Raw genomic sequence first — 72,089 nt, forward strand, 5'->3', positions numbered from 1 at the left:
CTTGCGAGAAAAACACGGTGAACCTGTTCACAGTTTGTGGGTTGGTATGCACTCATGATACCCAAATGTATGTATGTGCACAAGCACTGAAAAAGTGAGTTTTTCATGATATGTCCCCTTTAAGTTTAAATATATATTATTGTGTGTAATAGACCTCATCTGATGATGTCAGGAACCGCTGTGGTAAAAGACTTGAAAACACTAACTAGTAAGCATGTTAACATGGTCGCTGCACAAACACTAAGCGGTGTTCATTTATTATTTATCAATTTGGGGTGCTGGAGCCCATCCCAGCATGTATTAAGCATTTTTACCTGCACACTAGTATCTCATTTTAAGGGTTTTGTAGTATCATGTTTATACATTAACACATCCTGGATTCAGAAACCCAAAGAAGTCCATAGTTTGAGAAAGAGGTTTATTGTAATAGAAACAAAGATACTGTGTCATATAACACCTTATCAGGTTTCTGATCTTTGCCATGTGTGTGCAGGCGAATCTTTGACTCCAGCTATGCAGTAGTTAAATAAAGCTAAATATATAGTAATTACACAATGTAATGATGTCTTGACACCGGTAATGTGGTGATAAATTAAGAATTCTTGTCACTCTTGTTCTCATATTCCATTACTGGTGAAGAAGAAAAACAGCAGAGTGATAAATGCAGCAGTGTCCAGGCAACCGTAAACCATAGACTAAAAAATGACTGAGAGCTGCTGGATGTCGAGGAGCCAGAGACACACCTGCACTGATGCACCCACCATCAGAAACCAGGATCATATTTAGAGCTAAAACTATAAGTCGAGTAATCCGTTACAAATATTCTGCAACTATTTTCATACTCCTTTCAAGGCATTTTTTTAAGAAGAATTGCCGTATATGTATATTCCATATTCCGGCTTCTCCAATGAGAGTATTTGCTGCTTTTCTGTTTTATGTAACTGTAAACTTAATATTATTTGGTTTGACAAAACAAGACATGCAAAATTGTGATGGTCATTTTTCACAATTTTTGGACATTTTACAGACCAAACAATTAATGGAGAAAATAATTAGGAGATTAATTGATAATAAATATATATAAAGCAAAATTAAATCAACCTGCAACAATTCAGATTTAAATGTTCTCAATATGATATCTAGAGCATTAATATAGCAGCAAACAACTATTGTCTATGTAAAGATATAGCGGAGTAATGTCTACCTGAGCAGAGAATGAAGTCGCTCTCCCTCTGTGCGTGGTGTAATCAGAGCTTCTCTGTGCTTTGTTGACATAGCCGGGCCAGCCGTGCGTGCCTTTTTAGTGCATGTGAGCATGGCACGATTGGTGGCTCACAGCCAACGCTCTGCACTGCTCTCATAAGGCGGTTACAGACGGCGTCATTGCGGAAGCGTGGAACAAACCCACCTCAGGTAAACACTGTTATCTCTGTCAGCGCTGTTGCCGTTGTTTTCACTGTTAGTGTCGTAAGCTGCGAGCTGGCTCAGCTGCCGCCATGTTGAGAACCGTGTGGAGTCAATTGAAATACTCTTAATCTCGCATTTAGCACCTTTAAAGCTGCAGTGGGTAGAAATGGAGCAAATATGATTTTAAAAAAGTTATTTTTATAAAATGGTCACTATATCCTAACAGTAGTACATGAGACAGGTAATCTGAAAAAAAAAATCATGTTCCTCTGGTGTCCTCTGGTGCTCCTAATGGCATCTGCAAGATTTCACAGACCGGAGGAAAACGACCAATCAGAGCCGAGCTGGAGCCTTGCCATCTCTGAGCAGCTGTCAATCACTGGTGAACTCCGATCAAATGCTCAAACTAGGCAGCGCTGATCAAATATGAATCAATATTCTGTTACTGTAATGCCTATTTCTGTCCACAAATATTGTCAGAATCATCTTGTAGTGTACTGTTTAGCTGTAAAATGAGAAAGTTTGTGACCCGGCAGCCATGTTGAGATCAGTTGAGAAAATACCAAGCACCGCCCAGCAGCCGGAGCAAACGTTCTCATTCTACAGCTAAACAGTACACTACAAGATGATTCTGGAAACATTTGAGGAGAGAAATAGGCATTACAGTAACAGAATATTGATCAATATTTGATCAGCGCTGCCTAGTTTGACCATTTGATCGGAGTTCGCGAGTGATTGACAGCTGCCTCCTTTGAATGAACAGCCAATAGGAACGCTCTCTCTCTCTCTCTGAAATGACCTGCAAAGTCTCCCGTCATGGGCCTGAAAACAGAGCCATGAGGATGTGCGGAAGTCTCTCAGAACACTTGAATTACAATATGCTGAAAGGTTATTATGGAATTTCTGCCCAATGATGCCAAAAATATACCGCCTACTGCCGCTTTAAGTACTTTTTTAAAGCATAAATGAATTTATTACCGCCTCCCAAATATGAATATTTGCTGGTTTCCTGTAACAGTAAATGAAACCTTTGGGTTTGGGAGATATTAGGAGACGTCACCGTAGAGTGGGAACTTATGACGGGCATTTTTCACTATTTGCTGACATGTAAAGTAAATAGCTGTTAGTTTCAGCACCAGTACATCACTGAGATATGCATATAAAGTCCACGCAGAAGGAACTGAATATGTGCCAAACACTAAGACCGCCTGCTAACCGACCCTAGAAATCAATGGTCAATGCAGATGGCCAAGTAAACACCTACAATAAAACCATAACGGGAACACTTCTTCCATGCAATTTCTGCACAAAAGCTCATAGGTGTATTTCACAACATAAAGGATTGTTGGTTCCTCTCAAGTGGTTTGTGCTATCAATACATTTGCTCCCTGCTCCAACTGTTTATTCTTTCAAGTGGTATTCTCTAAAACACAGCAGGCGGATTCCAAGTAAGCCACGAAGTACACAGCTTGAAGACCAAGAATAAAATATCAACTGTGGATGCACATTCTGAGTTTGCATACAGAGGAAACTGGAGTCGGCTTGGCGGTCTCCTAGCAACAGCCAACAAGAGGGGAAACGGCACAGAGGGAGGGCCAGAGGCTGATGGGTAAAAACTGAGGGAGTAGGGAGATGTGGTGAAGACGAGCAGAGCATGGGGTCGTAACAGCGCTGGTACCTGACTGCAGGTAAGACACGTGTTGTTTTTTTATCACTCAGAATTCAATGGTTTTATTATAAAGAATAACTTGATTGAGCACTCCTTGATTTCATTTTTATTTTGTGTGAAAAACATGAAAAGGGGCTTTTTTTTTTTTTAAACAAATATTACAATTTTACAATATCGTTTGAGTACTTCCAAAGATTAGTCTTATTTTTTTTGAGACACACATGCAGTAACTCTAGTTTGCTCATTGACTGTTTTCCTAACATGACCCAGTTATCCCACAGCACTCACATGATGAGCAACTGGACCCTCCTCATCTATAATGTAGTTTGGTAATGTGAGTGGAAACTTGGTCTGTGGACACAAAGAGATGGGACTGGCACCGGTTCCTCAGATACACCGGTCGCTTATCTGTCCTACATAAATATAACTTCACTACACCAAAATCCATCCCATAAATACAAGCCGCTACACCACAATGAAAATAAACCAAGTAAAAGTCAACAAAAATGTTCTCAAGTAACTCATATGAAGAATAGAAAATTGTAATGTGTTCAGTAACTTATACTGCAGCAGACTTACAGTAGGCTACTTAAAGGGGACTCACTCTTTCGGTGCTTGTGCACATACATACATACATACATTTGGGTATCTGGAGTACCTACCAACCCACAAACTGTGAAATAAGTTAAGGTTTTTGTGGGCTGTCTACATCAGAAAACATGTGATTCAACAAGCCAATCAGATGTGGCTCCCCTTCCTATGTCACATGAAGGCTCATTAGAATATACATATATATATATATAAACAAATAAAGAAAGAAAGAATTACAGAAGTAGTAGTCATACAAGAGATAGACAAGCTATATGTCTCCCTGCTCTCTCCGGCTGCGGGCGGAGAGAGCAGACAGACACGCTGCAGAGCCCCGCTGCATCAGCCTGCGCTGAGGCAGGAAAAGCCAACACTAAGATCAGCTCTAAATCATGTTCATGGAGAGACCTTCGTCTGGTCAGCTAACATTACTGCCATGCAGCTGAAATATAGAGTGATATTGTGGTTTTAGCTGACGTGTGTCGCCTCACTGTTTTGAGCGATGCTCGTTCAGGTCTATTTAGAGCAAGCAAGCGCGAGCTCGACGCTGACTTTCGTTGATTTCACGGCCACAGGTGTCGCTGTTAAGAAGCATTTCTGAAAGTTACAAATAGTCCCTTTAAAACATTAATTAGATGTACAGCATGTGGGGTTATGACAATCAAAGTGCAAAGCCAAGAAAAATCACTACCCATAGTGCCATGCACAATTTGATTGGGGTTAGGGTTCCAGTTATGGAGGACCACATGAGTCACAGAAATAGTAATAAAGCATTTACTTGATTAATAAATAATTTTACTATACAAATATGCATTAATACATTTGTTTACAAATAAATCCATTAATCTATGAATAAATTGACTAAATTAATAATTAAGTAATTAATTATTTGACATTTTAATGGGCAACAAAAAGAAGAATGATAAAAAGAGTTTACAAATAAAATATTAATCCATCAATAAATAGTTCGAATTAAAACAGTCAATAAGTACATCATTTAAAAAATACAATAACAAATTAATTATTAATTTTGCTGAGTCATTTAGCTACTCTAAGCTAAATGACTCAGCAAACCCAATAGGTTATGGATTTAGCAATAGCAGCAGGGAAATGCTAATGCCAATGCAAAATGAAGTTGCCCTTTTAAATGCCTGATTAAAAGCTGTATTCTTAGTTCAATTTGTGAATCCTGTTACTTATCTCTCTTTTTAAACTGCATTTTCAAATAGATTTTAAATTCCATTATTTATTTATGAATTCATTAATGTATTTTTGAATGATGTACTTAATGAGTGTTTTATGGTGTTTTTGTAAATCCTTTCTTAATTTGAACTATTTATTGAAAGATTCATATTTTATTTGTAAACTCTTTTTATAATTGTTATTATTATTGCCCATTAAAATGTCAAATAATTAATCACTTTGTAATTTAGTCCGTTTATTCATAGATTAACAACTAATTTGTAAACAAATGTATTAATGCCTATTTTTATTGTACAATTAGTTATTAATCAATCAAATGCTTTATTACTATTTCCGTGACTCTTGTGGTCCTCCATACTTGGTCGGGTATAGAGGGGAAATAAGGCCAGGATCAAGATGCCAAATAAGAGTACCTACCATTTAGGTTTATGGTTTAAAAATAGGGTCAGTTTAGGATTAATAACTTAGACAAGAGACAAGAAGGTTTGCTTCAGTTAGTAATATTTTGCGTCTCTACCGGTGTGTAAGATTTATGGCATTTTTAAATACAGAGAAAGTAATAGCTTCTTCCTCTCTTTCTTTTTCTTCTCCAACATCTACTCCCCTTTGACAAAACTATTGAATGTCAACAGTAGTAGTACAGTATTTTTAACTATTTGGTTGAAAAAGGCTTTATGTGTGGGAAAACACTTTCTTGTCAGCCAAAAGGGTGCACCATAACACAAAGAAACACTCAACCAAATGTACCAAAGCTCACTGATACACTCGTCGACCTGCAGAGCTCCAACATTTCTAAAGAGTTTCACATTCAGTCAGTGAAAGGGAGGTAGCCTGTATTTATAGCCAGGCACTGAAAACTCTAGTGCCACTGAATTTTATAGATCAACTACACAGTGTACTTCTATATACACATACTGTACAGCTGCACAGTGTTTTGTATGGTACACCAATTACTTTCCACCGATTGTTCTCCTTTCTTTATTATAACCATAGGTGTTGGTTCAGGGGGTCACTGAATCCCCTAGAAATGCATCTCATATTTTTTTCCATGAATATGCAGAACTAATAATTTATTATAATGGTGAATAATATCGACCATGATGTGTCTTCTTGACAGAATAAGAAACCAACAAGATAAGAAGATTGACATTTATAATGCATGCAAAAACTGCATGGTTTTTGCCCCAAACTGCATTTGATTATCATAAAGTGGGCATGTCTGTTAAGGGGAGACTCGTGGGTACTCATAGAACCCATTTTCATTCACATATCTTGAGGTCAGAGGTCACAGGACCCCTTTTGAAAATTGACATGACCGTTTTTCCTCGCCAAAATTTAGCCCAACTTTGGAGCGTTACTTAGCCTCCTTCCCGACGGGCTAGCATAACATGCTTGGAACATTCCTTTGGTCTTTTAGTTTCATATGATATCTGTACCTTCAATCTAGCTCTAAAACTGAACCTGCTACAGCCCCCTCAAAGACAGTAAAGTCGGTCGGGATTGCCCGCGATCCCACGGCTCTCAGAGGGTTTTAAAGTAGCTTCCATTTTTAGAAATACTTGTCAAACTATAAAGTAGCAAATAAAAGCAGTGTTTAGTATTCATGCACAGGACTGGCAAAAGTACCCGTTCCTATACATGAAAAAATGTTTGGGGCCATAAACTTCCTCACGTATTCCCGGTAAGAATGCTACTTTGTGTTTATTATATGATGGCTCCCTGGGGTTCCAGTATAATCACAATACATCACACAGAGGACAGACGTCTTTCACTGCCGTTTCTCCACATCACTTTGTTCTTCTCATGAATAAAATATCAAAGCGGGGTCTGTTTGCAGAACTGGGGAGTTGAGAAGTATTGTTGTGTTGACACTTGGGCTGTCTCTTTACCTCCCACTCTCGCCCTCACTCTGGATGCTTCTGGCTGTCTGCCTCCATTTGAAATGCTAATAGAGTTCTCTGTGTAAAACTTTTCTTCTTCCTCTACGCTACCTCTCTCTGCCTACAGACTCATCTCTCTTATGGCCTTCCTTCATAGCTGTTATCACCTTTTCATAAGCATCTGTTCTCTTGGCAGCATAAAAATGGCTCTATAATAAAAGGATCTATCTGGTGCACACAGTTAAGAAAAGTGGTTGTTCAATCACCTTTGTCAGGCTGAATTAGAGTGTGTCAGATTTGGTAAACTGCATTCTTTGATTAAGTGTATCACGAATCACGTCCCATGATAGTCATTTTCATTGTAGTGAAATGTTTCCAATCAGGATGTCACTATACCACAATGGTTAGCACAGGAACACCACTCAATATACTGCATACTACTGTATGATACTACAACACCACAACTTACAGCCTCAAAACGTACCTCATAAAGAGTTTTCAGATCCCATTTTGAACTAAACAATATTTAATGGGGCTATATGAGTGGGCCACACCTGATAACCATACCTTATACATTTGTGGACCACACAGTTTTACATGGTAAGCTATCTGGAAGGTACAGTGTGTAGGATTTGGCGGCATCTAGTGGTGTGGTTGCAGATTGCAACCAAATGAGTACCCGTCCGCTCACTCCTCCTTTTCCAAGACTGCTGTAACATGAGCCGCCGAGTGCAAAGCAGCGGAAGTCAGACGGCGGCTAGTGTTACTGCGGTTCTGCACTCTGGGGCTCACATTACCGCAGTTTCACGAGAGTTTCGGAGAACTACGGTGGCCTTCAGGTAACATAAATTCAAAAAAAGCTCTCACTAGAGCCAGTGTTTGGTTTGTCCGTTCTGGGCTACTGCAGAAACATGGCGGACTCTGTGAAGAGGACTCACTCCCTATGTAGATATGAAGGGCTCATTCTACTTTAGCTCATTTGAGTATTTGTTGGGCATGTGTCACGTTGAGGTAATGCTGTTAAAAAAATATGTTGGGGGCTCTGCACAAAAACAATAGGTGTTGTACCAGCATAATATCACAATCATTTTGTATTCATTATAATATTACTCTTCATGTTAAAGTTTGAATTACCTGATATACTGTGGTTCAGGCATTTATTATGTCCAAGATATTGTTGTTTATGTGTGCATTTATCTTCTCTTTCCCTTTATTATGTCTCTCTGTAGGATCTCAAATTGAATGCTAGAAAATAATCCATCGATCCATCATGATGTTTGTGGGAACTCCTTTGGGTAGCAATTCCTCCTCCCCTATCCCAGTCCACAGCCCCAGTCCTGATCGTCAGTCAGACGATCTTTCCCCTGCTCTCCTGCCTCAGTCCCCTCCATGCTGGGCAGCACAGGCACGAGGCGACCTTGCACAGGCAGAGGCAGAGCTGCGTCGCATACTAGTGCGTCATGTGACGGAGACAGAATCGGTGAAGCGGGGTCTAGAGCGGGCCATCCTAGGAGCGCGCAGAGAAGAGCGGCGCCTGCTGGAGAGGGTGGAGCAGGACCATCGGGACACTCAGCAGCATCTGGAGCAGGTCCAGAGGGAGAACATGGCGGCAGCCCGGGTCAGCCAGTCCCTGTTGGACCAAAGGCTCCGTAAACTGGCTCAACTTCAGCAACAGATTCAGGACGTTGGTCAACAGTCATTTCTGGATGATGGTGGGCCAAACCAGCTGCTGAAGGACGTTACAGAGTTCCTGCAACCGTGGGAAGTCTCAGTTGCCCTAAAGAAAGTGAACTTCAAACCCAGCTCCCAACCTAATGCTGTCAACTTCGGAGATATTCGTGTGCAAGAACAAAGCCTGTGCCTGCATGTCGGAGGTTGTGGGCCACAGGGGCAGCGGTGTGCTCTCCATTCCCAGGAGATGCAGTGTGAAGACACAAACCATCAAGCTGCTGGAGGAGAGAAAAGCACCCTCGGACAGGGGTGGACCTCACCGACAGGCAGGGTTGTCAGAAAAATCAGTCTTTCTACCCGAAGTGATCTGGAATCAGAGGAGGAACAAAACCTCTCTTCGACAAAGATATGCCGCTGGCTTCCGAAGTGTGAGCAGTCTGACTGGGAGTCATCCCAGGATGACGAGATGGAGTCAGCCTCCTTTCAGCCGGAAGCGGAGGACATATTTCTGGCTGTCCCTACGGTACTTAAAAACATGGATACCGAAGGCAAGGAGCAGGTGTACAAGATGAATAGTAATGGAAAGCACTACTCTCCCAGGAGTCCAAGGAAATCGATTATTGCGGTCTCTGGTAGGAAGCCGTCCCCCTCACCTGAACGAAGACGGGAGCATGCTAAGCTGAGTCACTGCTCGAGTTTAGACAGCCAGGGTGGAGATAGAGGAAAAGTGGGACAAGATTCCAATAGTAGACTTTTGAGGTACGGCAACAGTGCCCTCACATCTCCCAGGATGACTCCAAGAGAGCCTCTGACCAGCCAAAGCTGCCAAGACCTCACCTCCAGGGGACGACCTCACTCTCGACTAAGCCAGTCCTCCGACGAACACTCTTTAGGGACACATGGTGACAGTGGCCGAGCACCATCCCCAACAGACAGCCTTGACTCCAGCTATACTTTCATCGTTAGCCCACCTCATGATTACAGCATGAACAGAGGCTCTTTGAACCACAATTGCCGTCTATCAAAGTCTGCAGTGGATTTGACACACAAGACTCGCCCGATGATCAGCGGTGGGACGAATGAGCACGTAGGACTGTGGAGCGTCAAGTGTAGCAACTTCAACTCCACGTCGAGCTCAACCTCCCCAACTCACAGTAGGGGGGCTAGGGTGTCTGACATGGGGCAGACTCTCTCGTATCCTACATATAGAAGTCTGCACCAGCCACAGAAGAAAATGGCTAGCTCTAAACAACCCCTGGTGGCTAGGTCTTTATCCATGTCTGTCATAGATGGTTCCTCTCAAGAGCCAAAGAGAGGCAGAGGAGAGAGAGGAGAGCCAGCCCTGGTGGAGTTGGAGGAGGAGGGAGACTTGTCTTTGACAGCATTCAACCCCAGAGGAGTCCATCTGATCAGGCAGTTTGGGAAGCAGGGTTCGGGTCGAGCTGACCTTACGCTGCCAAGTGGTATCCATGCCACGCCACAGGGCCTGCTCTATACAGTGGACTGCGGAAATGCACGTGTTCAGGTATGTGTTGTGTTAAACGTCTTTCATACAACATACAGTATGTGTACTATAGCAAATTAAATTGCCACCAATGATACAACTGAATCTAACTTTGAAACAGGTGACTGACCTCCGGGGTAATGTCCTCCAGCAAGTGACCTCCCCAACTTCTGACGGCTCTGCCAGACGATGTCGGAACTACTTTGACATTGCCGTCAATGCTAAGGGTTTGATTGCACTAAGCTGTGCAGCAGAGCGGGCCCTGCTCGTCTTCAGCCGCCATGGTCGCCTGCTCCAGACCTTTGGAGGGTCGGGGTTGGGCTCTGCAAAAGATGAGCTTGAGGCTCCCAGGGGCGTGACCGTAACCAGGCTGGATGAGTTCTTGGTAGCCGACATCCGGAAAGGTACACTTGTCGCCCTAAAGCTCGACCTGAAGACCGGCTCCCGTCTTGAGCGCACAGTGGTGACTGGATTCCACCGGCCTTATTTAGTGGCAGCTTGCTTGAGCTCGGGCATGGTAGCTGTGTCTGAAAGGGGCAATGAAATGGGCGGCGTCCCTTGCATCAAAGTGCTGGAACCAGGCTGGAACACGGTGAGAGTTTTGGGTGTATGTTCTGGTATGGGACCAGTCCTCGCCTGCCCGTGGGGCATCTCTATAGATGCAGATGGTAATGTGCTGGTAGCGGACTGGGGGGAGCAGCACAGAGTCCTGTTATACCCAGCACAGGGAGTGGGGTGGCCGATAGTGACCCAGGGCTTGAGTAGTCCACGTGGACTGACCCTGCTACCTGAGGGCCAACTAGCTGTGTCTGACAGCATGCACCACTGCATTAAGATATACCAGTATAAAGCCACCCTGCACTAAAGGGAGTAAGTTGATGTTTAAAGATACACAAATCTGTGGTGAGGTAACCATTCACGCTTTATTCTTAATAGGGATGCACCGATACCAATACCAGTATCGGGTATCGGGTCCGATACTGTGCTCATGTACTCGTACTCGTACTCGTACTCGCAAAACAGCTTGAATACAACGGCACCGATACCACTTTACAGCAGCGCAACGTTAACCTCTCGTCACCATCTTTTAGGTCCTCACGCTCCACCTCCCCGATGTTGCAGGCCAGACGGGCTGGTGGTGCTCCCGGCTCCGCTGGGCCGGGATCCCACCTCAGCCAGCGCGCTGGCCCTCACTTTCATTGTGCCACAGGGTTTTGCTTGCATCCTCTGACTCGTGCGTGCATTAGACTCCTTGGTCCGTGTTTCAAGACAGGTCAGGTGGGTTGCAGACAACGCCACAGACTCCTGGCGTCTTTTACGCGGACCACTGCACAACGCGGTTGGGGCCCCGGTCGACAGTCGCATCGGGAGTAGGGAGCCCGTCACGGTGCGGTGATGTCCGGGGCGGGCAGCGCTGTAAAGCTGCGGCCGCGAGCCACCTTTGCCCCGAGCCTTTCCAAGTCGACCTACAGCCGGTCGCGGCGCACCGCCTCGTATGCGGGACTTCTCAGCCTGTCGTGTGTCGCTCACACCCTCCAGCTGGCTGTTAACGAGGGTCTTTTGGCACAGAGAAGTACTCGTATCGGTACTCGGTATCGGCGAGTACCCAAATGTAAGTACTTGTACTTGTACTCGGTCTGAAAAAAAGTGCTATCGGTGCATCCCTAGTTCTTAATAAAACTAATTTGGGTAATTTTACTGCTGAACTGCAAGTAAAATCAGATGCAGCTCCTGTGCCGATTCTGTAAACGTCACTAGTGAAACTCAACTGCATTTAGACTGACAAAGGATGTATTGGTGTTTGGTCCAGATGTACCGTAATAAGAGTCAGTTGTCCACCTGGATTTGTAAGCCAAAGGCCATCCATTCATCACAAAGTTTAAAACTATGAAGCTAAGCTACAGAGATAAAATTAGCTGGATACGTTTAGTTTGGTTTAGTTTTGCTGCTCTCAACTGATAGAATTGCTGATTGCTTTCCGAATATAGTTTATAGATTAGAATTAAATTACAGTCTGTGTAATGTCTGTGTGTGCTTCCTTTCATATTCTGTCAGAGTTTTCACCCACAGCTGCTAACCTGCAGAGATTAGGCCCAGTACTGACGAAATACACTCTGAAAAGTATTCACTGTGTATGGATTTAATAAATTCAACAAGATCCGAGACTAATACAAATGCAGTGTTTTCTTTTCCAGCGTTCATACCATAGTGGTTTCAATGTTTCAATGGAATCTTGTCACGATTCGCTTCGGTAATTCCTGCAAATTCTACAATTTTTCACGCCGTCACTGATCTTTACTGACAACCAGTCGAGCTCGATGGCTTTTTTTTTTTAGTCCTCCCACTCCCTTCCTTCCTTCACCAGCAGTGTCTGTCATGTATATCCACCACTCTTTGAAGGATTCTGTATTTAACACGCCGATGCCAGAAAGTGCAGAGTGGGTGAATCATCAACAGTGGAAACCAGACTGTCATCCAAAAAAATTTTTTTTTGTGAAATGTGTCTGTTTATAGCAGATCAGGGGACCATTTGGATCAGGCAGATTTGTGAAGTTATAAAGTCGGGTATATTTGCAGTAATTGTACTAAATACTAGAGTATTTTATTTTTGGGATTACTCCACTACCGCTCAGAGGAAATTTTGAAACCTGAGATAAACTTTTTCGTGTAGCGTAAACCCCCTCCCCCCCAAGTTATTATGAAAAAGCTAGATGTAGCTCAACTACAGTATTGCTTAAATGCTGAGACACTGTGACAGACACCATATTTTTTATACTGCAGTACATTTTACTGCTAAAACCTTTAGTTTTGTGTTTTTCCATTAAGATTGGAGTGCTTTTCTACCAATTGGGTTACATCCAAAATGCGCCCATGCTCTCTTAGATTAAGCCGTGACATATCGAGATGGAGACAGACGTGATATCTTAACAGGGTGTACAGTTGTAGATGTGAGCCATTACTCGCAAAGACAAGCTGGTTTCATCCGTTATCATTGTTGTTTTTATGACTATATAATGAAGAGAGATTATGATGTTATATATATATATATATAGCCCCTGGAAAGTCTACTGTGGTGATGACTTCTATGTTAACAGTAATTAAAAAATGTTTTGAAATTTGGTCTGTTTATTGTGATCTTTTCCTCCTGCGGGTTAATTATTGTCATCTAATTTGACACAATATGCCAGCCATCTCTTGCAGTAGTAGTGGGAAATCACAAGTTAAATCCTGCAGCACACCAACCACAATTAGAATTTGGATGGCAATGAAAAATTAATATCCACAAAATGAACTTGCACAGAGAGAGAGAGAAGTGAAGGAGGAATCTCTTGGGTCTAACACCCACTTACGCACATCTGTTGCCAGGAGTAACGTAAGGGCTTTGTTTGCATTTATGAGACAATTTTCTGCATATCTGAGAGATTCATAGCAATCGCTCCACAGATCATCCGCCACCACCATCATCATCCAAACTGGTGCCTTCAGGAAATTCTATGGTAACAAGTTTTATCCTCTTTTTGAAATAAAACAGCTAAGCTAGACCTAGAAGGGATTTTTTAACAAGCCATGTTACATGCCACAGCCAAATAAGAGCAGTGTGTTCGAGGGCTTGAGCCCAAAAAAAACCCCCATCATATACTGGTAATCAAGTACAAACCACAACCACACACACACACACACACACACACACACACACACACACATTACCCCCCCTCAGGTGCTGATTGGAGGGTCATCAACTTGTCCGAAAAGAGTCATACCACAGTATGTGGAAAAAGAGTCATAGTATAGTATGCCGTAAAATAAAAAAGTCATAGTATAGTATGTCGAAAAAACTAAAAAAAGTCATAGTATATTATGTCGGAAAAAAGGCATGGTATAGTATGTCAAAAAATAAAAAGTCGTATTATAGTGTGTCGAAAAAGAGTTATAGTATAGTATGTCGGAAAAAAAAATATAGTTGTAGTATAGTATGTTGAAAATAGGCCATAGTATAGTACGATAAAAAAATAAAAAAAAGTCATAGTATATTATGTCGGAAAAAAGGCATGGTATAGTATGTCAAAAAAAATAAAAAAGTCATAGTATAGTATGTCGAAAAAATAAAAAAAGGCCATAGCATAGTATGTCGAAAAAATTAAATAGTCGTAGTATAGTATGTTGAAAAAAGGTATGATGACAAAATAAAAGTCATAGTACAGTATGTCGAAAAAAGTCAAAATACAGTATATCGAAAAAATAAAAAGTCATAGTATAGTGTGTCGAAAAATAAAAAGGTCACAGTATAGTATGACGAAAAAAGTCATAGTATAGTATGTCGAAAAAATAAGTCATACTATAGTATGTTGAAAAAGAGTCATAGTATAATATGTCAAAATAATATAAAAAAAGTCATAGTATAGTATGTCGAAAAAATAAAAACATCATAGTATAGTATGTCGAAAAGAAGTCATAATATAGTATGTCAAAAAAAAGTCATAGTATAGTATGTAAAAAAAAAAAAAAAAAGTCATAGAATAGTATGTCGAAAAAAAGTCATAGCATTGTATCTTGAAAAAATAAAAAAAAGGTCATAGTATAGTATGTTGAAAAAAAGCCATAGTATAATATGTCGAAAAAATAAAAAAGGTTTCCTCCCGGGGTCACACTTCTAACGTTTTTCTCCCGAATTTCGCCTTTTTTTTCCTCTTCGTTATATCAACATCTTTCTGGCACTGTACAGCGTGTATAAGCTGTGCACGTGTAAATGTCGTTTCCAAGCGGAAGAGAGCTGTTTGCAAAAGTTATGGTACGTGTCCGCAGGGACGTTTTTTTATCGCAAGGGATCGCCTTGCTTCCCAGCATTGGACGCTTGATGGGCTGTCACTAGACATAATGCACTAGGCACCTGACTGGACAAATGCTTTCCCTCCGTAGGCTGCTGCTCCCAGCTTTCAAACAAGAACCAACATGGTAGCTCGTTTGGAAACTTTCTCCTCTTATGTCACGCAAATAGCCTACCGAAATGTGTTTCTGAAAACAAACCATACAGTTGCTGAATCTGTCTTTATTTTGGATCGACAACGCTTAGTTCAAAATTTTCTCGGGAGTTTCCAGAGGCGGCGAGTCGCACCTCACAGCCCTGATTTGCATAGAGTAGGCTAGACCTCAACTTTATGCAAATGAGGAGTGGACGACGTGACGCAGCGTCTCTTGAATTGTGCCGCCACGATACCAGAATGCATTGCACGGCTGCTTACATAGATAATGAATGGGAAGCGTGCAAAGGACGGAGGTTATGGACACGAACCATTAGGCTTTGCAGGAGGCAGTAAAAGGCTGTTGTGGCACAAGCACAGTGGTAATGTTGTCGCGTTGTTTCTGAAAGGGCCTTCAGTGAGTGAGAGGAGCGGGAAATGGAGAGAAAAAAAATACTCAAGCAGGGGCAAAGAATTAATGAACGAATAAAATCTGATGAATATTACTTTATGGCAGAGATTCACACAAGTTCACGCCAGAGGGGCGAATTATTTAATTTTCTTTCTTGAGCATTAAATGTAACAATAACAGTAGGCCTATTTAACATAAAAATGCGGTTGCAGTGTAGTTGTTATTTTTTTATTATTTAGTAATATTATGAGAATAAAGTCATAATATTGTAAAGTAGTAATGTTACGTGTTATTTTAGAGTGGAAATAGAGCAGCGTGCCGCCTGTGTGAAAATGAGGAATGTGGAGCATCTTGTGAAGTTATACTTTAGTTTAGGTTTCACAAATAACCAAATACTAGAATATACTACTTCTTCTGGCACATCAGCACCACATTATCATCAGTATCAGGACCTTGAAAAGATTGTGCAAGAAACTGTGTTTATTCCAAATAAAGAACCACACAGCGTCTTTTGTGGAGGAGGAAATTACTTATTTTCTCGTAAAGTTATGACTTTACTCTTGTAATATTACAACTTTGTTTTCTTGAAATATTATGACTTTATTCTCATTAAATTATGACTTTTTTTTCTCGTAATATTATGACTTTATTCTTGAAATCTCAGATTTTTTCCCTTCCCTTTTCCCCTGAACTATCCCCCGACCCTGGGTATTTGCTGGGAATTTTCAGCACTAAAAGGTTGCCTGAACGACCGAGTTGTGGCTCTCTGTATTTGCTGGACTTGTTTTCTATCTTAGGCCCCAGCTATACTTCGTTTGTTCTTCACTTGGTAGAATTGATGTTATGTTTGGTGGACAGGCAACTCTTAATGTGAAGTAGCTAATGAGCCACATAAGCTAGCAAACTAATATTTGTTGTTAATGAAACAAAAGCAATGTTCATCTCTACAGCATCTCTCATAAACATTAAACATCCAACACTGTGTCAGCTAATTTATATAACGTTAAAGGTCCCATATCGTGCTCATTTTCAGGTTCATACTTGTATTTTGTGTTTCTACTAGAACATTATTACATGCTGTAATGTTAAAAAAAAACTTTATTGTCCTCATACTGTCTGCCTGAATATACCTGTATTCACCCTCTGTCTGAAACGCTCCGTTTCAGTGCATTTCAACGGAATTGCGTTGCTAGGCAACAGCTTGGGTCCATATTTACTTCCTGTCAGCTGATGCTATTTACATACACTGCAACAGGAAATAAACTGGGACACATTTAGAATGTTTACGTTTAAAACTGTGTAATGGTCTAAATATCGTATATTTGTGACATCACAAATCGACAGAAATCCGAACGGCTTGTTTCAAACGCACAATTTCTGAATACGGGCTGTGTATATTTTTCCGTATATTGAGCATTTTGACAGTTTAACAGTATTTATATAGCACTTCAACCTGCGTTATAATATAAAAGACCTGAAAATCTCACTTTTTACAATATGGAACCTTTAAATTAAATACACACAAAACTTTGAATAGGCTATTCAGCATGCTATCTTTAGCTTACTTACCTAACCTGAGTCAGGTTGAGCAGGTGGAGACGAGGAAACACATCAGTGCAGGATTTAGGTTGATATGTAAAACCTAATTATGATGCACAGCCTCTGATTTCTCTCTGAGTCAAAATCCAATGAAGAAATAAGTTACATATATTAGGGGGAAACCTGTTGGGTGATGCGCTGAGAGGAGCTGTATTTTCCTGCCACTGCCACTAGCTGTTGCTAAAGAGTGTAATAAGAGAGTAAAGCTTCCTGTTCCCCGGTCATCAGGTTCACCTGTTTCCCATCAGCTGTTTCCACTATCCTGTTTCCTCCATTGTTCTCCAGTCAGCCAGCCTCCTTCTTGTGTCCCAGCCAGCTGTTCATCCTGTCATCCAGCTTTCCTGTTCCTCAGTCTGTTAGATACATGTAGTCTGGATGCTTCCAGACATCCTTTCTCTCTCACTCACCTAACATTATCCAGAAAAATGTATTTCTCATACATGGGTGTTTCTGCAACTACGACCACTTTTCATTCTCCTAAATTAAAAAAAAAAAATTAAAAAAACCAACCTCTATGAATTTAATTGTAACCATCAGAGTATAGAATATATATATTTAAACAGCTACACAAAATTACAGTGATTCAAATTTGTATCTGTAACATGTTTATTTTTTATGGTTTTCATTACTTGTTATCATAAATATTTTTAATATGGTGTAAAGTAATATGTATATGAAACAATTCCATTTGTAATATAATTATATCATATTATAATTTAATTTGCTAATGTGACGACTTTCAACATTGAGACCGCAGTTGTGGGACATGAAGAAAAGTGACATTAAGACCCATAAAATGCTTCATAAATTGTATTAAATCCCATTATTTAGTAATTATTGTTACATGTCAATATGGGTAATAACACTATATATCTATCAAGCATTGCACTGCAAATTTTAATTGCATTGCTGGGACTTAAAAATGCCTGTATAGTTGCAGAAACACCCACCTACAAAATAACCTAAACTTTACACTTGTTCAGTTTGTCTGTTTGGGAGCAAACATTGTTTAAATTATAGATGAATGCATTTATAAAAGAACATCATAAACTGTGCTCAGTGTACTCATTGATGTTGATTTAACACTTTAAACTGCGGAGGAAGATTTATGGAAATCACTGGGCTCCTACGCACAAGACACCGACGCAAAATTACCTGATTATTTACAGAGTAGAGTGCATTTGTACAGGATAAGAGGCTCATAGTTTCAGATTCTCAATACCAATATTTTGCTGTAGGCCTATTCACCAGCCATAAGGGTTTATGAGTCTCTGTGCACCTGTGAGCACCGGAAACCTGTCTACCAAGCAGGGCATGTGATCCTTTTTATTAATGTTACACTAACACATTTCCAAAAACAAGTTTGCTTTTGTTCTGTGTAGACAGATGTTTCTACAGGAGATTAAAGAGAGGCGGGGTGGTTGAAAGCTACCGTCCTTATTAAAGCTGTAACACAAGCTGTCAGCACGACTTGTGACAAGCCTACCCGTACACGCATACAGCATGTGCGCAGTGCTGTGTCTTTGTCATCTTGGTGACAGTGTTGACTATAGGGAACTAAAATAAAGTGCATTTAGTTTAGCTGGATGCAGATTGTACTGCGTCTTCACTGATGTCATTTCATCTTTTTCTCCTGTTTGGCCTTTACGCCACAGAGAGCTGCTGTGAAAACTGAGCTTTTCAAAATGCTCTTCAGAGTGGAGCAAAAAAGGGGAAAAGAGCTTTTTTTGAAAACCCTGATGTAATGTATTCTGCCGCCCCAAACTCTGTGAACTCTCATTTGTGCCGTTGTCTAACATGAGAAACTGAAACATACGTCAGTGACTTGGTGTGCTTCGGTATAGAGAACCACCCAATGGACATCTCCGGGGTCTGAAAAGTGACACCAATGCTGAAGTGCCTTAAACCTGCATTCTCTCTAACAGCCAGCAGGGGGCGACTCCTCTGGTTGCTAAAAGAAGTCTGATTATATAGAAGTCTACGAGAAAATGAGCCTACTTCTCACTTGATTTATTACCTCAGTAAACATTGTAAACATGAGTTTATGGTCTCAATCCCTAGTTTCAAGTCTTCTTCAATACAGCATGATGTTCATTTAGTAAATTATAGTCCCATTTAGAGTCAAATAGATCATAAAGCAGGGGATGCTTTAGGGCGGGGCTACCTTGTGATTGACAGGTCGCTACCACGGCCAGTGTGGGAATTGTCCGTGTTCTCGTCTTACAACTTTAACCCTTTCACAGTGTGTTGTCAGTTCATGAAAGTTGATTATAACTAACTGAATAATCGCAAATTAATCACACACTTTCAATCCGTTCAAAATGTACCATAAAGGGAGATTTGTTAAGTATTTAATACTCTTATCAACATGGGAGTGGGCAAATATGCTGCTTTATGCAAATGTATGTATATATTTATTACTGGAAATGAATTACCAACACAAAACAATGACAAATATTGTCCAGAAACCCTCACAGGTACTGCATTTAGCATAAAAAATATGCTCAAATCATAACATGGCAAACTGCAGCCCAACAGGCAACAACAGCTGTCAGTGTGTCAGTGTGCTGACTTGACTATGACTTGCCCCAAACTGCATGTGATTATCATAAAGTGGGCATGTCTGTAAAGGGGAGACTCGTGGGTACCCATAGAACCCATTTACATTCACATACCTGGAGGTCAGAGGTCAAGGGACCCCTTTAAAAAATGACCATGACAGTTTTTCCTCGCCAAAATTTAGCGCAAGTTTGCAGCATTATTTACCCTCCTTTGCAACAAGGTAGTATGAAGATGGTACCAATGGAGGTTTTCTAGTTTCATATGATGCCAGTATCTTCACTCTAGCTTTAAAATTGTAAAAACTATAAATTGCAAGACATTAGTGGCATTAAAACAGATTTGCGTTAACATGTTAACTTTGACAGCCCTAATTATAACCTTTTTGGTCGTCTAAAAAATGTCGCGCTCAGCGTTCGGTTGTTCTTAGCTCCACCCTCTCGTGTCACTTCTGGTTGCAAATAACCAAGATGGAGACAGCCAAAATGCCGAACTTGAGGCTTCAAATCCGTAGTGCACAAACCAATGGGTGACTGCGCTTTGAAAGTATCGAAGCGCTCAATATACAGAGAAATACACACAGCCCGTATTCAGAAATTTTGTGTTTGAAACAAGCCGTTAGGATTTCTGTCCAATTGTGATGTCACAAATATATAATATTTAGACCATTACATGGTTTTAAACGTAAACATTCTAAATGTGTCCCAGTTTATTCCTGGTTGCAGTGTATGTTAATGACATCTGCTGACAGGAAGTAAACATGGACCCAAACTGTTGTCAGGCAACGCAATTACATTGCAATTCCGTTGAAATGCACTAAAACAGAGCATTTCAGACAGAGGGTAAATACAGGTATATTCAAGCAGACGGTATGAGGAAAATAACGTTTTTTTTCCAACATTAAAGCATGTAAACATGTTCTAGTAGAAACACAGAATACAAGTATGAACCTGAAAATGAGCACGATATGGAACCTTTAACCTGCTGAGAATGAATCTGGTCATGCCATAAGTACGACCGAGGGACAAACTCTTGTACATAATTTATTGGGCTTGAGATTCAAAGTAAATTGGTGAAAAAAAGTAAAAGCTTCAAAACTCTTTTTTGTTTTGTTTTACGAAGATCAAGAAGGCCAAGGCTCTGTGCACTCAAACGCAAGTATTAAATAAAAACGCTTTAAAGCAGGGCAGATGTCAACATAAGAGCTTATAATTGTGCACAATAGTGCTTTTTTTCATGAAAGCACACATGGGAAATGTACTACTAAAATGTAGCTCCCAAGGTCCAAATACAGAAAAATGTTTCACAGACACAAAATATCACAAAAATGGAGGATAAATCACTGCACAACTCTCATTTCTCCACTTTCAAAAACGGTCCAAAAAGCGCTCGGTTTTTATATTCCCAGGTGGCCGCCATCAGCCCACCGCCAGACTTTCATCTCTGCGTGACGCCACTACATCAGAAGCTGCCTGTGACATTATAGTAGCAGAGTGCATGAAATACGACACGACACACATTCACAAATGAGCAGACGGGGAAAGGGGTAAGACAGTTTTATGGCACCGTTTGCCACTTTAATGAATGAATGTAATTAAATATTAATCCAATGCAAAATGATAAAGAACTAGAAATTGTTCTTCTTCTTCTTACACACACAAGTTTGGAATTAACAAGCCTCCCACATCCAACCCTCAGTTTTTATGGTCCAATTTTCACTTTGCTTCCTGCTTGCTCACAGACGCGCACACAGCGAGCGAGCCAAGTTGGTTCAGTACACTTGGCTTGTCTTGTAGAGTTTGTATCATAAACCCCACACTGGGTCAGGCTTTGGTAGGCTTGCATCTCTGCAAACTGTTTTTGGTTGTCAGCAATGGACCTATGGGAGGATGGGGGCGGGGGGGGCAGTTTACAGTAAGTGGCAAAGGCTTCAATAAAGATCAAGGCCACAAGCTTAAAGCTCTTAAACAAGGTTGTTTACTGCTTTAAAAAAAGGGGATCTTTACTAGAAAAAAATAATGTAAAACATTAACCCAACCTGTTCCAAAATAGGGAGTGTTAAATAGGGACTGCTTTAAACTTTAAATGAATAAGCGTGATCTTGCACTGCGAGAGCCCTGCTCAACACGCACAACAAACAGGCAACGGAAAGGCAGGAATGTAAAGCTCTGATGTCATTCAGTTGGTTCTTCCTCTGGAAGGAGGGGTGGAGGGGGGAATGGGGTGGGAGAGAGGGATCACTTCCTCTCTCTTCTGAACCCAGAGAGTCATTGTACACAGTGAAACCTGCCTTCTCTTTGAACTGCAAAAAATGTCCACTTAAAACTGAACTACCACAGACTATTTTTGTTTTGGTACCACAGCAAAACCTTTAAATACCCACACCGGGGCTGCAACTAACTGTTATTTAACCATTATCAGTTGATGTGTCAATTCTTTTTTTCAAAATAACTAAATTACTTAACCCTAATATATTAATTTAAAATGATATAAAACAAAAAAACAACAACATCAAATCCATATTTGAGACGCTGGAATGTATTTGGCAGTTTGCTTGATAAATTACTTTCTTTAAATGATTTTATTTACTGTCGATGAACTAATTGTTTCAACCCACACGCTCTAACAAAGTAGTGAAGAAAGTGTAGCGATGGCCAACTTTGGTCACAGGGGTGTCTCTCTCTTGTATAAGGCTGCGCTGGTGGGACCCTCAAACTGCAGTTTGATGGCCTGTTTCAGGTTAAGCTGCGGGTCTGTGGTTGTCATGGCGACCATGACATCCTCTGGCAAGGCACTACAAGGTGGGACTGGGGAAAAACTGTAGCAAGCGGGTGACAAAATATTGTTCTTCTCGGGTACAGAATCCCAAGCTTCCCCTTGACGTGGGCTCTGTAGCCTGTACGGGTAGCCCAGAGGAGGACTCTCTCTGTTTTTAGAACCTACTGCGGGGCTGTCTTGCCCTGGCGTTATCCCAAGGGAAGCCATGACTGAGTGCCATTTACCACCAGCGTATGTAGTCCTATCTGCTTTCATGAAGTTCGAGTTTTGTTTGTTCATTTTGTCGTGATATTCAAGTCCGGGCGACGAGCCTTTCGGAGGCGGTTCGCAGTTGTGCACCATGGCGGCAACCGTGCAAACGGTGGAAGGAGGGCTGCCTTTGGGATGCCTCTGACTGCTCCCATAGAGGCTGCCCACGCCTGAGCTCCCTGGCGGGGGGAGGGTGGAGGGACGACTACGACTGCGGGGCAGCGAGTGCTGTTGGATCTGCTGGATAAAGCTGAGGCTGTCTGCTGGCACGGTCTGCACTGTGGCCAACGAGTGGCAGGTGGATGAGTCCTGGGAGCTCTGCATGGAGTGGAAACGCTCTGCGGTGGAGCCGGGAGAAGATACTGAAGAGGAGGAGGTGGTGGCTGTGACTCCGTTACTCTCCAAGATGCCTAAGGAGAGGATCTTGTTGGGTTTTGAGGGGGAGACGGTACTAGAGTTAGGCAACAGGCCTACGTATGGCTTGGCTCCGTAGCTCTCCAAGAGCCTGACGATGTTGAAGTGCCCGTGTTTCCCGGCCACTTTGACTGGACTACGGCCATATTTGTCCATGTGATTGGGATTCGCGCCTCTTTCCAGAAGCATTGCGACAATATTTGTGTGTCCCTCCTGGGCGGCGATGCTCAGAGCGGTCGCCCTCTGGTGACAAGCGAGGTCTATATTGACAGCGCTGGTTTCGAGGAGACGCCGTCCTACGTCGGCATGTCCTGTCCAAGCCACCGAATGCATCAGCGGTCTCCCCTCTGCGTCCTGTGCGTTGGGGTTTGCCCCATGCTTTAGCAGTAGGTCTACCATCTCCACACACCCCTGCCAGGAAGCCACGTGTAGCGCTGTACGGCCCTCGGAGTCCCGGGACTCCAGGGGCACCCCTCCTTTCTCTATGAGGAGAGTGGCCTTTTCGAGGCGATCCTCCAACACCAGGAGGTAGAGAAGAGGCCTTCCCTCTGCGTCCCGGACGTCGGTATCAGCCCCTCGCCTCATAAGCAGTTCCGCGACCTCAGCGTGGCCCTCCAGGAGGGCGGCACTCAAGGCTGAATGTCCATCGTACGCCCTGTGGTCAATTGGAGAACGTCTGTCCAACAACAGCCTGACGGTGCTCCAGTGACCTTCCTGGGCGGCCAGTATAAGAGGGGTGCGTCCTTCGATGTCCATCTCTCCGACTCGTGCCATGCTGCCTCGCTCCGTCAAAGCGGCGCACACTACTCGATGGCCTTCGCAGGCTGCAGCGTGTAGCGGGGTCCAGCCGAGGTCGTCCTTGTGGTTCTCGTCCAGGCCTCGGTCCAGCAGGGCGCGGACGACCTCGACACTGCCTCTCGCTGCTGCCAGGCAGAGCGCTGTTCTGCCTTCGCAGTCGATGGCGTCCACAGCTGCTCCCCAGAAAAGCAGCCGTGACACTGTCCTCATGTGGCCCATTGCCGCGGCCGCCAGCAGGGGAGTAACAGCAGCCGCGGCAGGGACATTGCCGTTAGGGCCGGCAGTCTCATCTATATCAGCGCCTGCTTCTAACAGAAGCTCAACTACGTCGTCGTGGCCCTCGTAGGCTGCGAGAAGCAACGGTGTCATGCCGTCATGGTCTCTGTGTCCTGGATCCGCTCTGCGCTCCAGTAACAGACTTGCTACCTCACCATAACCTTTGACCCCTGCTACTGTAGGGACGCAGAGGGCGGCGACTGACAGAGCGGTGCGCCCATCTCCGTCGGCTAAGTTGACTTCCGCGTTGTGGTCCAGCAGTATCTCCACAGCTTCGTGATGTCCCATGTAGGCAGCGGCGATGAGCGGTGTGCGGCCCTTGCTGTCGGCTTTGTCGACCCGTGCCCCGTAGTCCAGCAGGGTCAGGACAATTTCCTCATGCCCCCCCCACGCAGCAGCTCTGAGAGCAGTCCGGCCCTCAGCGTCACATCCGTCCACGTCTGCCCCTGCGTCCAGCAGAAGCCGGACGGCCTCGCCGTGTCCTCCCCAAGCTGCAGAGCGCAGTGCCGTCCAGCCTTCGTTGTCTACGTGCTCCATCATCCGCACAGCAGTTTCTGGCTTCTGGCTCTTGGTCCATTCCAGGAGAACAGACAACACTTGGACATGACCCTGCCGTGAAGCCAAAGTCAGCGGCGTCTGACCCTGTTGATCGCTGGCCAGTGGATCAGAGCCGTGTGTCAGGAGGAGTTCGGCCACATTTGCAGAACCATCGTGGGCCGCGCTGGCAAGCAAGGTCTGTCCGTCTGTAGAACCAGGCTGGTTTACAGACACCCCACTGCCTAGCAGCTTCTTTACAGACATCTCCCTTTCAAATGCCTGCCGTAAACTAGTGACGTCTTCGCCTGTACAATGCACTGCAACACGTGAAAAACCGGCTGCAGAGACGAGCCCGCTCCTCTTTAACAGCTGAAGGACTTCCTGATTGACCAGAACAGGAGGCTGGGTTATGGATGTGGTGCCGCTAGGAGTAAGAGTTGGCACACCTGCCCACAGCATCCACAGTGCCAATAACGAAGGGTTTTCTTTATGGTGACCTGAGCAAACTAAATGTGTGGCTAGCTGGCAAGTGTCCTCAATGTCCAGGTGGGGTCCCTGCAAAGTCAGAGCCATGGCGAGCATACCGTGACCCTCTGCTCTGCTACACAGGTACTTCTGTGTGCAATACTTAACATCTGTCAGCCACTCGGCAAAGCTGGCATGAAAAAGTAGTTTGGCGCCCCCGGGGCCGTCGTTCAGGAGGGGCGCGAGGGTTCGGAGCTTGTTCTGGAAGTCCTGGGGGCTGAGCGAGGTGTCGTGCGTCCAGGCTGCTGTGAACAGCTGCTGGGGCGTGAGGGGCCTCGGAGCAGCCAAGAGGACATTGAGGAGAGGCCTGACGTAGACGAAGAGTCCCCGGGGGAACAGTCTCTGGCACAGCCACAGGTAGAGGCCGTTCAGAGTACCGGGGATGTCGCGGATCTGCCGGAGACCCACCAGCGAGCCCGCTATGCCGTCCAGCACGCGCTCGAGGAAGAGAAAGCAGCCGCCGCTCTTGATGTGCAGCAGATTCAGCATGTCGGCCGTGTCGGGGGTGAGCTGGCGGCGAAGCGTTGCGTCTCCATCCAGCCGGCAGAGGATGTACTGCTGCACGTCACGGACTGGCGGGGGTTTGCGCAGATCGTCCAGAGAAAGCCTACGAAAACCTATAACACAGAAAGAGATGCCAGTTTTTAACCCCAATATAGTTTAAACACTGTACATATACTTTATCAGTCCTACGTTCCTGTCTGGCCCCGCAGAGACCGATATTTACAACATAACAATATCTTAAAGTGCAACGCCCATTAAGAGGAGTTATCCTTTCTTCCTACCTGAGAACATCTTGCACACAGCCTTGTTTTGGCGGCGGACGGAGCAGATCAGCATCAGCCAGCCGGGCAGCAGGTGTTGATTGGCGGCCAGGAGCTGCGCAATGGAGCCGGTCTTCGCACCTTCCTCGACATCCCCATACCCGACATCCAGGGAGTCCACCACCACCATCAGAGTCTGGGCGGGAGGAGGAAGGTCTAACAGGGGTCCCAACACTGCTCTGAGGACACGCGAGAAAGAGACAGACACACAAAAGGAAGAGATTAAATTTAAGACGGCCATGTAAACAAATGCATAAAGTCGGTGACACCAAGATTCACTGAAGTCACTCGATCGCTATGCAGGCGGCATGATTTGAGGGGATTCCACTTAAAGCCCAGACGTGTTTGTTGAGTTTTTCCTTTCGCTTTCCATTTCACTCATTGTAGAAACAATCAGACACACAGTCAGTTCTAAAACAGTGTAAAGAAAACAACTTAATATAAGATAAGATATGTCAGTCAAACCAACATCGCAGCAGACGACCAAAGCGAAGCGCTTCTATCTGCGACATTAGCAGGAAGTAGGATTAGGAAACAAGAATGGCAAATATAATAATATATTCTACTGTGATTAAACTCTGGAATATGATTTGAATGACTGCAAAAACCTAAATCCCAGTGCAACTGTCCTGTAAGTGCACAGTCAGCCCCCACACCTTGCTGTGATCTAATCATGACTCAGGTTAATGGAACTCCTGAAATGTCCTGCTCCACCCTGGGCACGCTCTCACACACACATGATGTGTGTTCACAGGTTATAAACACACAGACAGTCCTAACATAACCAAGCATACTTGTACTGTGCACCTCTTCTTTCCAAGTACTTCCACCGACTATATTCATTTTCCTGACCCATTTTAAAACCCCTCAAGGTAACCTGCCTGAGCTTTGATTGGATTTCTTCTCAGCTGCACTACTGTGAACCTTAAAACATTAAACAGAACAGAGTGTATGGCTGGACCGTGTATTGTCAGTCTGTGAATTTGAGGCTAAAATGTTACATAAATAGTCAGTGGGGCACGTCTATAACGTTAAATCCAGCGGTACATGTCCACCAGGTCCGGCGAGGACACTAGGAGACGTGCTGCTCCACTCAACTGGCCATACAAGCGGTAACGTACCCTATCGTGGAATGCACGTGATTCGTCCCTGGTTTTGTGCTCACCGTTTCTAACAGGAAAAATCACTCTTTACTTTAGCGTTTGTAGGGCTGGCCCTCTGAGGTCCAGCCAAAACCATCACAATAAAGAATGTCCTGAATGAGGACCTGAATCCAGTGGTGGAGCACAATGATCAAAGGTTTTTTTGGACCTCCAGGCTCTTATTCCTGAATCTAGACTTTAGACCTGAGGCAATTTCATCTGAGGAGAATGACATCCTGCAGTTATCATGACGTACAGCACAGAGCTGCCGGAGCATGAACACTTCATACTGATAGTGAAAGTGGTACGAGGGCAGCGGGGGCTTGTTGCTTCCACATGATTACTGTTGCTGCAGTAAAAACATGCCTGAACAACTGATACCTATGATAATGTTATGGTAACTGTATAGTAATACTAGTTATTATAGGAACCCGTGTTCACCTTGTCCTAACAAAGCCAAGCAGCAGCAGACTTGTGTTTAAACTGAGCCAGGAGGGGGGTTGTAAAGCAGTAGTTACTGGATTACTGACTGCTGACATCTTTTAGCATCATCGACCATGAAACTTTGAATTTTAGAACGTTGCTTTAACTTTGTTATAGACAGACCAAATAAAAAAAACAAAAAACACTTTGGTCCAGAAATCTGAACAACTGTTAGATGGATTGACATGCAATTTTGTATTAACATTCATGTTCCCCATAGGAAGAATACTAATGACGTCGGTGATCCCCCTCACTTTTCCTCTAGCGCCACCAGGAAGCCAAAACTTGCTCAATACCTTGGTTTACAACCAAATACATGGAATATTCCCATCAGCCTCAGCTGTAGGCTACTTTGTGTTTAATGCTACTGTTATTAGCGAATATTAGCACCCTGGCATGCTAAAACTAAGATAGTGAACATTAAGGCTGGGAAGATGCACCTATCTCCCGAATCCGATACTATCACGATACTTGGGTGCCGATTCGATATGTATTGCGATTTTTAAGTATTGTGTTTCGATAGTACGATTTATGTTAACTTTTTTTAACTCTAGACCATGGGGACAAGTTGAATCATACACATCTAGGGATTTATAATTTGGAAAATATTTAATTTAAACATTAAATGTTTGATTTTCATGTCCTGAAGTTAAATAAATGATATCAGTCATTGTCAGGCATTATTTCTAAAAAATTGTAGCCATGTTGAGAGGCAATAGATATGCTCTGAATGTTGTATAGAGCACCTGTAAGCAAAAAAGAAAATACACAACACTGTACCTATAACTAGGGATGCACCGATTCAACTTTTTCAGTCCCGATAGCGATACCTTGGCTTTGGGTATCGGCCGATACCGAGTACCGATCCAATACCGTTGTTTAAAGTGGCAGTAGGCAGAATATTTTTGGCATCATTGGGCAAAAATTCCATAATAACCTTTCAGCATATTGTAATTCAAGTGTTCTGAGAGAAAACTAGACTTCTGCACCTCCTCAGGGCTCTGTTTTCAGGCTTTAGAAAATCAATCAATTCATTGAGAGAGCGTTCCTATTGACTGTGCTCCGGTCATGTGACCGGAACTCGGCGCTCCTTCACCAGATTTCACAATGGCGACGGTGTCACAAATTTTCAAATTTTACAGCTAAACCGTGCACTACAAGATGATTCTGAGAACATCTGAGGAGAGAAATAGTCATTAATGTAACATAATATTGATTCATATTTGATCAGCGCTGCCTAGTTTGACCGTTTGGTCGGAGTTCGCGAGTGATTGACAGCCGGCTCTCATAGACAGCAGCTGGACAGCAGACCTAAGATCAGTTCTTACTGCTTGTTTTCCTCCGGTCTGTGAAATCTTGCAGATGCCGTTGGGAGCACCGGAGGACACATGATTTTTTTCAGGTTACCTGTTTCATGTACTACTGTCAGGCTATAGTTATAAAAATAACTTGTTTTAATCATATTTGCTCCATTTCTACCCACTGCAGCTTTAATTAATAAGCTGTATGCTTCAGTGTGTGGAAGTGACTGGGATCATTCTGTTATGTGTAAGGCAACATCATGCTGGACTTAAACTTTACTTTCTTAACTTTGTAAAACAAAATGTAACAAATAAATACATAGATGCAAATTTAGTGAATTTTTACTTATTATTAAAATAATAAATTGCACACCACTTAAAATTCCAGTATATAATGTGTATAGTACATAAACATAGGCCCCTTTGTCACTGATATCCGATCTAGCTATTTGTGTCGGTATCGGCCCGATATCTGTGCATCCCTACCAATAACGACATACTGAATCTCCATTGTAAAAAAGTAATTTAATAAGCTGAATATATTTTTACCGGGTCGGTCTGGTTTAATTCTGTGCTCTGCTTCTCAGAGATGTGAACATAACTACACACAGACTACAGACAGGGGGTCTTGTTTCGAAGGTGACAAACAGTGATTAACCCGTGACAGCAGTCTGGTATGAACGGGTCACACAGAGGCTAAACTCGAGTCAATAATCCTGCCAAAAACACTGGGTGGATGTTTGCGTGTGTGCTGTCATCAGTGATAATGTCTGTATTTAGGAGTGACCAGAAGGTCCAGTCACCTTTAGTCACCAAACAGGTTTTCTTTAAACCCTGATTTAACAGTAACCTAAATAGTCTTTTTATCTTTTCAGCCTCTAAACGGCCACTCGTCTGTGGGTAATTTGCAATGTGTGTTTCTGGGGCCTAATAATAGCAAATCAAGCAACGTTTGCAATCGTGTAAAAGCAGAATATGCTGCTTCCAGAGGAATCAGCGCCAGAAGTGTTCATAAAACACCGGCTAAGAGATAATTCAACCTGTAAACAGAGCCGTGATGGCAGGAGAGACGCATGAAATTTTCAGTGTACCCTGGCAAGTACAGGAGCTTGGCGAGTGAAATCAAACAGAAGCCTGCGAAGTTGAATTAAAAGCAACTAAAAAGCAGGGTCATTAACTGAACGCGTTGAGGTCAACAACTAAGTATCAGTCTCAGGATTAACATATGCGTAGGGAGCGGGGTGGGAAATTTCAACATCACAGAAGTGAGTCACCCGTAATGATTAGACTTTGGCAAATGATGCATCCAACAAATGTGCCCTGATTGAGCTGCTGCCATGTTCTTATTCTGAAAACACACAAATTAGCTCCTCTATTAAACTGTTCATAAATGAACAAATGTGTCCTCACATAATGGACATTCTAACTAGCAATCGATTATTTGGTGGCAACATGTACATTAGTTCAGGGTTTACCTCAGGAAGTTAAGTCGGCCACATCCCGATGCATCTCCACTCATGAGAAATAAGTTAGAAGAAATCAGCCTAAACAGTAATGAGACTCAAATATATGGCTTTTGCTGTGTGAAATAGCATGTCTAATTTTCCCCAAAGGTTTATGCTATATATCATAAAATAAATTCAGAATTATATTTCATTTTCATGATGTTAGATGAGGCAGTCTTTCAGACAAGGCGGCTCGCCTCTGCTATAAAAAAACAGCGGCAATCCCTTTAGCTATTTCCCAATTCCAGTAATTACCTGTTCAAACCTCTTCAGGCCTGCAACTACAGCTTATTTTCATAATCAATCAGTACAATGCTAAAAAAGAAATAGTGAAAAAATTCCCATCAGATTCCAAGATGACATAATTGCTTATTTTGTGTGAGAGGAGACCCGAAAATATTAAAATTAAAATTATATAAAACAGTGAATGTTTGTCATTTTTGCTTGATTTGGCTCTACGTGATGAATTTACTATTTATCTATTTATTATTGTTGATCAAATTTATTTGGATTGATCACTTGTTTGAATAAGAGAACAATATAGGTGAATAGTAATGGTCTTTAGTCAGAGAGGTTCACATCAATATCTCCTTCAGAAGATATTGACACACCAATAGTTGTAGAATACTCCCTCTGGTGCTACTTGGACACGTCTGCAGTGATGAACCTGTGGTCAGGTGTGGGGGTTTTGGGTCTTGAACATAGACTGTATAAAAGAATTGGACGTAGTCACCGTAACGTCACCTATTGGTTTGTGGACTACAGTTTTTTCAAGTCTCAAATTTGACATTTTGGCCGTCGCCATCTTGTTTTTTTGCAACTAGAAGTGACAATAGAGGGTGGAGCTAAGTACAACCACATGCTGACATTTTTTAGGTGACCAAAAAGTTTAAAATTAACTTTTGTGAACTGAAAGCACACTGTGAAAGGGTTCAAGTTACAAGACGGAAACGCGGACAACTGCTTTATGGTCTATCTGACTCTAAATGGGACCATCATTTACTAAATGAACATCATGCTGTATTGAAGAAGACTTGAAACTAGCGATTGAGACCATAAACTCATGTTTACAATGTTTACTGAGGTCATAAATCAAGAGAGAAGTAGGCTCATTTTCTCATAGAAGTCTATACAACCAGACTTTCTTTTTGCAACCAGAGGAGTCGCCAGTGTCTACTGGGGAGGAGGTAGACCCAGAGGTAGCCCACTGGTCTTAAATCCACAGGTCCACAGCCACCGCGAGGTCTTGTTCAGCAGCCTCCAGAATGTTCTTGGTGTTCTGTACTGCAAGTATCTCATCACCTTAAGACGTTGTCTCGCACGTCTTTTATTATCGAGCATATCCTGCAATTAAAAGCGGATTTAAACCCTGCCCTGGGTGACGGCTACATCAGCTTATCTTGCCTCTGTTTGCTTTAGTCATCTGATTAAAGCGACACTCCCGCACTGGGCACACGCTCAGGTCTGCGGAGGAGGAAGTGTAATGAAGCTTTTTCCGCTCAACTCAGCCCACATAGTCACAGTGGGCACAGGTCTGGGAGTGACCTTTGACCCCTTTGAGCTTTAATTCAACTACTGGAGATGTCACAATCAAAGCAGGTTTCCTCAGAGTCAAACATATTACACCAGTACATCACTCCACTGGCTATCTGACCTGCTCACAGACTACAATCAGATAAGACCTCTCAGACCATCCTGTCCTGTTCTCTGGAACAAACCGCCTGATGACCACGCTGAAAAGCAGACTGAAAGCAATTAGGCTTGTGATTAGTTCTATTGTGCTACACTATATCGGTGTGTCTGTAGTTTATGTTCCTGGGGTTCTTTGCTGTTATTCAGTGGTTCGGTGTTTGTTTTTTCTTGTATTCTTTGCTCTCTTGTTACCGTTGCCTTTTCTTGCATCATATCCATCATATTCTTCTGCATGTTACCTGTTGCTACATGCATTTGAATATGAAATAATGGTGAATTTAGCTACAGTATAATACAACACATAATATCATTGTGTTGCATTACTGAGCTGATTTCAGGAGCAAAGATCAGTTAGAAAACTGGGCTTTATTTTCTCAGCCATGGGATGATTGGCTGTGAACCTCCTTTTGTAGAAACACCATCAGACGAAAGAAAAATATATTTTTCATAAGTGCCCTGGGCAAGAAAGGCAGCAATAACAATCAGCTACAGACTACAGATACTGTATAAAAAAAGGTTTAAAGAAAATATCACAAGTTCAGAATTAAACATGACTCCCAACAGTTTGTGGTTTTTAAAAGCAAAGTGGACCAACCATGTATAATAATAATAATATGATAGACATGAGATGTATGAATTAAAAAACTAACAGTAAAGAAACCCATCTGTATAATTTATATATACACATACATATGAAAGAGCATTTGGCAACCATGGTAACATTTGTGTATGCATTTCAGCATGTGAGTGCGAGGATTAAAGTGAGCGAAACACACCACACGGCAACTATCCCTTAACGCCTTTTCGTCCCGTCTCTACATCATTATTCATTATTATTTATGTCATATCACGTCCAGTAGCTGTCTCCACAAAAAGCGCTCATAATCAGCTTTGCTCTTGTGAGCTCTTTGTGACACTAAGAGTGATAAAGCCCACTGAAGTAAACATGTCCAATGAATGATTGACCTGTAGGCCTGTCGCAATAATAACCGCAATATTAACAAGCCAACCGCAGGGGATGGCATGCAAACGCCACAACCACTATGTTCGCTATGTTTTTTTTTTTTTTAATTCTTTGCCATGGGAGTGCTGCATTTTTACACTTTGCTACAAAAAGGCAGCATGACGAGGCACTGAGCGTCCATTCTGCGCTGAGCGCTGCACGTATGTTGTTTTTTTTTCTGGTCGTCGAGAGTTGAAAAATGTTCAACTTTGGGTAAAACTCCACAATGACCAAACGTCACATCTAGGGATGCACCGATAACACTTTTTTTCAGACCGAGTACAAGTACTTACATTTGGGTACTTGCCGATACCGAGTACAGATACGAGTACTTCTCTGTGCCAAAAGACCCTCGTTAACATCCAGCTGGAGGGTGTGAGCAACACAAGGCAGGCTGGGGAGTCCCATATACGAGAAGTGCGCCGAGACCGGCTCTAGGTCGGCTTGGAAAGGCTCGGGGTGAAGCTGGTTTGCGGCCGCAGCTTTACAGTGACCCCCTCTCTCCCCGCTGGGGACGGCCCCCTGCTCCCGGTGCGACTGTCGACCGGGGCGGACTGTTTTCAGTGCGCCCCAACCGGGTCGTGCCGCCAGATCGGGGCTCGGCCCACGTAAAAGGCGCCAGGGGTCTGTGGCAATGTCGGCAACCCTCCTGACCCGTCTTGAAACACCGACCAAAGAGTCTAACGCACGCGCGAGTCAGAGGGTGCAAGCAAAACCCCGTGGCGCAATGAAAGTGAGGGCCGGTGCGCGTCGGCTGAGATGGGATCTCGGCCCAGCGGGGTCGGGCGCACCACCGTAAAGTGGTATCGGTGCCGTTGTATCGGAGCCGTTTTGTGAGTACATGAGCATATTATCGGACCAGATACCTGATACTGGTATCCGTATCGGTGCATCCCGAGTCACATCCTACATGTAGGCTACAAGAGCTGAACAATAACAACGGAGGAGAAATGAGTAGAAATAGACTGCTGGTCCGTCCTCTCTCCCTACGTGCTTCAGCCTTCCCTTCATCCAGAGCGAGTACTCTACCTTGTGCCGACATTTTGATATTCCGTATCATAGCAACCAGACGCAACCAAATCGCAGCTGAAAAATCCGCTGCACCTTGTTGCCCTTCATTGTTCTGCATTAAACAATAAATAAGTATTTAATTCGTTCTTCATCTTTGTCATTTAAAAAGCAACAATATACCTAATAATAGCCAAACAATAAAGCGTATTCATAAAGCACCAAAATCAGGATAAATAAAGTAATTTGCAAAAAGTTGCAATAAGACTGCATGTCGCGCTGTTGAGCCAATAATCATCACCGCAGGGGAAATTCTTTCACCGCGACAGCCCTACTGACCTGTCAGTCCATATGATGATTCATATCATGTGTTTACTCCTCTTGCAGTGGTGGAATGTAACTAAGTACTGTTAAACAGTCCATGTGAGTACTTAAAGCTATGGTTGGCAATCTTCTTCAAAAATATTTTTTTGATCCATTTGTTGAAATTCTCGTTATATCCCGACGGCAATCTAGTCAAATGCTCTAACAAAAAAAAAGAAGAAGGAGAAATCAGGAATCTGTGGCTGTCGCAGGACTGTAATAATTCGTCCCATCATTTCATTCGGCCCGAATGTAATAATTGGACGGCCTACCTGCCTGTCTGTCTGCCTGTGTGCACTCTGAACCTGCACTCATTGCGTGTCACCAGAGTCTAAACCTGTTAGCTTGACAGCTGTGAGAACTAACAGTAGCCATGTTGGTTGTTTATGTTCATAATGATCATTTTGGGGGAGTGTCTTTGGAGGGAGGCCTGAAGGGGCTGTCAGTGTTGGCGTCTTGGCATCTTTCTCTCTAGATTTAGTGACTTTTGGAGCTACTTTCATTGGAAAAGAGTTGGTATCACTGGGCTGGGTTTTTCTCGGTTGGATCATTTTTTGAACTATAGCGTAATCTTGCTAGTTTCTCAACATTACCAACCCTATCTTTAAGTATTCCATTCTATGCTTCTTTATATATATATATATATATATATATATATATATATATATATATATATATATATATATATATATATATATATATATATATTTCTACTACATTTAAGAGGGAAATGTTGTACTCTATACTTATACTACGTTTCTTTGACAATTATAGTTACTTTTCATATAAAAAAACATGATACGATATGTACGTACTGTACTACTAATCTACACAGTGGTATACAAAGAATCTACTCCACATTGATGGACTACAACATTCAAATGCTCTTACATATACGTATGTGATAACAACAGAATAAAATATAATATTCTATAATAACAAAACATGAGAAAAGGAGCCATTCTGTATAATGAGTACTTTTACTTTTGATACTTTAAGTACATTTTGCTGACTTCTGTACTTTTACCTACGTAACTAGGACTTGTAATGGAGTATTCTTAGACCACGTACATCTACTTTTACTTAAGTAAAGCATCTGAGTACGTCTCCCACCACTGTCCTCTTGGTACGTTTGTAATAATGCGATAGTGTGAACATGAAATTGACCAAACCTAAAAAGGCAAGAATGGATCATTTTGTCCCGGGCTAAGTGACCCAAACTACAGGTGTGAAACCAATCTAAAACTATCCAACCACGATGCATCCAGTTGTTTCCGTAACTAGGATCTCAATTCACAGAAAGGAGACCAACTTTTTGAACATTCAATCTGTTAAAAAGCTTTCGGGTAGAGGGAGCAACAAAGAGTTAAGGACTTGCTGACTACAGCCGGCTTGTTGAAGGCATACAGCGCGTTCCATGTAAATGCCCTTTCACTGCCAACTCAAGCCCATGTTTCAACAGTTTGTCAAACGGCTGTTCTCACATGGCAATGTTTCGCCCCGCAGCCACTTTCTCTCACGAGAGCTCCGAACACAAACAGCGTCTGGCCGTGAGCCAGTCTGAGGGGAATGAGGAATCCAGCTCGGTACTTCACACCACAGAGGTAAGCAAACACAGGAGGAGCGTAAAAGGGCTCAGACTCATTGCAGAGCAAACACTGCCGGGAGACAGTGAAAAAAAAGTGCCGGAGAGGAGGGTGACCTCGCCGACTGGTGCTGAGACGGTCACTGGGGGTACTGGAGGCATTTTTCGCCTCTTTGTTCTGTTTTTTTCCTCTCTGAAAGGAAGTTGTGTCGTAAATAACACTGTAGCATTCATTCCCACTGGAGACCCATTGTGTGTGCTGTGAATGGGCGGCATTATATGAGGAGGAGAAATAAATATAAGACGAGGAAGAATAGCTGCTGCCGTCTTTTTCCTGCGACTGTCTTTTTCCCGCTTTGCTTCAGCGATGGTTGACACTTTGTTTTTAGGCTTTGAAACTGTCTGGTGACAGTCCAAACACCCGCAGAGAATCACCTCCATTTAGACACAGATTTGCAAGATATGTAAGAATTTCCTAAAAAACAATGTATAGACTGATACAAAAATAATCCCTCTCAATCATCATTTATGTCCCAATAGAAGTATGTGGTGGTGTCTGTTTCTGCAGTGACCCTGAACTCTTCATGTATTTTCTCTTTTCTTCTTATTTTGCTTTAGTCTGGACGCTTCTGGGTGTCTGCAAACAGCTTTTGTGCCCCACGTGGGGGTGTAACCCCCAGCCAATAACAGCGCGCAGGGTGTGCAGCCTATTCAGGTGTTCAAATATCGCCGCTTTGTCACGCCCCTCGGCTTCTGATACCGGTACACAAGTCCCCCCTTTAGCTCTGGTACATACAAAAAGAGTCGTATTTCACGAATGATAACGGGTTGTGTTATGTGCATGTGTTCCAGTGATTCCCCCGGCTGATCTCTGTGCTGTGAATGCTGCTATGATCAGTGTGTGTCTGTAGTTTGACCAAGAGCAGCGCTGTGCCACACACACACATACTTCGGCTGCATTCATTCAAAATCTGGCAACTCGGTTCCTTCCCGCAGGGTTGTGCGAAGTTAGTTGTGTGTTTATTTGTGTTTTGGAACGTAACCACCGAGAAACAATCAGAAAATTACGTTTTATTTCTCTGATTCACTGCTTTGTTCTCATTAACGCCGCTCCCTCACTTCATTCACTCTATTGTTCGCTCGACCATCGCTGCTCTCTCTCACGTTTAATAATGCGTTATTAACTTTGACAGCCCTACAAAAATATTCTCATTGTGATGCAGATTTCAAATCAGCCAGCCCTAGTTGGAAGTGTAGCATTAGGATACAAATCAAATTCAGATCATCCATGTTGTGTAGCCTTGAGATCATCAAGCATGCTTTTATGTTCCAACACCAGCAATGGTTCCTGAATGCGTCTATGATGTCAAGTTAAAGCTTTCACATTGTCATGATCAGGGCGATGGTGTTTAAAACGACTACAAACGTTGAATGTTTTCGGTCGCCACAATCAAATGTTGAAACCGACTATTTACAAAACAAGAAAAGGAACCCGTGGGGCAGGTTCTCACCGTGTCGTTTTCACCACAACAAACCACTTGTTTGCCTGACTGACTCGTGTCAGACGTGACTTTGCTCAGCTGCTCCTGCTTTCATCAACAGTATTAAAATCACCATCCACAGAATGTGATACCACACATACATGGTGCTGCTGGGTTGAGCTGGGAATGATGAGCCACCGCTCTTGAACATGCACACACACGCCGAGCGCCTGGATGGGTTTCGGGCTTGTTACCTTTCGTTTAACTTTCCTCTCCCTCTCATTTGGCAACCTTGTAATTCCTCCTCAAATCTGCTTGGATAAATAAATAATAACCCTCTTCACAGATCAAGCGTGTGACTGTCACATCAAAAAACTTTTTGAAAAATCCAAACCTCTTGAAGGTGTCGTCGGGGTCTCTTTGACAGGCGAGAGGCTCCAGAGAAGAGGATATCGACGAGCTGTTGAGGATCTCTTCGTACCCAGGAGAGAGGAGAGGCGAGGTCCTCAGCTGCTCCACCAGGCCCAGGACGAACCGCCACAGCAGCGTACTCCTCTGGTCCTCCCGCTGGCAGAAGTGGGAGGCCAGGCAGCGCGGTGCCAGCCCGGCTGCCAGCCCTGCCTTGGAGGTGGGCCACACCGCCTCGGTGCACAGGGCCGTCTTCCCGGCGCCGGGGCCCCCCGTCACCAGCAGCCCCGGTGGCTGCCCCGGCACGGAGCGGGTGTCCAGGCAGCGCCGAAGCTTGTCCAGGGCCCATTCCCGGCAGTAGAAACGCCGGCCCCGGAGCAAGCTCGAGGAGCTGCTGCGAAATCCACTGCTGCTCATTTATTCCTGGGGGTCTGACTTCCAGGCGACAACTCGCTGCTCTTAACTCCACGTCCCATGCTCCTCCGGTGATTTTACTCCTGGCTTTTTAAGCACGAGCTGCAGCTGGTGACACCTCTGGTTCGTGACAGCTCCAGGTTATTTCCTCACACTTGACAGTTCCTGAAAGTGTTGCGTCAGGTGATTATTATCAGTGGCTGTCCTTCCACTTCTTGCAGGTCTCGAGGTGGTGATTCTGACAAGGAGAGGAGTCAGAGAAAGGTCGAGTCAGCGAACGGATCACCTCTTCATTTTCTTGACTTCGGATTTGTCACCATCTTTTTTGGAAACGCCAAAGCGAAGAGGAGGACCCGTGGTTGGTTACCGCCGTTCGCCGTGTCTCCTCCTGGAGATCGTGGAGCTGTCAGAAATCAGAAAGAGGGGAGAGAGGAGTCAAGAGAGGAACTGACAGCATGTTTTTCCACAGATATAATGACACAGTATCTCACCCCTCCCCTGATGACTGAGTCGTCCCTACCGTCTTCCAGTTACAGACATCCCTCCTTTCAGTTTTTGTTCTCTTCAGATTTCAAGCATCGATTCCAAACTGCAGCTTCAGCATGAAATTCTCTCTTTCCTTTCCCATGCCCTCAGCTCTTTACAACCCTCCGCTCACACACCTCACACCTCCCTCTCTCTCTGTCTCCATCTCTCCGTCTCTCTCGTGCTCTCCGGTTTTTCCTGTTTGGGGTTTATTTGTCTCCTCCCTCCCTTGGTGTTTCTCAGCATGTCAAGACATGCACAGGAGAGCAGAGAGAGAGAGAGAGAGAGAGGGAGAGAGAGAGAGAGGGGAGGAGAGAGGGAGGACTCCTGTGGCTGTGAGCGATTCAACAGCTGACAGGTGGGAGGGGTTATCTGTGGTCAAGGTTCAGTCGCAGGGCAATACTACACCTGGAGCTTTAGTTTGAGGTGATTTATCCACGTAAAGCCACACCATGCCGCTGAGATTTTGTCTCATGAAAATGACTTTCTAATCTTCTGAGGTGCTGTTGTCATCAAAGCATGGCTCTTGGAATTAATTTGATTTCATTCATGAATCAACAGAGACATCATTGAGACACTTTGGGATAATTTATTCATAATTTATCAAGCAAAACAAATTATTTAATTTAAAATCTTAGATTTTGTTAAGTTGTGATGAGCTTTTTCACCTTTTTCTGAAAAATCTAATATATAATCAACTGATAAATCAATAATTTAAAAAATAGTTTGTTGCAAACCCCAGTTAAAGCGAGGGTAGACAGAATGTTTTTGGCATCATTGGGCAAAAATTCCATAATAACCTTTCAGCATATTGTAATTCAAGTGTTCTGAGAGATAACTAGACTTCTGCACCTCCTCAGGGCTCTGTTTTCAGGCTTTAGAAAATCAATCAATTCATTGAGAGAGCGTTCCTATTGACTGTGCTCCGGTCATGTGACCGGAACTCGGCGCTCCTTCACCAGATTTCACAATGGCGACGGTGTCACAAATTTTCAAATTTTTCCTCTTCATGGCTCTGTTTTCAGGCTCTTAAAAGAAATCTAGCCCGTGACGGGAGACTTTGACCAATCACAGGTCATTTTAGAGAGAGAGAGCGTTCCTATTGGCTGTTCATTCAACGGAGGCAGCAGTCAATCACTCGCAAAATTCTGATCAAACGGTCAAACTAGGCAGCGCTGATCAGATATGAATCAATATTCTGTTACTGTTATGCCTATTTCTCTCTGTTTTCAGAAACATGTTTTAGTGTAGGGTTTCGCTGTGAAAGGAGCTTTTCGTGAAGGAGGCTAAATAAAGCTCCAAATTTACACTAAATTTTGGCGTGAAAAAACTGTCATGGCCACTTTCAAAGGGGTCCCTTGACCTCTGACCTCAAAATATGTGAATAAAAAATGGGTTCTCTGGGTACCCACGAGTCTCCCCTTTACAGACATGCCCACTTTATGAAAATCACATGCAGTTTGGGGCAAGTCATAGTCAAGTCAGCACACTGACACACTGACAGCTGTTGTTGCCTGTTGGACTGCAGTTTGCCATGTTATGATTTGAGCATATTGATTTTCACTAATAAATATATACATACATTTGCATAAAGCAGCACATTTGCCTACTCCCATGTTGCTAGTATTAAATACTTGACAGATCTCCCTTTAAGGTACATTTTTGAACAGATAAAAAATGTTAGATTAATTGTGCGATTAATCACGATTCATGTTTTAATCGCGATTAAATATTTAAATCGATTGACAGCCCTAATTTCTTTCAAACTGAAAATGAATGAAAAGCTAACTACCATTCTGTATCAAAATAAAATGACACAAAGCAACTGATGCCAATACAACTCAAGACTTTGGAAAATTGGTGCCATAGAAATTGAATAGTTGGCAAAAAGAAAAAAAATGCTTTCAAAGGAATTACAGTAATTATGTAATTTTCTGGGATTACATGCTGTCACACCACCCTCACCACCGCTGTATAATAAGCTGTGTGCAATTTACACCATGCCTGTGTTTAGGTAATGCACAATGTGTCCATCAACAACACACTCAGAATTCCATCAATTTTAGAAGGCATGCTACTACTTGATGAAGTGGATGAAAAAAATTTATAAAAGACGGTTGGACCTCTGATAAAAAAAAAAACCCTTTAAGGAATCCAGATGAGGAATGTCAACGGCTTCTGTGACAAAGTTAAGAATGCTACGCATTCCAAGATAGCAACTAATCAAGCACCAGCTACACTAAGCTGAATCTGTCTGATTATAACCGTGATTTAACACTTGAGCATTGAGCAGAAAAAAAAACACAACCCTGCTGTGCATATCATCTACAACATGATAGCCTGGTGGCAGTCTGATTTAGAGAGCCAATTGGAAGCATAATATGTTGTACACTGTTAGCTGACAGGTGCCAAATACTGAAAATGAACTGTAGAATGAAGAGATGTTTTAGCAGGGCACTGAAGACTGACACCGAGCAGTGAAGTCGTCTACATTCTTGGCATTACTTGTGGTTTTTACAAAGCCCTCTGAACCTGGCGTGTAGCCTGTAAAGACGCTGGTGCAGCAACCAACCAAAGCCTGGAGCAGCGTCTTTATAGCGCTTCACAGACATGCTGTCTATGCAGAAGTCAATTTAATTTTTATATAGCCCAATCAGGCCACAGACCCTAATTTGGAGGCATAATTTATTTAGTTATAGTTCCTGGTCTTCACAGCTCAAGTGTTTCTGAATGTAATATTTAAATGTTCACTGGTGGAAAACCACTTATTTAGACTTCTACAGGCTACTTTATGTCTGTTTCCAGTCAGACTTCAGATGGAATGAATTCAAATGTAATGATGTTTCGCTTCATGTAATGATCTCTACTTTCATTCTGCTGCCCTGTTGTTATGGCAAATATTTCCCCTGTCTGACCCAGATTTTGTCAAGGGGCACACGCGCACATTAAAAAGCCAATAAGAAACCTCGCGTATATATATATGGCCAAGAAATAGACATTCTCCAGGGCACATCTAGATGTGTATATAAATAAGGCATCTCTAACCTTCTACCCCCAATTACGGAAACCCAGGTCTCTTGTTCACATGACCCCGACTGTAAACACGCTGAATGAAGTTGCTAGGCAACCGGTGAAGACACTGTACAAGAAGTACTGGGAGTAGGATGGATAAACTGTCTTCAATCAATAAGAAATTGTTAAGGAAATTGTTTGGGAAATACGCTGACCAGAACTTGCTTTTTAGCCAAGAGTCAGATGAGAAGATTGACACCACTTTCATGTCTAAAAAAATATAGATGCATTTCTAGGGGGTTCAGTGACCCCCCCCCACCCGAACCAACGCAAACTGTGCCTGTGCACAAGAGGGGGCCGTTCATGTGGACTCTTTTCTGGAACACGTTAAACACGACCCCATTTGAAGGCACCGTATATCCTCCATATCTGTCCAACTTGCTGTCGGTGACATCACATTCCCTATTTCCAAAAATGTTGAACTATACCTTTAAATGAAAAATTTGCAGCAATAACCCATAAGTAATTAAATAGTTTATATTAAAGATACAGTTGACGATGTTGGAAAGTAGCATGGCCTCAAGAGCTCCGACTAAACCCCCCCCCCCCGGGGCTCCTTCCAAGGCAACGCCCCTCCCCCCCCCCACACGAACACACATGCACGAGCACCGCCGCATCGTAACTACTTCACAGACACAGAATGGAGAGAGGACCTCAACTCAACAACGCTACCTCATGACAAGTAACCGCGGCAGTGCTACTGCAGGGCTGAGTTTTGTCTTCCATTCTCAAGTAATCTCGCGGCGGCGACGCGCTTTGAGTTCAGGCTAGTGCACGCCTAGGGTAGAGTACGAGCAGGGAGGCAGGGAGGCATCTGATTGGTTCTTTCCAAGCGGACCACGAGGCAGTGATTGGTAGATGTTTTTACAGGATCACAGCAGCTACAGATGACGGCTCTTTTCCGGTCCTTTTTCAGAGCTCATCAGTAATGGATCTCTGTCGGGGTGTAAAGGCCATTTTAACCAATATAACAAATAGTGGATACTGGAGAACATCGTCAACCCTGCCTTTAAGGAGTGTGTTTGTAAATTAAGATGTTTATATTGCCTTTTTAAGGTTTTAAAGGCATATTTAGTCGCTTGCCTACAGGATGAATTGGGACTGTTTAAAAAAAAAAAACATTTTGAAATGTTTTTGTTTTTTTCTTATCACCTTTTTATTTACCTCCACACAGTTTTAATAACAGACTCAATGGTTTCAGCATAAATTAAGAGTACACTGTGTCCTAAAATATGGCACTTCTAGGCTACTGTACATTAAACATTACAGCCAATCAGCTGCCTCTCTCGCTGTAACCATCAGTGTCGCTGCCTGTCGGGCTCTACAGGTGATCCTCTACAGGTGATCCTCTACAGGTGATCCGCTGCAGGCTGTCATCTCCTCCACCTGTCTGCTTCCACACCAACAACCACATGATAACCCCCTCCAGGTGTTTAATGGCAGTAATCTAGTGCTAATGTGTGTGTTTGAACTGAGCTCATTGATCAGACAGCAGTGGTCGACGCCATTGTAAACAACAACACAAAGCAAACAGCCCACTTTGTCAGTTTGTTTCTGACTAAAAAGCTCCTAAAGTCCGAAAAAAAGACGTTTTAAACACAACGTGATTTAAAGATCCAGCTAACATTGATCTTACCTGCCAGACGCGCTCTCCATCTCGCTCTCCCTCCTGAGCCTCAAACCGACAGAAACCACAGACAGCACTTCACCGGATTTGAATCACGTGTTGCCACTCCCACAATCCTCCACAGCATCACATTAAAGGTGAACTTCTCGTTGTTTCCTGTGGAGATGTCCTGTGGAGTTCAAAGACTGCCGTTTTCTCCAGTATGTCTGTCTCCGTGTCTCAGGCGGGCTGCTCTCTCTCTCTGTTTCCGTGCACACTCTCAGAGAGGATGTTGGAGAAAGAAGAAAAGGCTGTTACAAGGACATCTGCAGGACTGCTTTCACACTGATGTGTTAGACTGGAGTACACATTCATGTCTTACTCTTACTGGATATATGGAAACCTATTTGTGCCAGAAAAAAAAAGACAAAAATAGATGAAATGTTTGGAGCGAGAAAGATAACAAGAAACTGACTTACATGGCAAAAAATTATGAGGTAGTCAGTCAATTAAGACTTTCTAAGTCAAAATGAGGACAGCCTACAAAGTCAAAAATTAAAAAAAGCCAAGACTTTTTAAATTAATAAATTTCAGGATTCAGAATTCTTGACTTATGATCAATTTTGCCTAAACAAGTCATAAGTCTTACACAGTCAGAGAAAGTCAGTTTTTGTATCTACTGTTTTTTTGTTTTGTTTTTTTACCTTGTATCATAAAATTGTGATCCCAAATCTCATAATTTGGACTTTTTATGTTATTCTTAAAGCTGCAGTAGGTAGAATTGGAGCAAATATGATTTTAATAAGTTATTTTTATAAAACGATCACTATATCCTGACACTAGTGCATGAGACAAGTTATCTGAAAAAAAAAAAACCATGTGCCTCTGTGTCCTCCAGTGCTCCTAATGGCACCTGCAAGATTTCACAGACCTCAGGAAAACAACCAATCAGAGCCGAGCTGGAGCCTTGCCATCTATGAGCAGCTGTCAATCACTCGCAAACTCCGATCAAACGGTCAAACTAGGCAGCGCTGATCAAATATGAATCAATATTCGGTTACCGTAATGCCTATTTCTCTCCTAAAATGTTCTCAGAAACATCTTGTAGTGTACTGTTTAGCTGTAAAATGAGAAAGTTTGTGACCCGGCAGCCATGTTGAGTTCAGTTGAGGAAATACCAAGCACCGCCCACCAGCCGGAGTACAGCCAATAGGAACGCTCTCTCTCTCTGAAATGACCAGTGATTGGTCAAAGTCTCCCGTCACTGGCTAGATGTTTTAAAGCCAGAAAACAGAGCCATGAGGAGGTACAGAAGTCTAGTTTTCTCTCAGAACAATTGAATTACAATATGTTCAAAGGTTATTATGGAACTTTTTTCCCAATGATGCCAAAAACATTCTGCTTACTGAAGCTTTAACTTACTGTGGTTGCGTCCAAAATTCCATAACATGCTATTTAGTACGCTAAAACAGTAAGTGAGATATTTTAGTGTGTTCGAAACCCTAGTATGAAACCAATAGTACATAAATTGCATACTATTGCCGGTGAAATATTACAGTATGCAACGCTGGACACTACGGTGGCATAAATATCCCACAATGCAAGGGGATAGCAACGACAACATCCATAACAGACGTTGACGGACAACTCTGTAACATCAATAACGCTTCAATTTAACTATGAATATAAACTTTCACTTTGCTGGGTGTAATATTTGAAATAAATTCAGACTTTGATTCTCACAAACCGTTGTTTTGGGCACATGAGGTTGGCAAGGGTTACCATGGTTACACATCTTCAACCAGCAAGGAGGCTTTCAAGAAGTAAATTATTGCTCCGAAAAGATACATACTGCTGTTATGTAGTGCATAGTGTGCGATTTTGGACATAGCTGATTAGTAAGTCAGATTTTTGAGATAATACATCCAATTGATGAAACTGTGTGTGAAAATGTTGACTTTGAGAGTTGATTTTAACTTACTAACTCACTTTAAACTGTTGAGATATTAACTTAAAATAATGAGTCAAAATACTGACTTATTATATAGTCTCTCAAATTTGTAATTTTGTTTTTTAAAACAGGCTACTAGTATAGTATGTTTTCATTCTTTTTAATTGTAGAAATTGGCCTCCATAAATGACCTGGCTGATTTTAAAGGCCCAATCCGTCATCCAAACTATAAACAAAAGGCCCACTTTATATTTTAGTAAATGGACAACAAAATTAATCAAATTTACTTTTGTTTTGTGACACTGTACTCAAATTTATACTTAAAAGAAATGACCAATTCGGTCTCCACATCTTGGAAAAGTGCAAGTCATCCCTTCAGTCTTTACTGAATTTTCCCATAAAGATTCCCCTGAGTTGTTTTCGTCCAACAATTGCAGCAGAATTCACAGCTGACTTGAAAACATGATGTTTCTTGTCCAAACCACATAAAAACTCTGCCTTAAATTCTGCCTGGCCAGGGGCCTTAAACTGTCCCACCGTCACAACTGAGCTCACAGTGAAATGAGAAATGACCTTTTAGCCCTTTTAGCCAATTCTCCACATTCTAACATGCTCTTATAGACTCATAAACACCAACAAAAAACTCCTCTCTTGAATAATGACTTCACATTTCACTTTCACATGATGATGTCATGAATGTAGCTCATCTCTCATCTGTGTAAAGCTGCATAAAGAGAGATGCCAAAGACACATCCAGAAAAAAAAAAGATGCATAACACTGGATCTTTTTAATTTTCTGTTTCACTTCAGAACTCCAGTGACAAACTCTACAATAAACAGAACATGTTTTAGAATACTTTTTTATCAATGATAATTTCTCCAGAGTGGAGGTCAGTCTACTATATTTAGAGGGGAGACCTCTACTGGATATCTGTGGTAATGACAGACTTCTGTCAAAACTGTTCAGCTGAAGATGAATCACATTATATTTTATTTTATCATCCTTCCACAGAATCTGCACTTCAATAAAGAGTTTGGAAAATACTTTATTTTGCAATGGTCCCAAATTAACCCCATTCGAACAACGTTAATGATTGTTACGGTTGTCTCAAGCACACATATACTCCCTTAAGTTAATACACACATGCAGTGACACACTTTTTACAGTTATATCAACCATATTCATGCATGATATAGGCCTAGAAAACAGCTGTATTTCTTGTATAACTTCACGGCATGAAAATTATTTAAATTATTTAAAGTGAAAACAGCCGCAGTCGGTCAAAACCAGTCAAACACCAACACATAGGCCTATGATGAGTATTGTTTTTTTAGGAATAAATCATGTAATACAGATGTGCTTGTTGCTTCTTTTACACTCGTTCTTTCTCCTCCTCCTTTCTGCTGGTGTCTCATCGTGCCTTGATGCCTTTTCTTTTTTGCTGAATAATTCATTAATGTCAACAAAAAGCTCTCTCCACCATCTCTGATGCACTGAGGCATCATCCGGGAGTGGAGGCGAAATGCATAACACCATTAAGTAACAGTAACATTCAACACATTCAGTCATTATAGATTAAACACATGAATCCATTTATTCACAAATTAATATGAATAACTGAAAATCTGTATAATATTCCTACGGCAGTCTAAGAGTGCAAGTAGTTTGACCCACAAACTACTACTAGTAGTAGTAGTAGTAGTAGCAGATTGACCAGCATTGACTTGGACACTTGGACAAAAATTCCTTCATTAAAGGGGACATATTATGCTCATTTCCAGGTTCATACTTGCATTTTGGGTTTCTTATAAAACATGTTTACATGCTTTAATGTTCAAAAACACATTATTGTTCTCATCCTGTCTGTCTAAATATACCTGTATCTGTCTGAAACGCTCCGCTTTAGTGCCTGAAAAAAGCCCAGTCTGCTCTGATTGGCTTGAGAGAAAAATTATGGAGCACCTTTGCAAAGGTATAGCTCTCAAGCCGTGAGTGATATATTCTAATAAGACTGCATGTGACATAGAAGAGGAGGCAAATCTGAATGGCTTGTTGAATCACAAGTTTTCTGATATAGACAGCCCACAAAAACCTGACTCTGTCACAGTTTGTGGGTTGGTAGGTACTGCAGATACCCAATCTTATGAGCACAATCACTGAAAAAGTGAGTTTTTCATGACATGTTCCTTTTAAAATCCATCCTTGTGATTAACACACAGTAGTTGTTTTATGTCCAAATCATTTTTACCATACAAAAAAATATAGTTTTCTAACAGCTCTCTGAGAAAAAACACATGTTTTTGTGATTTTGTTTTTTTCAGCTAAAAAGTTAAACTTCATCACTAAGGACCCTTCACACCCCCTCACCTGTCCTTCCAGCTTCTCTCATCAGACAGCCGCTTCAGAGTACCTCTGGCCAAATAGAGAACTTACAAACACTGTCATTGCCACTGCAATATCTATTTTAAATAAGGCAAAAGACTTTACTTTGCACAGCTTCGCACACCTGCTCTTATTTATTTATTTATTTATTTTGATGTAGTTGTTATATGATGTTAATGTAAATTTATGTGTATTCATGGGTGTATCGTTTTTATGTTGTTTGTGAGCCCCTAACTTATAAGACATTTCACTCACTTTGTAATAGACAATAACGTTTTTTGAATCTCGGAATCTTTGAAAATAATGTGAGAGTTTGCAGGACAGATTTGTAAGAAGTGGACAAGGTTGGAATTTAAAAATAAAAATTATCATTATTTATTTTTTAAAATTTTGTGGCTCAGTTTAATCACTGTTATTTGTGGGGTCAAATATCTGATTGTGCTCAGGATCATGTTGGTCTGTTACAAATCTGTCCCCAGGAGCTCTGTGTGTAGTGAGATGAAGAGAGTTGATCTTTTTTTTTGCCTTCTAGGTTTATCTCTATTTAGTGAGTTTTTAAATAACACTTGAAATGCTCTGTATATTTTCATTAGAAATGTATCTTTCTTCCATTATAAATTAATCTTTCCCCATAGGATGTTGGATGGCTCTAGAATATAAAAGGATTTTTTTTTTTTTTTTAATGTACCACAAAATATTGAATGTTTACAGGGGGATTTCTGGGTAGGTGTAAATAATAGTTCATGTTTGGATGATCAGTCAGTCGCTACTACACTGCACATCAACAACAGCAACACACTGACTCTTTCAAAAACAGCAGAAAAGTTACAGAAGCTGCTCGCCCACATCCTGTGTCTGTCTCTGCCTGGCCACGGGCTCAGTTTGAAGTATTCTTGCATTTAACCTGAAGGGATGAAACCCGTGCGGTTTGAAAACTTTTCTCCAAAGTTTCTCCTCTTGAGGCTGCTGCTGGTTTCACTCTCTTTTCGGTGGAGAGACTTAAAACTTGCTTCTGTTATGTAATCCATCCATAGACTGTATGGAAGAAGTGGACGTAGTCACCGTGACATCACCCATTAGTTTGTGGACTGCCGTTTTGAAGCCTCGAGTTCGGCATTTTGGTTGTCGCCATCTTGTTTTTTTGAAAACCAGAAGTGACAGAAGAGGGTGGAGCTAAGTACAACCGAACGGTGAATACAACATTTTTTGGCGACCAAAATGTTACAATTTCATGAACTGAAAACACACTGTGAAAGGGTTAAAGTTGTAAGACGAAAACACGTAGCGACCTGTCAATCACAAGGTAGCCCCGCCCTAAAGCATCCCCTGCTTTATGGTCTATCTGACTCTAAATGGGACCATAATTTACTAAATGAACATCATGCTGTATTGAAGAAGACTTGAAACTAGCGATTGAGACCATAAACTCATGTTTACAATGTTTACTGAGGTAATAAATCAAGTGAGAAGTAGGCTCATTTTCTCAGAGACTTCTATACAATCAGACTTCTTTTAGCAACCAGAGGGGGCGCCCCCTGCTGGCTGTTAGAAAGAATGCAAAGTTTAAGGCACTTCAGCTGAATCCATCACTATGAGCAGACTGATGATTTTCACTGCAAATAGATAACTGACCTCAAGCAAGACTTCAAGGCTCCTAAAGTAGCTTTTCTTCTTGCACTGAAGTGTGCAAAAAAAGTTATGTGATTATTAATATATAGGCTTCAAAATGCAAAAACATTGGTATAGTCCATTAAAGCTGAAGTAGGCAAGATTGGAGCAAATATGATTAAAAAAAGTTATTTTTATAAAACGGTCGCTATATCCTGACAGTAGAACATGAAACAGGTAACCTGAAAAAAATCATGTGCCTCTGTGTCCTCCAGTGCTCCTATCGGCATCTGCAAGATTTCACAGACCAGAGGAAAACAAGCAGTCAGAGCTGATCTGAGGTCTGCTGTCCATCTGCTGTCTATGAGAGCCAGCTGTCAATCACTCGCGAACTCCGACCAAAAGGTCAAACTAGGCCGCGCTGATCAAATATGAATCAATATTCTGTTATGTTAATGCCTATTTCTCTCCTCAGATGTTTTCAGAATCATCTTGTAGTGCACGGTTTAGCTGTAAAATGAGAAAGTTTGTGACGCCGCCGCCATTGTAAAATCTGGTGAAGGAACGCCAAGTTCTGGTCACATGACCGGAGCACAGCCAATAGGAACGCTCTCTCAATGAAATGACCTGTGATTGGTCAAAGTCTCCCGTCTCGGGCTAGATTTTCTAAAGCCTGAAAACAGAGCCATGACGGCGGGAGCAGAAGTCTAGTTTTCTCTCAGAACACTTGAATTACAATATGCTGAAAGGTTATTATGGAATTTTTCCCCAATGATGCCAAAAATATGCTGCCTACTGAAGCTTTAATAATGTAAAATCAGACGTACCCACCAGTAGCTCCATCAATATGAAGTTGTTTTAAACCCACAGGACTTTATTTAAGATGCAGTCTCGGGTTGTAAAATGGAGCAGAAGACGTTGTGTTTGTTATAATGGAGCATTAAAAGCATCATCATGGGTTTGAATAGTTCACAGCATCCTCTGAGTGGAAAGTTTGAGGAAAATCTGAACCCAAGGATTTATTTTCAGAAACTTAAAAAACTTGCAGGCTTTCAAGCCATAATTACATTCTCAAAGTCTAAGCTGGTGAAAGTGCTTTTAAACGTTGCTGTTGCTGCTGCTGCTCTGCGTGAATTACATCTGAAATCCTAAATGTGAAGCAACTTATATTCTGCACAAAAGGAATAGAAGATCTGGATTGAGAGTCATTTTCCAGGCCCGAAGAGCGCGCATCAGGAGGGTTGATGGAAAGCCTCGTACTCATTTTGACATCCACTTGGTCATTAGCGGAGACATTTCTCGTCGTGAATGTTAACATTGGAACGTTCTTTTTAATTTAACATGATGTTCTGCAGATGACCTTGGCCGTTGAAATGGGCGCTGTTGCAGTGAACGAAGAGCGAGTCACATACTTTTTTGTCTTTGACTCTACAGCTCTGTCTCAATGTTGATTGAAAGTGTTCTTTCCTAAAAAAATATACTCTTTGGGTAAGGACCTGCAGTGTCCTCAAAACATCTTAGAGATTAGAGATAACTCATCAAATACCGCCGTTTGGTCAGCGCCCTTCAGCATTAGACACCGACGCACAGAGGCACCCTTTAGCAACGGTATGCGACAAACCTGGGTTTCAGCTAACTCGACGGTGGGAGCGAGTGACGTAGATTTAATAGCATTATAGTTCTTCCTGGGCGGGCGGAAGGGTTAGTGGATGGGTCAAACAAAGATAGGTCTTCCATCCAGGAGACTGCTGTTCGTGTGCTGTGTGAAACTAAAAGTAACATTGACTTATTTTGTCACATCAGTTGCTAGTTACGCTAGATTCATCGGTATCGTCAGCCCTGTGAGTCACGTGAGACGCTAGTCAGTGAAGTTAAAGGGACTGTTTGTAAGAATCAGAAATTGCTTGTTAACAGCGACACCTGTGGCCGCTAAGTCAACGAAAGTCAACGTCCTGTTGCCCGCGCTCACTCTACATAGTGTGGCAGCTGCCAATTCTCTGGTGCTTGCTGTTGTTTCCCTTTTCCCTGGTGTTTTTTTGGTTGAGTTGCTGAGTGATTAGAGGGTTATTCAGTTCACCTGTTGCGCAGGGTGTGGGGACTGGCTCTTAAATGATAGTTGAGAGCAGCTTGGTGCATTCCCCTCTTGGCCAATCAGGGTGTAACGACGCCCTTTCTGTAGGGCTTAAAAGAGGAGGGAAACTGCACACCCAGTGTCATTCTGATCTCTCCTTCACTCAATGCAACATGTGTTATCAGCTTTATCAGAAACTCTGGTCTGTTTTGGGCCCTTTTGGGATTCTGTGATCTTTGTGTTTTGTTTGTTGAGAGTGTTGACTCTCCTAGTTGGGGAAACAAGTTAAGTGCCAACCAATTGGGTTACCTGCACTGGGACGTTTAGGTACTATTTGTGCAACGATCTGGCTTGCCTTACAATAGCCTAACGCCTGCAGGCTGTATTTTTGTATTCTATTCATTTGTTGATTTTCAATGAAACCCTTTATACCCATTTCTTTTAGTGTATTTTATTTGGGAAAACTTTAAAGGAGGGTAAAAGGAAAAACACAAACCAATATTTCAGTTTCCTTAATTGTTTGTTAATATAGAGGCATTTGTTCATTATTGAAGAGGCATTTGTTCATTATTATTATTAAGAAGGCATTTTATTTTATATTATTATGTGGATGGGAACTGTTTTTCAGTCTTCTGACTGAACAACTAAAGTCTGGGGAACTCAGTACCGCCACAATAGACATGAACGAGCATCGCTCAAAACAGTGAGGCGACACACGTCAGCTAAAACCACAACATCACTCTATATTTCAGCTGCTTGGCAGTAATGTTAGCTGACCAGACGAAGGTCTCTCCATGAATCAATGCTGATCCTAGTGTTGGCTTTTCCTGCCTCAGCCTCCCGACCGCGGCCGGAGGGAACAGGGGAGACACGTGAGTTTTGGTCGGAGACGATAACCTTTCTCTCTGCAGAGCCCCGTCACTTCACAAGACACGGGAAACCTCTGTTGGTCTGGAGGAGCTGCAGCAGTTATTTCTGCACAAACATCCACTGTACATTCACTAGATATTCTCAGAGCTAAACTAACTCTTCTGCAGTGTGTATTTTGCGCGCATGTATGTGAGAGTGGAGCGAAAGAGCGAGAACGAGCGCGGTGTGTGAGTGAAGGCAAGCAGGCAGAGGAGCAGAGGGGAGGAGACTGCGGCCCTGGAGACCAAAGCTATGGTCTCCCCCGCGTCCCTTCGACCGCCGCCAACACTGTTTAACAGACGGGCTTCAGATAGAACTTTGTGGTTTTGGTGCTTCCGTGTAGTTTGTATGAACAGCGTAGCCACACGCAAGCGCGCATGAGACACCGACCCGCAATAATTTATACGTGTAAGAAGTTACAAACAGTCCCTTTAATGACAACCACGACCGTTTCCTAACCCTACCCAAGGCCTATTGAAAGAGGCTGGGACATGATCTTGAGCTATGGAGTATAACACATGTGTAACTGGAGCCGCGGTCGTGCGTTGCTATCGGCTCAATTTCGGTGAGTGCAGATCAGATTTTACCGTGCTTGTACCCCAAAAGATATGACGTGTTGATGACGCATGACATCTCCTCTTTTCACCCTCCCTGACCCCTAACTAAGAGGTTGTGTTGCCTAAACCTAACTTCCTGTGAAAACGGAAGTTTATTTTGAAAGGACACAATGCATGTAACGAGCATATAATGACACGCTGTCCAAAAGTAACGCAAGAGGGGTATACCCCGTGCGTCGTTCTCTGATGCCGAGGACCACTGACACTGGCAGAGTTGGGAGTGAGAAAGTGTTGCAATATTCACATGTCAGAGTTGTTTTCCAGCTGAGCTGTATATATGAAGATGTTTTGGAAATGAAAGACTGATATCAACATTTTCTCCACTCATTATTAACTTTTATGTAACAGAGGTTTATGTCCTAGATTCAACCGCCTTGCTGTGAAGAAAAACATTTTGCAGTCTGAACTGTGAGAACATAAATTTTACTCATGTATAATCAGATGTAAGAATACCCTACTTTATGGACGACTATCCCTTTGTGAACTGGCTCAGTAAAACAGTGCACACAAACGCACGTCTGTCAGAGAGAACAGGTGAGGTTTAAACAGTTTACTAGGTGGTTGAGTTTAGCAACATGCAGGCAAGAACAAAATGAAAAAATGAAGTTCCTTTGAGGGATTATTACCCCTTAAAACACTTAAACCGCACAGAAATTAGGATTTCTCTCAAATTAACAAGGGTTGGGATTAATATAAACATTAATTTGTTATTCATTGGAAATTTTATACTTCTTGAATTGCATGCTTGCCTGTAGACACATTTTTACATCTATTCCTGTTCTGCTGAGACCTGACTAGGCTCTATAGGTTAAGTTAGCGATTAATTGGAATTAATTAATTAATTAAAGGGGAACTACGCCCATTTTCAAAATTCATACATGTTATTCGTATGGTCTAAGACAGTCCAAAAATATTAGTAAACATGAACAACGCTCTCCCAAATCCAAAAACTAGAGTGCTAAAACTCAAACTTGTGATGTGATAGTGTATATGGTGTGGAGCTGCTCCATAGACAGTGAATAGGGAGAGATGTTCTAGATGACACTGAGAGCACGCAGGGGAATGTTCTGAGTACATGAGAACATTTTCTGTTTCACAACTGAGAACACCACATCACATAATTATAATTACTAGAGCTGTCAAAGTTAATGCAATTCATTTGCAATTAATCGTGATTAAATATGTTAATCGATTGACAGGCCTAATAATTACAAAATGATACACAGATATTATCTGTCAACTAGGAGATGCTGTCAGCTGAGGATGATCCCAAGCATAATATGTTTTCTGTGTAACCACAAGACTGTTGGTACGTATGTGCACATGTTTTCTGAGAGTAATTGAATTACAATATGCTGAAATATTATTATGGAATTTTTGCCTAAATCTGCCTTTACTCTCGCTTTAATCAATGGATATCTTCCTTTCATAATGTACTAGTCTTAGAACTGTCAGTTGCAAACAATATTAAAAGAGAAACATCAGCGGGTGATTTCTTCTGTGTAAAATTTGATTGTAGATGTACACTTTGATATGTGGCAGAGCTAGTATATATATATATATATATATATAACACACCTAGTGTACAATTAGGATATGCCATACTGACTTGCACGTGAATAGATGATCTATGATTACAAAAAAAACATATTGATTGAATGTTTTTTGAACCTATTGGCCATGAAGATACTAATTTAGGTGGTGCTCCCCTTTAAAGAACACTGATTGAACACTGTCTCTATCATCCAGTTCCTCCAAGAATTGAATGGGACCTCAGGAACCTTCTTATTTCACCAGTAGAGGGCACAAGAGTTCCACTTCTTCTTGATCGTCATTGCAGTAAAACTTTTGTCCTCAACCTGTCTCTCTGTATGTCTCTGTCTCTCTGTTTCTCTCCAGCAGAGCAGCACAGATAAGTCGGTGCAGGTGTGATATCGTTTTCATTCCTCGGAGGCGTACGCTGAGACTGAGATTTGAGTTAACAACAGGGAGCTTTGGTTTTAGACTGAAATGTGGAAGATGTAAATTTGTCTTCATGTGAACCCCCACTGTAGCTGGCAGAAACCTGTAGTTTTGTTTCTGGTGAATAGTGTCTGCAAAAATAAGAACCTGCTAGTGCTTCCATTGCTCCAACCATGCAGTAAAAGATTCAAGTCTCTCGTGTCTCTGAATGCCGGACATTAAAAAAACATGAACATTGTCGTGTTAATGCTGTTTTTTTCTTTTGTTTTTTTTTGCCCGCCGCTGTCTTAATATTTTATTATTCCAGGGTTTTACAGAGTCTAAACTTGACTCTAATATTTTTACTTTCAAGTCAAGTCTTTTTAGAGGAGTCAACTCTGAAGTAAATCAAGCCTCAGAGCAGTCAAACCTCAAAATCCTCATTTTTTGTGACTTATTCCTGACTCGAGTCCAACAAAACATCTTCTATTCAATATGAAACAGCGGTTTAGGAGCCTTCATTTGCTATACAGAAATGACCCCTTCAGCAAAAAACAGACCTAATAAACAAGAAGACTTTGATCAAGAGTTTCAGGGTTCTCCCTCCCGTCCCCAGTGACCTGCTGTGCATCATGCAGCTCTGAAACTGAGGCAATGGGGTGATGTCAGCTTCATGACCGGGGCTGAAGTCTCTGATAACAGCACGCTTCATTGGCTCACACAATCCCTTACTTCAGCCCGCTGCCTGCTGGGATGACAATGGAGGGAGAAACACTGAGGCCCTTCACCAGCACTGATGTGATGCCACGGTCAACCGCAGAGGCTGCCAGCCCAACACACACACACATCAAATCTGGTAATGTGTCTAATGAGAAGAACGTGTTCAGAGATGGAAAGTGTCTGTAGTTTAGTTCAACGGTGATTCACAACCTTTTAGTCTGCAGTTGGATTAAAGAATCTTGTTGAATCGTGAGCAGTGCAGATTCCACTGGAGACCTGCTCGATAACATAGGGTGAGGATTCAACACAGCGAGGTTTACTAGATCAAAAAACATGATAGAGGTCAGCACAAGCACAAACAGGCAACAAAGTCCAAAAGGGAATAAGCAAGCAGGCAAAAATCCAAAAAGGATTTAGCACCATAGATGTGGGTCATTAGGGGCCTACTGCACCTACTACCTTGTAAAAGTGAAAGTGAAACTTAAAAGCAACACGTTCTAACATGTCTTAAAGCTGAATGAAACGTCACGTTCTGAAGACAAACAAAAAGGCTTCTTTAGGTTTAGGCAGCAAAACTACAACTTCTTTAGGGTTAGGCAACAAATCTACAACTTCTTTAGGGTTAGGCAAGGCAACAAATTTACAACTTCTTTAGGGTTAGGCAACAAAACTACAACTTCTTTAGGTTTAGGCAACAAATCTACAACTTTATTTAGGTTTAGGCAACAAAACTACAACTTCTTTAGGTTTAGGCAACAAATCTACAACTTCTTTAGGTTTAGGCAACAAAACTACAACTTCTTTAAGTTTAGTCAAGAAAACTACAACTTCTTTAGGTTTAGGCAAAAAAACAAACAAACACTTAGTTAAGTTTATGGAAAAACATTGTGTTTGGGTTACAATAACGATGAACACAAATACAACTGTGTTTTGTGTCCCAACCATCATCCCCGACCTCCACCCCTTATGGAGTTTCATACTGTCTATACTACAGCGCCTGACTTCCACTTCTGCTCCTGTTATAATTACCACGGTCGCTAGAGGTCGCTTCGTGTTCTTGTATACCTTCTCTCTGTGCTCTACCATGTGAATAGATGATAAAACCTACTAGTGGGTGTAGTAGGCCCCTATTGACCCACATCTATGGGGCTAAAATCACTATGCTTGCAATTGTACACTGCTCAAATATTCCATTTTACTGGAGAATACTCACAGTACAGAAGCTAAAGAAGTGCTAACTTCAACTTCACTGGCATTTTAACTATCTCAATGTGAACCATAACAACTCTATAATACAACAAAATATGTACTGTCTTTGTGGCCATCTCTTCTCTTTAGCTGTCCAGTAAGGACAAACAGCCGTTGGACTGTCCGGCTGTGGGCATGTACAGTATGCTTGTGCATGTACATGTGTGTGTGTGTGTGTGTGTGTGTGTGTGTGTGTGTGTGTGTGTGTGTGTGTGTGTGTGTGTGTGTGTGTGTATGTGTACACTATGCATGTGTCTCCTTGCTGTTTGTGATGCTGCTTAATTAACTGGACAGGGAGGGTTGACGGACATCTGCTCTCAGCCTGTCGTTTAGGGTAGCTTGACCCCCAGTAAGTGTGTGTGTTTGTGTGTATGTGTGTGTGTGTGGGTGTGTAGAACAAGCAGGTATGGACATTGGCCAAGACTGTGCCAGATAAACGTTGGATCTCACGACCAGATGGTGCCAGCTAGCGTCCCCTCTGTAGACTGGTGACCGCTAAAAACACTCCCTCAGATGTAACCCCGGTGCCCTGCATCAAACTGTCAGAGAGAGCAGCGAACCAGTCTGGTAAAGACACACACACACACACACACACACACACACACATGCCTACACAACAAAATAATGTGGACAAAGCTCAGAGAAAAGGACCATGTAGTTTGGTTGTGTACGTTTATTGTGGTAAAGACATTTTTTCTTCATAAATTCTAAATGTGTAATCTGACTTTTGAATTTTAAATTGTCCTGCTTGTTGCAGCACTTCATCATGAGAATGTTTAGCACAATGGTTGACTGGTTGGTTGGATTGTGGTCCAAAAGTGGTTTGCACGTCCATTTAGAATAAGCAGCGAATCGGAGGCGCAACTTTAAAAACAAACAAACAACAAACAAACTAAAACAACAAAACAAAGGTGCAGCAATACCGAAAAAAATGCCTTCTAATTTCAATGACACTTTATTTTAGTTTTCATGTGTGTAACTTAAGCAGCAGTAGGTAGAATTGGAGCAGATATGATTCAATGGTCACTTTATCCTGACAGTAGTGCATGAGACAGGTAATCTGAAAAAAATCATGTGTCTCTGTGTCCTCCGGTGCTCCTAATGACATCTGCAAGATTTCACAGACCGGAGGAAAACAACCAATCAGATCCGAGTTGAAGCCTTGCTGGCTCTGAACAGCTGTCAATCACTTGTGAACTCCGATTCAAACGGTCAAACTAGGCATCGCTGATCAAATATGAATCAATAACTGCTTTAGTCTATACAGTCTTGTCGTTGCATGAATTGGGTCTCACTGTAAAGCTGAGACTCTTGTGGATCCAATGAGACCGACTGTGTTCATGTGTGATGATGTTAGTCCCCATAGCAGCCATTTCATATAGTGAAACCATTTTTTAAAACTTGAGCTCACTGTATAAAATGACCTGTGGTGACCTCTAGGATAATCACAGCCTCACGAAACTTTACAGCCACAAACTAAAGACCTAGAGCATTCAGAGGATGGATGGCTTTCCTAGGTAGATTGACAATAACGGGGTTTCTGAGCAGTTTAAACAACAGCCATCCATTCACCAAAAAATGCAATTCTGCCAGAAATCTCCAAATGTCAAAAGTTTTTTAAACCAAATCACAGCAGGGATTTTTCTATGGTGTTCCTCAAGGTCTTGGTGTCTTAATGTGGTACTTTGGAGGGATTTCTTATAATTTTTTAATTTTTTGTATCGTCAAAAAAGGTTAAACGCCTTCCTAATTTAGGAAAAACATGCTTCTAAATAAATGAAAGTTACACTTCCTCGCTCAATCTTTCTTTTTCTCTATGTTCCTTCTCACCTCCCCAAATGTATCCTTTTGACTCCCTCTCTATACCTCTTCTTTCTTTTGTCTTTTGTTACCTCTTTCTCTCCCTTTTTCTCTCCACCTCCCTCTCTTCCACTCCTCCCTCCTTCATCTGTCTACTGTTCTCTCTGCAGTTGGCAGTGTGCCTGGACCTTGCTCCGCTGCTGTTTTAGCTGCCTTGCTGTGAGCAGTCTCCCCCTCCCTCCCTCCCTCCCTCCCACCCTCCCTCCCACCCTAAAGTTGCCACCACCTCCACATCCCCTCCTATCACCTCCTCCTCTCCTGTATCTCTCTAACCGTCATCCTCCCTCCTCCTCCTCCTCCTTGAGTCTTGTGGATTGGGTTGCGCGGTGCTGTCAGTCCCTAGCTGGGCCTGCCAAGCTGCACGTCCCGGTCAGAGGGGAGGCCGGGGCAAATGGTCGGGGCGTCGCTGTGGGTCCGGCCGACCTCCCACCACTGAGCAGCGGACCCCCTCAACAGATTGAGCCTCCAGCTGGCCGGCACGGGGCCGGCCGTGGCCCCATGCTGAGGGCACACATGCCACAAAGCACAAATTCCCACTTGCACACAAACACACACACATACACTAACATGCACATGTATGGAGACACACGCTTGGCTGCACATATAGACACAAACACACACAAATCTGCCGTGGAAAGAAAAATCCTAACACAAGGGTATCTCTACCAAAAGTTTTTGGTATTTTACGAAGAGTAAGACAAAATCTGGATCTATATTACTCTATGATTTATCCTTTCATATCTTCTAGCAATATAGCATGGACAAGCACATATAAAACCAGTCTCTATTCCATCTTTTTATTACAAAAAAAGCTTGTTAGAATGGTCAGCTGGAATGCTCATACTGCCCCGTTATTTCAAACTCTGGAGATATTAACCTGTTTTACCCAGCGAACCCGGTACCGGTTAAAACACTGCTTTTAAAAACATCATAAAATGCTGTGGTGGTCTTTTTTCTGAATTGTTTCTGAAAGACGAGGCCTTAACGCTACTAAAACAACAAAATCAACACACGACAAATTGTATTTTTACTTTATAATATATTTGACTGTTTTTATATTGAATGTACATACTTGACTTTGGATTATTTTTTGTTATCTTATTTAAATTGTTATTGATCTTATTTGTTATTACCTAAGTTTTACTTGATCATATTTCATTATTATAATGAAACTACTCCATTTGGAGACAAAATTATACAATTTAGTTGTTTTTGTTATTGATTTTATACTGTGCACAATGGTAGAATGTGATGATGCACCGGCTAAATGTCATGGCCAAAGGCTCCATTGTGTGCACATAGCCTCCTGTAGTGGATATCAGTAGTATTTTATCGTCAGATTCCCTTTCAAGAGGTAGAAAATCCATTTGGCACACTTTGGGTATCCAAGTGTGCCAAATGGAGAGTCCTCCTGGTCCTATCCTCACTAAAACATTTGTAGAATCTATGTGCTTTGTGTTATTTATATCTGCTTTGGCACAGTTGTAGTTGAGGAGTTGCTGAATGAATTCAGTGGCATCTCTGTGCGTGGCATCATTGCTATAATGGTGTTATCCACTGTCTAATCTAGAAAACATTTTAGGCGAGGATAAAAATGTAAATTTGTTCCTTTGGTTCATCACAATTTACTCAGACATAGTAACAGTCACAATGTTACTTACACTGGGTCAATTCTAAATTAAATTCCCTGAGGTCTTACCTATCCATAGAGACCAAGATCATGCATATAGACCTGATAGTTGTGGAGCTATTCTTGATTTATTTTGCGTATGTCTGTCTAGGCGAACCACACCTTCCAGCACCCTATAGGGCTTAAGAGGTTAAACATATTTGACATCAATAAACTTGAGAACTTCGGGTACTTTCGTATTTCAATTTCTTAACAATTCGTTTCCAATTTCCCTTTACAGTTTCTTTGTAACTAGTTGTCAGATCCACTGTTATCACTCCAGATGTGTTGATCTTCTATATAGTCAGTTCTACAGAACTAGCTTTGGCCAGTTTTTCAACCAGGTACAGAGGTCTAGTTGTATTGAACAGCTTTTCTGCTTCACTTCACAGTTACTCCTTATTTCTGTTTTTTAAAAAGAGATCTTAAACAACTTCTCTTGACAGAGTACAGTAGTATGTAAATGCGGCGGACACAGTGTATGTAAGCAGTGCAAACATTTGTTATTGTCATCCCGTTTTTAAATTTATTATTATTCTTTTCTCTTTTTTACTTCCTGTCTTTTTTATCTCTTGCAGTTCTTGTTTGGAAATAATATTATTTTCTTTCTTTTAGGTATTTTAAATAATATGTATGTCGGTTTGTAAATTGTAATACAGCTGTTTTAATTTCAATGTTAGGTGAGTTCCTTTTACAAGCCCTCAAGGTTTTGTTTTTTTCAACCCATCTGTGCATTTATTTATGTTATTATATATAATATAAGATATTCCTTTATTAGTCCCACAGTGGGGAAATTTGCAAAGTATAATATAAATATATAAATATCTCTTCTCTGTTCTTTTATTTTATTATACCTACAAATAAAGAGCTAAAGAACCATCTCTATCTGATTACAATATTGTAGTCAAAAGTGACTGAATTTGCAGCAGCTTTTCTAATTCTTATAGAAAGAGTCTGCTTTAAAAACTGTTCAGACATTACATATAATCATGATATTTAATCTTAATCAATCAATCTTAATCTCTGTAATGCCATGCGACAGTTACCAGGGAGTTTGTGTGTAGATATTTAAATTGACCGGGGCTTGTAAACATTTTTTTTTTTTTAAATTGTATTGAATTTATTTTCATCGAAAAATTATAGGGATAAAAATAACAAGTATTTTTCCAATTTGACATTTCTTTTGTCGAAAAATTGTTGCTATTTGAAAAAAACAATTTAATTTGTGTTAATTCTTGCCTTCGCAAGTTGTTGAATTCCCAACATTTCCCAAAACATTTCATGACCTCCATATACTTCTGCCCTAAAACTTGTGTAATCATGTTGTGCATTCAGATTTAATTTTGGATTCTATTGAAAGCTTCCAAATATTCCCGCCAAATTTTGGGAAAATGCATATTAGTCCACTCATAGAAACATGACATAATCATATTCATATATATTACTTCATAATAATAAATTGAAAACATAATTGCAGTATGTTATGTGGATCAATGGTTTTCTTAATATAATGAAATGTAAGAAGAAATTAAAAAATGAGATTTTTGAGGCTGCATGATTTAACTAATGATGTAAGACATATTAAGAGTCTCAGTGATGAAATCATTAACAGATGTAGTTATTCTCTGTTTATAGTATTGTGCTGTTCTAAACATAGTCATACCTTGTTAAGCAGCCACTGTACCTTTCTATCCTTCCTCTCATTTAATTCCCAAATGCCCATATTGAGTTTACTACCTCTCTCTCTCTCTCTCTCTCTCTCTCTCTCAGCCAGGTAAAATTCTCATCCTGTCTTCATTAGCTACACTTGCAGAGGGAGGCTTCCTGCCTGCCAAGGTCCTCCGGGCCCCCAGACACCAGTGCAGAGGCCTCCAGGGGCCAGAGGAGCCAGCCTGCACACTGTCGGTCCGCAGTCTGTTCTCCAGTTGTGACAGCGGACGCATCCTTATGATGACAATTAGTGGCTGTTAGAGAGCACAGATGAGCAGGGGAGGCAGGAGAGAAAGGGAGAGAGAGAGAGAGAGAGAGAGAGAGAGAGGGGAGGAAGAGGAGGAGGAGAGAGAGGGCGTAGGGGGCGGGGGGAGGGGCAGGTGGTGCAAAAAGCAGGACACAATTAACAAACATGGGAAAAATACCCGCTAATGAGGACGGGCAAATCTCAGGGGGAGCCGGAGAGATGGAGGGGTGAGGGAGGAGAGGAGGGATTATGACTTTAACTCTACATCAGGGGAGCATGGGGGGGCAGAGGAGCAGAAGTTAAACAACACATGAAAGACTGAGAAAGGACAGAAGAAGAAAGACTCTTCTTCATGGGTCTTCACAGGTTCGCTCGGTAACTGAGACCCAAGCCCCCAGGGTGAATCAACTTCCCAGTATGAACACCTAAATAGCCCTTATTTAAGAAATTAAGTTTTTAAAGTTGTAAATCGCACTAATAGCTGAATCCAAAGTTATTTCCCTTCCTCCGGTCATGTGAATGAGACCCAGACCGAGGCTGGAGCACAAGCCGTGACGACAGCATGACGTTGGGACCCCGTGACTGAGTCATGTGACCGAGCGGACGCTACGGCGTATATTCAATGTATCCAAGATCCAGGTACCTTCCCAGACGGAAGTTGAGCCATTTAAGCTTCATGCGCCACTGAGCAACTTTCATAGGAATGAACGGGGCCCCGCCTCCAACGCTGTATCCAGTTCTCTTAATACATCCATGGCTGTAACGCACATTCAATGAGCTTTCCTTTAGTGTGTTATATAGTTTTTGTGCATGTAAAAGGTCTGCAAAGTTAAAAAGCCCAAAGTTCACGCTAAAGGGAGTTACTCTCCCCCACGGAAACACTGCTCCTGGACTGCCTGAAACGCCTCAAAATAGTTCAGTATCAGTAACAGTACTTTGGCCTGTCCAAATAATATAACACAACATTGGCAATGCAAAAAAGAGGTATGGATGCATCTTTAATCTAAAAAGAGTTGAAGTCCACACTCATGGGACTATTTATCTCAAGTTTGAATGAATCATTTAGGAGAAGAGACTCTGCAAACATTTTGGCCTGAGGCAATCACCGGCGTCATTACGAAGGCACCTGTTTATGTAGGTAAGAGGCTCTTTACCCAAATTGTCAAAGGACCGTGGAGTATTAACACGCCCATAATTATACGACAGGTTGACACTGCAAGTCAACAATCATCACTTCATTAAGCAAAACCTTTCATACTCATTAAGAAATGTGTTGCTTCCTCTACAAATCCATCACTGGTGACCAAACCTCCCTCATATAAGAAGATAGACTTTTTTTATTATGACTTTGGTCTTATTTTTTGTAGTTTTGACTCTCATTCCTATCGGCTACGATAACACCTGTCTTACTGTCTTCTGGACCATTTCACTTTTTTTTTTAACAATGTCTGAGATCTCAGCAATGAACTTAGTGGGTAAACTATTTTTATTTAAGCAGCAGTGGGTAGAAACAGAGCAAATATGATTAAAAAAGTTATTTTTAGAAAACGGAATTTCAGTATTTAGAATCAATATTCTGTTACGTTAATGCTTATTTATCTTCTCAAATGTTTTCAGAATCATCTTGTAGTGTACTGTACAGAAGGGCAACAGGAACGCTCTCTCTCTCTCTGAAATGACCTGTGTTGGTCAAAGTCTCCCGTCACGGGCTAGATGTTTTAAAGTCTGAAAAGTTTCTCTCAGAAAACTTGAATTACAATATGCTGAAAGGTTATTATGGAATTTTTGCCCAATGATGCCAAAAACGTGTTGCCTACTGAAGCTTAAAGGCAGGTTAATCTTAATTAAGGTAGGCCAAGAGGTTTCCAGATCAAGTTTCATGTACTAATTTTCCTGGAACAGCGTCAGTTGTGGCAACAATTAGTGGATAATGGTAAATGCTAAAATGTGGTGTAACAATAGCATAAATAGGAAAATAAATTAAACTATTTAAAGCGTTCTAAAATTAGCCACCATAAGCTACTGGTCATACCAGACCAAGAATGGATGTGGCACCTAAATTGAGCAGCATTATGCTTTATTGCTAATGAATTTAAAGGTACAGTGTGTAGGATTTGATGTCATTTAGTGTTGTGGTTGCAGATTGCAACCAACTGAGTACCCCTCTTCTCACTTCTCCCTTTTCAAGACTGCGGTAACGCCGTTCGCCTCGCTCAGAGGCCATCCTTACCATAATACCACTACACTTAAGGAGCAACAGAAGTCAGACGGTGGTACCACAGTTTTGCACTCCGCGGCTCACATTACCCCAGTTTAACAAGCGTGTCGGAGAACTACGGTGGCCTTCAGGTAACGTAAATATGCAAAAGGCTCTCTAGAGCAAGTGTTTGGTTTGTCCGTTATGGGCTACTGTAGAAACATGGCGGAGCAACATGGCAGACTCTGTGAAGAGGACCCGCTCCCTACATAGATATGAAAGGCTCATTCTAAGCTAATAAATACAATGATTCTCGGTTTCATGTGATTATACATTAATGAAAACATAGTTGTGAATATTATATTCCATGTCTGCTAATAGATCTCCTGAATTGCTACACATCGGACCTTTAACTTTTCATTCAACTCACGTCTCCAGCTCTGGTTTTGGCGTCTGACCCGGTTTGTCATCCTTGAAACCTAAAAGTACAGAATCTGTGCAATCCCACGGCCCCATCGTACCCCGTCTTCTTCCCACGACCCACATCCAGTCTGCGAACGAGCAGTGCATCATCACGCACCGCATCTATTGTCTCCCACCCAACAATGCAAGGGTTAATAACATGGCTAAGACTAGAGAGACATGTAGCTAAAACAACAATAACAATAAAAACAACAACAATAACAACTCACAAAGCCGTCCCTCCAAAAAGAAAGAAAAAAAAAAAAGATTGTGACAATGATGCCATCCAGGCAGCACAAGTCCTCCATTGTTGAGGGCTGACACGCCGTATTGTGCCTGGCAGACTACATTGCCTCATAGCAGCTGGGATGTGCTGGCAGGGGAAACAGGCCTGACTGTCATCAGCTGGGGGAGATACAGTGTGATGCAAGCAGCATTACATCACATATGATCCTCCAAGCGATCGCTTCTACACCGCTCAGCACTGTGTGGTGACCTGTGACTGGCTGTAAGAGATTCTATGGGTTCAAATGAGGACTGGAAATACAAACCATCCTCGAAACTTTATTGAACATATATTTTGAGACACAATTTAAAGTCGTTTTTTGGAATATACCGGCTTTGAAGGTGATTTTTATACCTTAAAAGGCACTTTTAATTCAGATTAATGTGCATAAATTAGTCACTTTTAGGTAAATTTATAATCCTGAGTCTGCTTTTACATTAATTATTAAGAGTTCTCCCCCACATCTTAAAAATTAAGGACAATCTGAGGGATTTCAATTCAGAGATTAAAGCTGCAGTAGGCAGAATATTTTTGGCATCATTGGGCATTACTTTCAACATATTGTAATTCAGGTATTCTGATAGATAACTAGACTTCTGCACCTCCTCATGGCTCTGTTTTCAGGCTTTAAAAAATCTAGCCCGTGATGGGAGACTTTGACCAATCACAGGTCATTTCAGAGAGAGAGAGCGTTCCTATTGGCTGTTCATTCAACCAAGGTAGCTGTCAATCACTCGCAAGCTCTGATCAAATAGTCAAACTAGGCAGCCCTGATCAAATATGAATCAATATTCTGTTACTGTAATGCCTATTTCTCGCATAAAATGTTTGCAGAAACATCTTGTAGTGTACTGTTTAGTGTACTGGTGGGCGGTGCTTGGTATTTCCTCAACTGATCTCAACATGGCGGCCTGGTCAAAAACTTTTTCATTTTACAGCTTAACAAGTCGTTTTGTTGCCTAAACCTAAGGAAACGTTTCCTGTGAAGACGGAACTTTATTTTGAAAAGACTGCATGCATGTAACGAATGGAAATTGACACGTGTTGCTGGACATTCGCAGTAGAGTCTGATTGCAGCCGCGGGGTAGATCGTAGATCATTGGTTTACGTAGAACAGGAACGCCCAGTAGCTACTGACCTTTGTTTTTTTCTTCCAATTAACTTTATTGTTCTGTTCATGTCAGTCAAATCAGTGGGTTCTAAGTACGATTTAACTCACTTTGTGTCAAATTCTGAATTCATTTTACCATTATGTGCCTTTAATGAAACATATAGGGCAAACTATAGCTAATTAATTGCTTACTGTAACATTATTATAGGTAAAATGTACCAATTCGATCTGAACAAAGCTAGCTTATAGGAAGTAATCCATTGATGCTAATACATAGCACAGTTTTAAAAGGAAGGAGCTGCCTCGGATACTGGAGACAAATCTCGGGTATGGCTGCCCTTTTTGCTGTAGGTGAGGTGGCTATACAGAAATTCACAATTTCCACATATATGTGTGCTTGAACTGCCACAATGAACCTCCACATGTCCTCACAAAGCCTACACAAGATAACTATTGATCGAGTCATAATATATGAATAAAGCTCATCTTGGTTTACTGTTGTCTGCTGTCTTTTTTTGTGTCGTTACGACGACGTACGTACGAGAATAACAGCCAGAACCAGCTGTCCAAATAGTGACCCGTCTCGACATTCGGAGGAAAACTAACGAAAAAAGGAGAAATTATATTTTCGTAAGATGTCATGCCAACCGTTGTATGAGAATACGTTGCAAACAGACTTTAAAAAACAATATAGAAAAAAATGTTATTTGTCAAACAACATAAATAAGCCAACCCAACGACAGTCAGGTCACATTTCAATGTATCTCTGTGTGTAAAAATGCTCCCATAGACACTTACAGGCTCTGTAAAATACACAAAATCAACTGGGTTTAATGTCTACATTAATGTTTATTGCTATATCTCTGCGCTCCACCACCCTTATTTGTTTATTTAATTTATTATTATTAATATTACTTTCTTTTCTTTTTTTCTTTACATTTTTTTTATTCTATTCTCTCTTTTTATTATTAATATATTTTTTTCTCTTTTCTTAATTTTATTTCAATTTGGAACGCTGAAGTTGTTTTCTCTGGTGTACTTATTGTGTTCGTCTCTAAGCTCAACTACTTAAAAAAAATGGTTTATAAACTATTGTAATTACAAACTGTAAATTGCATATATGAAAACAACCTAAAAAAAAAGAAAAAAAGAAAGTATGAAAAAAGAATTTAATGTCTACAAGTCATGATGCAATTAAAATCATGTCTCCCCATTATCTGTATACACAAACAAATTTAGCTACAGGGCTGTTCTGTCAGTTTTGAACTGATAAAAATGTTGACCTAACTGCTGCACTTACCACACATACACACACACACACACACACACACACACACACACACATAAACACACACAAACATGCACAGATGCACACAGACAAACAGACACACACACACTCTTCTCAGGCGGGTCCTAATTGCCTATAAATGTCAGTGGGAGTCAGGGTGCGATTGTCTTCTGGTAAATTAACTGGTGGGACTGGCACCTCCTCATTAGACAAGAGATACACGACACAGTGAGAACACAACACACTGGTCAACACTCCGTTTGCAGCTACTGGCTACAACCCTGAACTCCCCTGAGATTTTTTTTTATCAAAGACGGAAAGAGGTGGTGTGTGTGTGTGTTTGCGGCTGAATGCAAGTCTGTGTGCATATGTCTGTATGTGCGTATACATTTTGTATTCACGCGTTCGTGCTTGTGTGTGCGCATCTGAGTCCTCCTGAGGGAAATTAGTAGTCTCTACCCCCGCTCCGTCTCCAGGTCCGTCCCTGATGTTTTCTCTCTCTGCCAGGACACTCCCACTCCCATCGGGCCACGCTGCGGCTAATTGCTAAATACACTGGCTGTTGTTTCAGATGTTGGCAACAGTCTCTGCAGAAATGACTGCCGTTCCGGCTAATTGGGAAACAATATCCAGACATGGGTCTCTATAGTTTTATGCCGTCTTCTACAGAACAAGTGCTGATCTGTCATTTCCGAGTTGAGCTGATCACATGAACCTTACTTTGTCTTAGCTATTGAGGATGGAGGTTATGCTTATGGTTCCATATGTTTGACTGTTTTTGTTTCTTTATCAGCAGAATATGTAACAAAAAAACCCATTGTTAAAACATTCAGAAACCGCCGTTTGGTTAGTGCCCCTTGGCATCGGAAACCAAGGCATGGAGGCACCCTTTATCAACAGTATGTGACGAAGTGGGCTTTCAACTAACTCCAATTTAAACCAACCCGCCGCATTATTCCATGGTCGGAGCAAGTGACGTAGTATTAATAGCATGAGAGAGTGCTCAGGGTGGTTGGGAGGAGTTGTAGATGGGTCAAACAAGCACAAGACTTTCAACCAGGAGACCGCTGTTCGTGTCCCGTGTGAAACTAAAAGTAACGTTGACTTATTTTGTCACTTCAGTCGCTAGTCACGTGACTCGTAAGTATTGTTAGTCCTGTGAGTCGCTAGTCAGTGTCACCTAAGTGGTTGTGTTGCCTAAACCTAACTTCCTGTGAAAACAGAAGTTTAATTTGAAAGGACGCTATGTAACGAGCATGACACGTCTTCCGTGGTCTGTCCAAAAGTAACGCTAGACGGGTAGTTAAATGTAGAAGTGGCGGTACTGTGTACCGGTGAATACCGGCCGGATTCTAGCACTGATTTGTTGCGTAACTTCTTACGTAGCCTACCTAATTTAAAACATCTCAACGGTGACGCAACTTTTGGTTTCACACGGGACACGAACAGCGACCTCCTGGGTGAACATCCCACGTTTGACCCATCCATCCACCATGACCTCCTCCCACATGGACTTTGATCAAAACAATTTTTTTTGTTAAACCTGTGAATTTATGTGTCCATCACGAAAAAGGATCCTAATTGACTTTCCATTGGCGTGTTTCCATGGTGCCGGCACGTCATTTTAACACTTCTTCACGTATTCCTGTGAGATTAGGGCTGGCTCTACCAGTATCCCCCAGTATTGCAGCAGGCTATGGACAACTTGTTTCCATCTCATCCACCAAACATTATTCATATCAATGACTGAATGGACCTGTAGCCTTTCTCCTTGACCAGCATCACTGTGTGAGAGCTCACACAGAGCACAGCGCCACTCTTCACAGCGCTGGGTGAACTTTGGTCAGTTGTTTCCCTCTCTAAAGGTGTAAAAGGAGAGCTGTTGGGAGATTTATTCATTCTTCAGCACCAGCGGCGAGCAACTGAGTGTCTGCAGCTTTCAGAGCCCTGGAGAGAGAGAGAGAGAGAGAGAGAGAGAGAGAGAACGAGAGAGAGAGAGAAAGAGAGAGAGAGAGAGAGAGAGAGAGAGAGAGACAGTCAGTTTTATTTTGAAGAGCCTTGAAATTCTAAATAGTTTTACCAATGTCTGATGGAGCATTTGGACTATCTAAAGTAAAACAATACAAAAACAATTGTGTGTCCTGGAATCATATTGGCTTTTTTTTTTTTTTATTATTATTATTTTTTACCTAATCAGTGACAAGTGTGTTTTCTGTCATTTCTGTGTAAAAACAAACAAGCCTTGAAACAGTTGCTGCTCCTTGAAACGTCTGAGTGTGAGAATAGAAGGTTGTCAGGCCCGGCAGCGTACGGGCCATCTGTTAGACAGTGAATGTGTCTCTGCTTCCTTCGCTGTGACAGCACTCACTGTGATTTACACTGTTACCGCCAACTGTCTCTCATACTGAAAACAGGGACGTCTCTGTATACAGTATGCTGATGGTACACAGATTATAGTGCTCAGCCTGTCGCTCATAGTCCAAGAAAGACGGAAAGAAAAGAAAGAAAGAAAAGAAAAGAAAGAAAGAATGAAAGAAGTGACACCATTCAGGCCGTCACATGAGTGTCTCCTCTGTGGGTTTGGATGCAGGTGTGTGTTTCGTCTCCCAGGCTGTGTTGTCTTAGTCTTTGTGTGACGCAGTGAATAAGGACAAAACACACACGTGCACACACACACACACACACACACACACAAAACCAGGCTCTGTTCACTAGTCAAAACCAGCATGAAGACAGTTTCTGTGTCCCACAGAAGTAGAATTTAAATTTATTATACATCAGTTCAGCAGACGTCTACGGAAGCCTCATGGTGTTAAGTTTAGATGTTTTTTTTTCCTCATACGTTTGACTGCTTATGTCGTGAATTTGAATAAAATATTTCTTTGCACATTTCCTCTGATATAAATACAACCCATGCTAAAGAGATGAAACCATAGATGCATAAAGAGAACTGTATACAGGATTTGGCTATCAGTGCATCAACTTTTAATGATTTAATAATGATTTAAATAAGGGCTATCTAAGGAAATCGATTCACCTCAAAAAAATGATGTAAGTCTATGGGAAAAAGTCTTTTTGGGCCTAATGGCATCACGTCACGGACACGGAAGTTGTAGTACCGCCGTTTGACCACTAAGAACATTTGCTTTACAGCCTGGCGCTCTTCCTGGAGGCTTGGGCTGCAGTTGAAAAGTCTTTTTTCTCTTAGGGAGTTTCCTAACGGAGTGAAATGACCCAGAAGTACCTAAGTAGCAGCCGTGATGAGAGCTGTTTGAATTCTCTAAATGCTGAGGAAAGGAGCTTCAATGCTTCCTTTATGATCTCCTTCAGCATAGGATACACTGCACCATCCTTTACCAAAGGAAAGGAGAGAATAACATCCCACAATTCCTTGCGGCCGCAGCATTTAAAGTGACGCACCATTCGGCTGTTCGTGATAACAAAGGACATGCTTATCTTGCATATTATTTTCATATGCTCATACACTAATTGGGATTCATGTTTAGTATGAGTGGACAGTGACAACCATTTAATTTCACTTTTCACTCATTTTTAATTAATTATTTATTTTGAACATGTAACAAATACCTCAGTAAAAAACAAAACAAGAATAACAAATAAAATGAACAGTAAACAATCAATTAACAACATAAATAAATATTACACATGTCCGAAAAGAAGTTGGAAGAAGTGTGATCCTACCCCTTCTCCATAACTCCAACAATTAACTCAATATTTATCATATATTCCTTTGTTTATTTCAGTTCCAACCTTGGTAATGAAGTGATGTTTTTCACCGGTTTTCCACGTTAGGTCAGATGATCTTTATTATATGTTGATGTAAAGTGTTCCAGCAGCAGGAGGACGTGTGGTATCTCTCTTTCACATACCAAGAAGCCTGTCACTGAAAGAGCTATTTAATAACGCACAAGGCAAATATGCGCCTTTTGTAATCCATCTTCAGAACATTGTAGTTTCACCACGGCAGAACCACGTCACTAACATCCGCCGCTGTCACATAATAATTAAGGAGCCTAGTGAAAGTGCAGTCAGATTCTCTGAACACCACGGTCGTCTTTTCCTAAGTCCTTCTGAATTCTCCTTCTCATCTTTCCCTGACCTCATGACGTTTTCCATCGAGGTCAAGGAAAAGTGGTTATGAAAAGACATTAGGACGTAATTTTTTTACTTTTTCAACGGCAGCCTTGGATGGCGCAGGATTTCTTCCTCGCTCTATGACTGGAGTGCTCTTCAGCGACTCCGTACTGCCACCGCTGAATGAAAACTGTATTACAACAGTCTATGTTTGGACTGGACACAATAGAGCACTACAGGAATGAGTCCTAAAACCTAGAAATGAGTTAGCATGTGA

At 41.9% G+C, this 72,089-nt stretch overlaps 2 protein-coding genes across 3 annotated transcripts; one reads left to right on the top strand and one right to left on the bottom strand.

The window, feature by feature from the left end:
• The first annotated feature begins 2,978 nt into the window (after window positions 1-2,978).
• On the top strand, window positions 2,979-11,430 carry LOC119499863. The gene is made up of 3 exons (XM_037789073.1): window positions 2,979-3,095; window positions 7,977-9,943; window positions 10,044-11,430. Exons 2-3 carry the CDS (start codon window positions 8,018-8,020, stop codon window positions 10,785-10,787), a joined length of 2,670 nt encoding a protein of 889 aa, XP_037645001.1. The 5' UTR covers window positions 2,979-3,095; window positions 7,977-8,017; the 3' UTR covers window positions 10,788-11,430.
• Window positions 11,431-21,000: 9,570 nt separating this feature from the next.
• Window positions 21,001-43,657, bottom strand: ankrd50l (ankyrin repeat domain 50-like). 2 transcript variants are annotated; one of them, XM_037790302.1, is made up of 4 exons: window positions 43,470-43,657; window positions 37,809-38,639; window positions 25,813-26,030; window positions 21,001-25,644 (listed from the first exon to the last, which is right to left on the bottom strand). In XM_037790302.1, the coding sequence occupies exons 2-4, from the start codon at window positions 38,237-38,239 to the stop codon at window positions 22,115-22,117; spliced, it is 4,179 nt and encodes a 1,392-aa protein (XP_037646230.1). In that variant the 5' UTR covers window positions 38,240-38,639; window positions 43,470-43,657; the 3' UTR covers window positions 21,001-22,114. The 2 variants fall into 2 exon arrangements, with proteins under 2 accessions (XP_037646230.1, XP_037646231.1); XM_037790303.1 differs by lacking the exon at window positions 43,470-43,657 and adding an exon at window positions 38,757-38,936.
• Between the last annotated feature and the right edge of the window lie 28,432 nt (window positions 43,658-72,089).

The sequence above is a fragment of the Sebastes umbrosus genome, chromosome 13 (assembly GCF_015220745.1).
Source record: "Sebastes umbrosus isolate fSebUmb1 chromosome 13, fSebUmb1.pri, whole genome shotgun sequence".
Taxonomy (NCBI): domain Eukaryota; kingdom Metazoa; phylum Chordata; class Actinopteri; order Perciformes; family Sebastidae; genus Sebastes; species Sebastes umbrosus.

Excerpts from the sequence above, each read along its gene's own strand:
- ankrd50l (XM_037790302.1), bottom strand. The coding sequence starts at position 38,239 with ATGAGCAGCAGTGGATTTCGCAGCAGCTCCTCGAGCTTGCTCCGGGGC. Across the intron at positions 26,031-37,808 it reads CCCGACGACACCTTCAAGAG|AGCAGTGTTGGGACCCCTGT; the intron begins GTTTGGATTTTT and ends GCGTGTCCTCAG. Across the intron at positions 25,645-25,812 it reads TGTGTGCAAGATGTTCTCAG|GTTTTCGTAGGCTTTCTCTG; the intron begins GTAGGAAGAAAG and ends TCTGTGTTATAG.
- LOC119499863 (XM_037789073.1), top strand. The coding sequence starts at position 8,018 with ATGATGTTTGTGGGAACTCCTTTGGGTAGCAATTCCTCCTCCCCTATC. Across the intron at positions 9,944-10,043 it reads GCGGAAATGCACGTGTTCAG|GTGACTGACCTCCGGGGTAA; the intron begins GTATGTGTTGTG and ends ACTTTGAAACAG.